General features: G+C 36.8%; 2 protein-coding genes across 4 annotated transcripts; both read right to left on the bottom strand.

Annotated features, from left to right (window-relative positions):
* Window positions 1-10890: 10890 nt before the first annotated feature.
* LOC129280996 (exostosin-1-like) lies at window positions 10891-12025 on the bottom strand. The gene has a single exon (XM_054917020.2). It carries the CDS (start codon window positions 11776-11778, stop codon window positions 10891-10893), a length of 888 nt encoding a protein of 295 aa, XP_054772995.2. The 5' UTR covers window positions 11779-12025.
* Window positions 12026-19493: 7468 nt separating this feature from the next.
* Window positions 19494-43127, bottom strand: LOC129261539 (lysine-specific histone demethylase 2-like). 3 transcript variants are annotated; one of them, XM_064101136.1, is made up of 18 exons: window positions 42867-42957; window positions 39349-39533; window positions 39104-39318; window positions 38542-38631; window positions 37865-38090; window positions 36782-36971; window positions 35430-35456; window positions 34368-34552; window positions 33323-33499; window positions 32291-32500; window positions 31228-31399; window positions 30114-30241; window positions 28169-28375; window positions 26936-27052; window positions 25887-26012; window positions 23934-24059; window positions 22729-22881; window positions 19494-21565 (listed from the first exon to the last, which is right to left on the bottom strand). In XM_064101136.1, exons 2-18 carry the CDS (start codon window positions 39517-39519, stop codon window positions 21482-21484), a joined length of 2604 nt encoding a protein of 867 aa, XP_063957206.1. In that variant the 5' UTR covers window positions 39520-39533; window positions 42867-42957; the 3' UTR covers window positions 19494-21481. The 3 variants fall into 3 exon arrangements, with proteins under 3 accessions (XP_063957206.1, XP_063957188.1, XP_063957198.1); XM_064101118.1 differs by having other exon boundaries at window positions 39104-39533; window positions 42867-43127; XM_064101128.1 differs by lacking the exon at window positions 42867-42957 and adding an exon at window positions 40125-40202 and having other exon boundaries at window positions 39104-39533.
* Between the last annotated feature and the right edge of the window lie 12038 nt (window positions 43128-55165).

Below are 55165 nucleotides of genomic sequence, written 5' to 3'. Positions count from 1 at the left end.
TAAATAAGCTACAATTAGAACATAGGTCACATATTTGCACTTCCTTGTACGTGTATCCCATTCTTGAGAAGCATGATAATCGCCTCACTTTTTTGTTTAATATCAACGGAAAGACCAAAATTTTGTTTCAATATACTGAATTCCGTTGGTGTGACACGTTCCTGCGTGCTTTGTTTGGACCAAGGAGATGATATGTCTCCTTGGTTCGACCCAGTATCTGATGCCTCCGGACTGTTACCCATCCACATTTCAGGTGGACTACATGTACGCCCTATGTGAAATTACCAGCTAAAATGAGAGGACCGGGTATGCAATATAGGACATTAATTATCTCATAGAACTCTTGGTTTATATTTCTTTTCAAATGAGTTCAATAAGTCAGAAAATAATTGTTGTTTATGGCTCTTTTGAATTAATATGCATGCAGACGTAAATTTGCTGGTAAATGTCCGGATAAATGAACTGAAGGTGCGATGCAGAAAGTCAGACTGTATACAATGTATTCAACTGAGACTTTTGAAAATATTATGAAGCCTACAATGTCGGCTACAACACGAGATGCAAATTTATCAATGTACTTATTACTTCACGCATGTACTGTACAAGTACATGTACATGTACGCATCCATACTTTACATACCACTTGTTCCACTTTTCAAGACTTCTCTCAGGTACATATTAAGCTGAAAAGTTCACATGCAGTAATAATAGCCAATTTTTATATAGCGCTTTTCCCAGAATGGCTCAAAGCGCGTTACAGCGTATTATTACCCCGGCCATTGGATTCATTTCAATCCCGCACGAAAAGTGCACAATTTCCACTCCCTGGGGAGCATTCCTTGCATTCATCGCAGCCTCATTATGGCGCTGGCAAATTCAAACATACAATGTCTTTCGCATCCTACCGGGTACCCATTTAGCACCTGGGTCTAGAGTGGCAAAGTGTGGATTAACGCCTTGCCAAAGTACGCGAGACCGTGGAGGGATTCGAACACACGACCCTCTGTTTACAAGGCGAGAGTCAGAACCACTACACCACGGCTCTTCCACAGTATCATGTACATACATATGTACATTTTCATGTACATGAAGGCTACTTGAGTTAGTATGCCCTGTACATATTCATGTGGAAGTTCCACTTCCATGAAGACTAGACTAGTATCTGAACTCTATATGACCTGCTACACAATGGAATGCAGTCGCCATGGTGAATAATTGATTACCAGGTTGCTAGGTAACCTGTCAACCTCACATCAATCTGAGAAACAAGTTGGCATGTTGGATGGATCTCATAAAAAGAAATCACTTTTAAAGAGATATTTAAGAAATTGGAAAGGCAATACAAACACGCAGAACTACTGGTCATAAATATAGGCAACATGTAGGTCCTACATGTATGTCAGGTCCATGTACAATGTATTATAGTCCTTCATGTACATGGTCATCATATTCAAGCTGATGATTATTGATGTGGTCAAGTCATTCAAGGTAAAAAGATTACCCTTATGTCTATGTTTCATGAACTACAGACATGCATGGATCCATAAACTTTCTGAGTTGTGATGCCAATTCAACAAATGCCCCCAACACTGCCAAAGTTCATTGACCCTAAATGACCTTTGACCTTGGTCGTGTGACGTGAAACTCCGGCAGCATGTTCAGTAATACTTGATTACCCTTATGTCCAAGTTTCATGAACTAGGTCCATATACTTTTATGTTATTATGACATTTCAAAAAAGTTAACCTTGGTTAATAAGATTTCAATGTTGACAACGCAGCCACCGTCGGAAAAACGGCGCCTATAGTCTTGCTCTGCTATGCAGGCGAGACAAAAATGTATTTAAAAAAAATTCTGAAATATGCTTTATTCAAAAGCACCAGGTACAGAACATTATAGGTGCATAATTATCTACGTATACAGCAATTTGCAGTTTCCTAACATGACACTTGTGGACGTGTTTCAAGAAAATGTGATTTTCCTTCACTACTCATTAGCAAATTTTGGGTAGTTTGTCATTTTTTCAACTCACAAGAATTAAAAAGGCACTACATGTACAAAGCCGAGATAAAATAAGGCCTATGATGTTCAGGTACATTCCATTCAAGGCAACCTGGCTGCATGCAATTTATCATCCGAGCAGGTTGAACTGATGTTGTTTCTTTCTTTTTTATTCCTTTTTTGTTTTGTGGCTATTCAATTTATAAGCTGACATTGCTTTCATAATGGGCACCTTTAATGAAAACAGCTATTGGTGGCTTTGGGGAGTGGTTTGCGGGATTGCAGCATGCTTTCAAGCTGGATTACACTACCAACCAGCAGACCGTATGGTAATGGTATGGTGAGTCCCATCGCTATAAACACAGCTAGCTTCTGGCTGGTTCAGACGAAGAAGTAACATTTGGAAAGGTCATCAAGCTTCTTAGATTCATCGGTTCCACGCCGCTGCCGAGAACACAACACTGTGCCAACTGGTCAGAAACATTTATAGACCAAGTACTGTAGCAGTCCAAGAGGCAATAAAGAAATCTGCCCTTTTTAACAACCTCCTCATAGGAAGCTACACGTACAAGCAAATACTGGGCTAAAACATTTACATGACGGGCCTTATTTATTATGTCAACTCAAATATGTGCAATTCATCGGGCTCCGAACACTCAATTAAAAAGATGTTCATGTACATGTAGGCCTACATTAGAAGCACTGGTGTAGGCCCTACACCAGGGGATTTTTTTTAAGGGGATTTTTTTTCATTTTCACATCAATTACCAAATTTGGGAGGCTACATGTATTTGTTCAGTACATGCACATACATGTACATGTAGAATAGTGATTTTCCATTTTATCTTGAATATTATGTGTAGCAGATCTTTGGGCGACTCTTAAAAGAAATAGTTGCCCCAAAGCCCAAATCATTCAACTAGCAAACTTTTAAGAGTAATTTGGGCTGTCATGAAGGCAGTATTGTCCATCGCCCTCATCTACATAAATGCACATGTAGGACCTATCTCCTACGGTGCCCAACACATTTCATTTTCTGTATCATCATAATGAGACTTGAAACAGACAATCATAGACAAACTTATGAAAATTCACTCATATTTGAACTCTAGTTGCATTGTTATTAATTTTCCATCTCTTTATAGTCTTTGAGCTCCAGCTGAATTGAGAAGTTGCTACTGGTAAGTGGTATCACCTGAAGCCATTGACTGTATTACCCATGGCCTTGGGGTGAACCCTGTTAACGACAATGGCATGTGAATGAGTGAGGAAGATGAACTGTCTATTCTTGTTTCAAGTGCTTTGTCGTTGGCGGCTTCTTCATCAGCTGCCGAAGGACAACACATCCCACCATTGCAAGATGATGAGGGGGGGCAGGGAAACGGCAGGGGTGGGGAAAATCACGGAGCCACAATGTCATGCCTTAATTTAAATGGAGTGTACAGACGCTTGAAGCAGTGAGCAATACAACCACTTAAAGACAGTGCCACATTTACATAGTGCTGGCTCTCCATGAAGACGTCTTTACGTAGAGGCCTTGCTGTTGCATCATGAATAAATACAAGAACTTAGAAGGCCTAAATGTGCATGAACACATCACTGCACAGGTGAAAATATACACACCCGCAAAAATATATATTTTTTTTGTGCAGTATGTATCCTACCAGTAAACCCTGGCAAGATGAAAATATGGATACCAACTTTTGGTCTCCTACATGTACGTACATTTGTATTACAACTGTTCATTGTACTACACGTACACGTAGGTGTAGGTGTGCATAATTCATATGATTACTAATTGATCTATAAAGGCATTTGGAAACCTGGCTATAGTCATAAGACTCCCTAATGTATTGTACAAGGTGACAAAATGAGGATGACAACTCAAATGAGAATTAGTGTGAAGCAATCAATAAATTGTCTTGCAACTTGGCACACTAATCAAGTACATCCTGTTCTTTATTTGGTTTAAGCTTATCTCATTCCATCATCATTAATCTGTTTTAAGGAGACTGGATGGAGAGCAGGCCTGCTTGGTCAAGGTTGTTCATGATTGTAATTACACAACCCAGAGTCTGACAAACTATAAAAATGATATTATTGGCTTTCAACATATCAATTAGAAAGTGCTAGAGGAAAGGGTACTAAATTCAAAGTAGGAAATTCAATTTTGAATTCCCTGATGAAGAAGAGCCTACACTCAGGCTGCATGTATAGGGACAGTGATTTTCCATTTTCCAGTATAAAATAAAACAGAAATTCTGTTTGATTCTTATACTTTTCATGTAAAAATTCACGGAATTCACCTTTACAAAACAGAATTAAGGTTTCTGCTGTGTACATTTTCAGTGACAAAACGGAATTTCAATTTTTAGATCAAGTTGAAATGGAATTACAGATTTTCGGAAACGGAAAAGACCATTTTTTTAAACGGAAAATCACTGTCTCTTCATGTACATGTACATTGTACATGTAGGGCCTACATGATGAAGGATCTACATTTTTGTTTTCCTGTGTAACTACAATGTAACTCTGCCCTTTTCAGTGATTTTTGGTCACTATTGGGATGGACATTCAACAGGAAAGATACAAAAACCCTGTACCTACATGTACATGTACAGGTATTAAATTCATCCAACAAACTCTAACTACATGTACAGTGGTGCTAAAAAGTTAGTGAACCCCATCCAGAAAAAGAACATACATGTACATGTAGATGTCCATATATTTCAAGTGTTCAAGTTCTGCCATGACTTGGTTACATGTACAAAGCTAAAGAACAATACATGCAGCTATCAAATACTGACACAGTTTTAAACAAGCTAATTTTGCAGCTATCAAATACTGACACAGTTTTAAGGAAGCAATTTCAATATTTTATTTAATATACCAAGGGTAGCACAAGACCGGGCACTAGAATTGAGATCTGGGGAGCGTTTCATCAACATTTTTGTCCGACAAGTTGTCAGATCTGACATCTTTCCTTGATTCTGATTGGCTGAGAGGTACTGTTACTATGGTAATTGTCGGATAAAACAGAACTTGTCGGACAAAGTCCCTTCATGAAATGCTCCCCTGTTCTCAAGCAACACATGACGAGGGACTTGGGGACATGGTGGGAGTATGTCATATGGTGAGCCATAAGGGATCGAGATGAGAAGAAAAATCAATTCCATACACCACCAGAAGCCCTTGTCTCTTCCGTAATGAAATTACTGACAGTAATAATCAGAATGTCTCGCAGGTTGGTATTCCATTGACAATTGCCAAAATTGAACCGGTGATCATTAATGTCAATAATATATGTACAGTGTATGAAGGCCTATGCTCGGAATTGGTGTGAAACTCCAGGTGCTACCTTGTCATCACAGGCTGCAAGACAACTAGTAAATGTAAATTCTTCAAAATTTACATGCTTGTGTGAACACAAAAATGTATATTATGCACATACTTTTTATGCACTAGTACTATGGTACTCAATAATATGTGCAAAGTCAGAGTTCTACACTAACCTTGTTTTTCTACTTTTCCAACCTGTTCATGTTGGACCAGTAGATACCCAGTTTTTCCATTTTTTACTGGTCGGAAATTAAAATTTACTGGTCCCAAAAAACAGATATAATTTTTTTTTGTTTATTTTGCTTTTTACACCTGTATTTCTTTTATTGTCCCTCCCCCCCCCCCCAAATAAAAAAAAACATACAAACAGTACACACAAAATTGAATAGCTTGTGAGAGCGTAAAGAGTACTATTCAACAGCCATTTTACTTTTAACAGCCTGCTTGTACACTGAACTATTTAGATTGCTATTTAGCAACATTCTTTATCATATCAAATCTTTACGATTCCTCAACAAAAGCCTATAATAAAATCGCTTTTGCTTCACCAAGGTGCTGTGAAGCGTACAGCAGTAGAGATAGACACGCAGGCTTCTGATCCATGGGAAAAATCAATAACAAATTTCCACTTGAGTTGTAGCAGACGATTGTCCCTCCCAAAAAAGGAGCTTGAAGTTAATCCAAAGTTTCAACTAAACCTAAAGCAGCTCTCTTGTTGAAAGTACTCTGGAAGGACACTGTACATGTATGTACATGCATGGATAGGCATACTTCCCTCAGTGGTACATGTGCAAGTACTGGCATACATGTATACAAATGTAGGCTCTACTACTGTAAGGACCTCAACAGGATTGGTTCATATCAATTCATATTTCATATGAGATATGTTTGCTCTTCATGAATCCCTAAAAACAGTCCTTAAAATGTCCCCTTTTCTGGTCTGAAGATAAAAAATTTGCGCTCGCATCATTGGGTTAATGAAATACGTATGGCCTTTATTAGTGAATTCCTTCGAACGAGCCTTAGGCCTTCAATTAGGGCAATGCCCATTTTCAAAAATTTTCAGCTCGCACTTCGCGCTCGCAATATTCGATTAGTGAGATAAGTATCATGATTACAATGACTTAATAGGTGCTTCATGTGTTTGGGTTTAATTTTATCAAAATCAGCAAGCGCTTGGCGCTCACAGTAGATGACTTTGATGAAATATTGCTCTGTATGAATTCATAAAAAATATTTTGCTGGTGCCCCCCAAACGCCGTGACCCATGGTACGCCACTGCTGTCATCAATTATTTTTAGCTTGTATCTACAGTGTAGGACTTGTATCTCTGAAGTAACAAATTGAAGTGTGGTTTACAAGCCACTTGAATATGATATGGCTGTAACCATGTTTTTCACCTCTTGGTGTGAAAAACAGGGTAATTTTCAACAGGTTTTACTTACATGAATGGGCTATCCTATTTAAAAGTGAGCAAATACTTAATGTAGTAAACAGGAAACCCCCAATACACATATACACTGTACATAATACCGGTAAACAAACAAAAATAAATACATAAATAAATGAATGAATAAATAAACCGAAAATGCATATAAATTAATTAAGTAAATTAATTAATAAAAATCTAAAATACCAGACAATTACATGTATATACGTACAAGAAAATAATGAAAATGAAATAACAAAAAAGTATATTAAACTAACATGTATGGGGGGTTGAGGCAAAAAGAATATATTAATGTAGCCAGAAGGCCTACAATGTACAATACATGCACACGTACTTATGTACAACATGTACATACACATTGTAGGCAAGATGCCCATAAAAGGTAGACTGGTTCAGCAAAAAACTAATTAAGTCACTTGATTACTTACACATGTAGTGTAAAACAAAAGGTCATTTTGATTGGTGATGGTGTTGGTGTTGGAAACAATTTTGATTGCCTTTCCCAGCTCCAAAAGTTAATCTGAATTGATATTTAATAATTTGTCGGCTTTCCGCAAGAAAGGACTTAGGGTAATTTTTATGATTTTTTTTTATGCCTTTTAAATTTTTTCGGACTAATTGAATCACCTGAGATTTAATCTTTTAATATTTCTTGCGGGAAGCAGACAAATTTACATGTATCGATAAAATGTAGCTACATGTAAACATCTGGTAAGACTCATCACTGGGCCAGCTTCATTTAAAGTTGGTGCTACATGTATGTTTAATGTAAAAATCAACCTTGGTATCAACCTCACTCCAACATCAAAAGATCAATGCCAATCTTCAAACCACCCAATACATGTATTGTAGGCCTTCATGAATGCCAGCCACATTGGTCATTGAATATGATAAGATCAATAAAGATGTCCGTTTCAAGTACATGTAGCAGCATCTTATGAACTACAATGCTCTTCACTTCAGAGAGCTGAATCTGTCTATGAAAAAAAAAATGATTCACTCATCCTGAAACTTTGATATCTTCCACTCTTTGCTACATGTACATGTACATGCATTCAAGCCTATCCTGCCTGCACCCTCTAGCAAAACCAGCCTCCTCGAGATGCATGGTCCACCTGCGACACTGACCCCACACTTCAAATGCCCCAGTACCACTCTACCTATTTAGGAAATCAAAATGGAATATGGAGTCGCATCATTTGCATGAACTCCTTCGAGATGGTATTCTGAGTCACCAAGTGCCAATCTTCTATAACCTTCCTTTTAGTCTTTCCTTCTCTTTTTCTTTCCATCCATCAGTATCGATTACTCTCTTATTAATTTCCCACGCATCATGTGAGATGATCATGTTCAATGTGAACAGGATGAGCTTGAAAAATATACTACTCTATGTGCACATGTTGCACATGTACATACATGCGTTGTGTTATAAAGAAATCCTGTCCTTATTTACATACTGTATATATGTGTACATACATGTAGAGGCCAAAGTACAGCCCACCATGTTTTTTTTTCAAAATTCTTATTTTACAGCAACTTGCCTATATATACACATGATACATGTATATTGTAGTAATTGTACAGTATATCACAGCATACATGCACATGTAGATACAAGTGTACATGTACATTAGGTACTCCAAGGGCCCCCAATAAACCCCATTTCATTTTTTTCTTTAATAAAAAAATATCTTCTTTTTCCTTCACACAATATCCATTTTGTTTCACTCATTCTAATAATGTAGGTCCCCTACATGGAAATAATAAAAACTTTTTAATACTTAAGTTCAGTGAATGTACAATACATGTAGGCCCTACACATGTTCATGTACATCATGCAGTGTACATGAAGGCCTACTGGTACATTGTAGTTCAAAGGCATTCTTCCCCTCTTCCTCCATGTAGATTCTTTGTTCAACAAACATCATTAAAAAACACAATGTTTGTTTCCAACCCAAGTCCAAATATCTACATGTACATGTACATGTATGTATATGTGATGAGCATGGGAATTGTACACTTGCAAAGCCTCATTGATGTACAATGTACAATACTCAAACACACTAGACTGTCTTAACAGCGGGGATTCTCCCATCACACACTTGTCTAGACTTGGTTTTCCTCTCTCGCATGCGACTATCTAAAGAACACTCGTTAGAGAAAAAAGAAACAGAAAATTAAATTTTAAAAATTTCCAGAGGGAATATCACCTGGAATATCCCCTGAATTAATCACATCAGACATACAGGTGTAGATCTATAGAGATTAACATATTGAAACCAAAACTTATGTTTATGAGTCATGGCATGATAAAGTACATGTACTTATGTTCACACTTCAGTCCAAGAATGAAGAATCAAAACCATCTCACAAAGAACCTATACTTATTCTTTAATAGTATGCAAATGTACAGATCTTTCACTTTAATTCATACAATCCTTTGTTTCATCATCATCATCTGCTGTAATCTTCAAAGAGCTCTGCAGCCTATCTCGAAGATGTTTATTCAAACATAAAAGCAGAGAAAATGTACAATAGACAAAAATACAATTTGAATCAATAAATGTATGTTAAAACTTATGTACATGAAAAGCTACAAATGACAAAAGAAAAGTGTTCTAAAAGAAACAATACTACAAAGTCATGAACAACGACAAAATTCGGGTACACCATGTAGATTGACATGTTGCACACACCTGTGGCCACATGTTCCGTACATTGTGTCTCAACTTTCAATCTTGCCGATAAAACACAAAAGCAAATAAAATATCATTTGCTACAATGTATATACATGTACACACAAAGGCAACGATGCAGAAAGTTTGTATCAAAACGAGCTTTGTGCATTTACATGTACGTAATGTACCGGTACATGTATTATTAATGTACAGTACACAAACATGTACAAATGGATAACAAAACATCATGAATTTTCTTATGTCAGCAGAGTTAGGTAATAAGGATATGCAGTGAAAATCTAAAATGAACACCAATTTCAAGCAAGACATGACCGAGACTCGAATTTGGAAATATCTATTAAAATATGTTTGTATCTTCTGCTACTCCCTGGGGACGAGACCATCTTTCCTGAAGATCATAGGCTAATTTTATATAACTTTCGATTAACAAATATTTTCTCTGAAACCTTGATAGTGACTGGCTGCTGAGCAGTGTACCGGTAATGGCAAAGTTAAATGATCCCCCTGGAGGCAAGAGCCTTTTTCCAAAGGCGATATCTGGGGAGCGTTTCATCAACATTTTTGTCCGACATGTTGTCAGATCTGACATCTTTCCTTGAATTTGATTGGCTGATAAGCAATGTTACTATGGTAACTGTCGGATAAAACAAGACTTGTCAGATAAAAAGTCCTTTCATGAAACACTCCCCAGGAGAAACGTTGGTTTGTAAGGTAAGAGCATGAATCAGGCCCAGCTGACCAGGTTGCTGAATTTGCTCAAAATTTCTAATTCTCTTTATTTTGATTTTTAGAAGAAAATTTGATGTCCATCGTACCAGTTGAAGAGTTAGCATAATTTATAATTGCAAAGTTCTCTACACTGTAGTAGTTCCCCTTGTACATGTACATGTATTACCATCAATCACCAATATCAAATTATTACACTTTCATTAAAAGTAGGCTTCATCAACAATGTTGGACAGGTCACATCATATACCCCCAAGTTTTAGAAGGGGGAGGGAAGTGAGGTAAAAATTATTATTTAAAAAAAATTGAAAGATAGAAACATACACATCTTCATTTTTTTTCCTTTCACCCAAGTCAACACAAAAAGAGCTGGAAAAAAATTAAACCACCCCCCCCCCCCAAAAAAAAGGAAGTTTTAATCTCCCACACACCTGAACTGAATATGATCAAAGTGTCTAGAGATGTTACATGATTTTTTTAATTCTATAGTATAACACTGTAGACCTGTGTTAAGCTAACTGCTAAGTAAAGTCTAAAGTTTTTTACAGGAAATGTAGAAATGAACAAAGAGTATTAAACCATGCAGAAAAAATGATAAATTTTAAAAACATATTTTCAAGTATTTGACTCATAATTTTAAGGTAAAAAATGCATTAAAAATGAAAACTTTTATACTTACTTGTCGAACTCTGTATTATCATGGTCACAGCGTACATCTTTATGCTTCTGCCAGTTTTTTCCATGTTTGCATGTGGTGAGAAGTATTATATCCACTCCATTATGCAAGTGATAAAGGGCATTCCTAGTGTCTGACCCGATCCCAAATAAATAACGCTTTCCTTTAAATGCTAATAAATACTTTCTTTGTACTGGAAAATTGTTTCCTTGCAAGTCCCCTGAACTGCCCCCTTTTTGGGGATGTGTTTTGGCAAACAGCGGCAGTGAGATGTCAAAGCGAGGCCTGAAATACTGTTCGGAGAAACTTGCTTTTGCCAAAATCGCATCTCCCATGTTAAACCCCAAATCTTCCGAGTAGTCAGGCCATGTCCCTGAATAGAGGTTAAAAATAAGGTGGTTTTTTCCATTATTCCAATGGCTCAACTTTGATATACTGCTCTCTATGTTTTTAACATATGTAGATGAGAGTTTATCTCTGTCTAAGGTATCTATTGAAGTCACAAACAGACATGCTTCATCTGCATTGGTAGTGAAGTATCTCGACTCACGGATGGAAGTTAAAATGTCCATGTACAACTGGCTGGGTTTTTGATAAGATACTGGATAAATAAACACTTTAAAACCTTCTTTACATTTTGAAAAATCAAAACATGTCTCCATCCGACACTTCTTGTCTTTTCCCCGTGCCGGAATGTCATGTAAGCTCGATGTTTTACCATCTCGCTCGTAGTTCGTTTCCGACCGGTCCTCGATGGATCGCAGCCGGGCAGCCAGGGTAGCTTGCTCCCTCTGCGGGCCGTGTAGCATGTGTAATCCCCCATAGTATAGCAGCAGGAGTAACAACCCTGTGAAAAGTACTAAAATATATCGTTTGCGGGCTTGCATGACTCTGACCGGCCCTCAGTCATTAGCCGGTAACTCAAACGGCACCTCTATGCTATTCCTTGCGAAGATTATCATTGAAAAAGATGTATTACGGTGGACATTCCAGAATCCATCATGTAAGTCGCCATGTTGTTTTGAGTCTCCATCCAAATCTACCGTGGGCATTGAATGCAACGTACACAATGCTTGTAGACTAGACACAGCATCGGATCGGCTCGACGCTCCCAAATTGACCCCAAGTCGAGATTCATCGATCCACGGTGGGGTAATAGACCCAAGGTACTGGTTCCTCATGCGTATACTGAAGTTCAGTGGTACACATGCGGACGTTGTCTGACAAGTTGAATGCCCGTGGTTCAATACCCATCGAACTGGTGACACAGAACAGACAACCTATTTACATTTTCCACTTAGGTTCTTGGCTTGTTTTTGTTGTTGGGTTTTTTTTTTCATCTGAAACATGGAAGAAAGTGGAGCGGGATACCCGCGGGGCGGTAGAATGAGAAAAAAATAACACCCGATTTAATTTCACATCACTATTTATTTAGAAAGGATTTTCATTTGATTAGCCTACAGCGGTTACCCCCTGCTGAAAAATAAAACAAAATATAGATAACTTATCCTCTATTCTTATTTCAAAGTGTACTTGAAAATGTATATTTCAACTATAATAGAAGATACAGTATCACGTAAAGTCTGAATAAATAAATATTTTAAAATGCTGAAACGGGGGAAACGGGGCCTGTTTAGGACTGTTTGCAGTAACTCATGAAGAGGGATACACATCTCACCAATGAAATAATGCAAATTGTGGAGGGCGTGCTGATATTTCCCCTATATTTTGACCTGAGAAATTACAGTTTTCAGTGTCATTTTTTTCAATAAAGAATTAAGTAAACGAGCACAAAGCGCTAGCTGAATTCTTTTTGCGATTTAGACCCCCAAAACGAGACATGAAGCACCTTGTGTATTCATGAACTCGACGCATATCTAACCAAAAAAATATTGCAAATGCAGGTGAAAATATTTAATATAGGCCTTCTAACATGAAATTGAACATTTCAAGGACTGACTGTGGAATTTCATGAAGAGGATGTACGTATCTCGATAATCAAATAATGAAAACTCGAATCGCGTAAGTTTTTTTCTTCTCCCCCCCCCCTTTGTTTTTAATTTAGTTTAGTTTCTTCCTCCTCTCAAAATTTCCCCCTCTTTTTCTTCTCTCTTTCTTCTTACAAAATGATTGTTAATTGTTTGGTCTGATGGTGGCAGGTCTTGAGCAAAAGTTGCAGCATCAAATCCCTGTCGATTGTTATAAAAAAAAAATTACTAATTATGCCAATGGTGGATTTGTTAAAAACTAGGCCTTAACATCATCTTTTATCAAAGGCATACATAAAACGAGTAATTTTATTCATCTAAACTATATATTCTGATATTTTTCAATAAACTTATTGATTTGGATTTTTGTAGCCAGCATTCAGTTTTTATAATATATCAAATCCCCTACAAATATATTTGCGGGGGAGGGCACTTTTATAAAAGTGCCCTCACCCACTCCATTCTTGCATGCCATATCTGAACAGAACAGCAATTGCTGTTCATCATAAGCATTATCTTCTTGATTAATATTTATTGTTGCAATATTTAGAACCTTCAACCACCATGTTAACCAGTTTATTAGTTTCTTCCACTCTTCCGTTATATTTTTGCTACTAGTACTGTTGATGTTGTGTGTAACTTGTAAAACCTCGTAAGATGTTTCAACAAGCGACGTTTTCATGTATTTTGTGTTACTTTATTCAAAACTACTCCTTACAAATTTTGATCAACCTTTCAGTGAATTCTTCTTTTTTTTAAATATATGTCCTACATATTGTATACTTTTTTTTATCTGAGAAAATGAATACATATAAATTGAACTCAAGTGAATATCGAGAGAGAACTTCCCAAACACACTTTATATTTCGTACAGAATAATGCAATGGTGTGAAGTAAATTGCCCCCAAAACAGTGCATCTGAAGTCATTGTCTTAAAAAATACACGAAAGTTGCAAATCTTTTTACTATCACCCCATCTCTATGTCTGTCAATCATTGAGCGTGTTGACAATAGCTTAGGTGCCTTCATTCACATGATGATATTTTTTTTTACAAAAGCGTGACAATGAAACGTATTAAATAATTGGAGATGTTTTCTCTTTTTTTGACTTATAAATTACAAAAATAAGTATTAAAAAAAAAGAAAATTAAATTCATTCTACGGGCTGCCATGAAATCAAGAAAATCGAAAAATAGATAATAATCCAGACGGAGCAAAGTGAAAGAGAATAATACACAGAAAAAGAATAAGCATAAACCCTTAAAATGTTTATTTTTATGTTTTTTGCCCTGTGAATGGGGTGCTGAAATTGCAAGAATGTAATGTAGTTACATTTACTTTTTCTCATAATTATCAAATTATATTTCTTTTCTTGTGCTCTCGGTGCTAAGGGCACTTTCTTTCTGACCCCCTCCACAAGACACACTATTATTTTCCAAAACAGTGAAAAATATCTGGCCGTCATCCTGAAGGTGGCGCTGTTCCATTTTATTTACTTTGGTTTTTATTTCCCTAATCACTTCCATCGATGATGCAGAGCACAACGAGTCTAATTTCTGCGGGAATTTCTGCTTGTTCGTTTTGTTATCAATTGGTTCATTCGCTTCTTTGTCGAATGTATCAAAGAGTTTCGTTTATTTGCCTTTTTCATTTAAATTTCACCACAATGACAATTACTGGAATCATCCATCTGGGGCCAGGGGAAAGGCTGTGCACGTATTGAATGCTTTCGCGTTTTCGAAGGGGGGGGGGGGGGGGGGCAAGTTCATTCAAATTCAGTTGCATGTAAATAGAGGTGGAATGTTCTTGAAAATATTTGTCAGCCCCCCAAAATAATAATGTACAGACAATGCACATATTACAACTTTGTTTAATCATGGTTTTCATTTTTATTTGACAAAGATAAAGCAAGCCCCATTACAAAGGTTCCTTTTTATTCAGGTGTATGAAAACGAGGGGAAAATGTTGATTTCAACTTGTTTGATTCATTTCAGATACCCATCGTGTTTTTCTTCACATACCATCCATGAATAATGTGATGAAAAAAAAAGTATTTTTATGTTTTTTTTTTATGTTGGCTTTATTTACGATCAAAATCCAGACACGGGCCCATATGCTATATAGTAAGGTGATTACAGCAATTCAATGAAATGTTCATGTGCAGCAGTCCCTGATCTGCTGATCAGTGGCTGCAGTCCCCTAATTTGCAGATGTCTAAATTCGCCTGTCGATAAAGAGATGGTGCTATGTAGAGCGCATCCAGGTTTTGCCAAGAGGGGCTGAAAAAATTGTATCCAAATTTTACCCCCTTCCCCCATTGGTCGCTGTAAGGACCAACAGCAGTGTGTGTGTTGGGGGATCCTATAGAGAGGAATTCCTCATCAATATCATCAAAATCGTCATCATCCTCATCCTCATCCTCATCATCATCATCATCATCAACATCATCGTCATCATCATCCTCATCATCACCATCATCATCATCACCATCACCATCATCATCATCATCATCATCATTACTAACATCATCACAATCTGACCCCACCCTCCACTTCAAATATTCTAGACCTGGTTCTAAATGAAGCTCCTTATCACCACTTTCTTCCGTTTGCATATGTTATTCTTCGTACATTACTCATTTCATGCATTATGTTGTTGTTAATGTCACTTTTTCTTCCCCTCTTTTGGCCACTATCATTATTCTAATAATATGTAATTGAATATTAATGAATAATTTGATTTGATTTGAGGGGTCCACGATTTACAAGCACAGTTTCACAGTGGACCTCTCCATTTCCAGCATGTTATTTTCGGCTACAAATATTTAATGATCCATATTAAGTTTCTTTATTACATTTCCAATGTTATAACTGTATTTTTTATGGATTTTGTCTACTGTTTTGTTGGGAATGAGAAAAAATAAAACTGAAACCGAGGTTGAATGTAACAATTGGTTTTCCATTTACATTAAATAAATTTGAGTTTGGTACCTTTAATTTCATCATTTATGAACCCGAGTGAAAAAAGGGAGAAATTCATCTGTAAGTAGAAATGTAAGAGGGGCAGAGCTTCAGAAATGTTTGGCAAATGGTACACGGTGACCTGGACATGCATGCCTATTCAAATTCGGTGTGAGAAATATTGATATCAGATGGTCCAAAGTAAATAATCTACATGAATAAAGAAATATGAATTTATATTCAATTCAATTTGAAACATCACATTTACAAGAGAAAAACATCACAGGTTGACATCTCAACATTCTTGGGTTCTTTTTTTTTGGGGGGGGGGGGTGGGTGAAAAATTATAAAACTTCACTGCCAAAAAAACAAAATATCAATTAGTTTTTTTTTTAGTTTGCAAAATGAACATAACTCTTTTTCAGTTTAATTTGATATGAGATTATGCCTGCCTTTAGGCATACTCCTAACTTCTTATTCAACTATTCATATTTGATAATCTCTATCTGTATCATTCTTTTCAAATATTACTTATGTGTTTTTAACAATGCTCTTGCTCTCTCTTGTACAGACAAAACAAACACACTTCAAAATCATAATATACTATTTCTATTTTCTTTGACTCTTGTATTATTTATTTTTACATATTAACATATCTACATTACACTTTCAAATTGGACCTATCATCTTAATACACTGAAAAATTATAATATGAATGAAATATATATATCTAAGGTTTTTTTTAATTGCATCATTTGTAAACCTGAAGGTTTCATCTGTATGTATTAACAAAAGAGAATATGAAGAATTGTTGTGAATGAGGTTACAAAGTTATCAGAAATTGATGTAATACAATGCATTTGCGATCTCTTAACATCCATTAAAATACCAAGCAACATTTAGAGATAGTGCTGTACAGAATTGCCAACCTTACAATGTGTTACTTTTATACAGCAAGCCATTTATGACTGTTTTATGACTGATATATTTTTTTCTTCAAAAAAGAGGAATTCAAAGCTCAGAATATACTTGCATTTGAAATGTCGTATTCAGGGTCTGTTTTTAAATATAGTAAATAAGATGTATGGCTCTAGAAAGTACTAGAACTAGAAAATAAAGCTTACATGACAATTTCTATCAATTACCACACATACATACTTATGATAATGCTCTTTCCCTAATGCTTTAATAGTGCTGGAAAACTACTTTATCTTATTAATTCCACTTGTGTCAAATGAGCTGGTAGATTGAATGTGCATTGTTACAGATTGTGTCACAATTGGCTTTCCATACTTAAACTATAACATTAGACTAGACTTTAAATGAAACCAGAGTTCAGAAGTTAAAATTAATATGGGTCTATTATCTTCTGGCAATTTCAATCCTTCTTTACGTCAAAGCTGAATTTTTCACTGTAGGTAAAATTCAACTTTTACTCGAGGTAAGAGATCAAAACAACCTCATTTCAATGTTGTACCTAAATTCAAAGTGGAACAGTTATATTTGATCAAACTCTAATAACAACCTTAGTTCAAAGTTCAATCTCTATCATAGATAGGTCAAATTTCAGAGTTTATTATTTTTTATTTATTTATAAATGACAATATATTTACAATGGATAAATTAAAGAAAACAAAAGAAAACAATTTTTTAATATTACATTTTGAATAAGAACCTACACAGTACACACAATCATATCTTTCAACATACAAGGGTATTACACACATACACATCAAGTTAGGAGATTGAACTGTACAGATTGTAGACAATAAATAATACAAAAGCAAGGCATGGTGACGATGACTACTTTCTCGCGACGTGAAATAATTTCATGAAGAATTAGCTGTAGCTAGGGATGTACTTGATCACTTATTCTACAGATGTAAAGGTAGCAGTGATCAAATGAAAACACCGCAAATGATTCGAGAGAGAAAAATATAGATGCAGTCATTCAAATGCATTGAAGAGCTCATTTATGCGCCAGTTTTCTTTCTTACACACCCAAATCCATGTTTGTGATAGGCACGATGTAAGAGTGGTTGATTATTATGGTTATACTGAATCTTGCAAAGGAAAGTAAGTTCCTACCGTAGAATAGCATTAAAGGGATGGTCCGGGCTGAAAATTTTTATATCTAAATAAATAGTGTAAATTCACAGAGCAAAATGCTGAAAATTTCATCAAAATCGGATAACAAATAACCAAGTTATTGAATTTTAAAGTTTATCAATATTTTGTGAAAACAGTTATATACACATCGTCATGAATATTCATGAGGTGGGCAGATGATGTCACAACCCCACTTTCCTTTTTGTTATGTTATCACATGAAATCATAAATGTTTCATTTTTTCATACATGTGTAAATGATGTGTATCCATTATGATGGAATAAGTTGCGGCAATCAATAACTAATGCACTTAATCAGTTGTCAATCCAATTGTTTTAGTTCTTGGTATAAACATTTTGAATAAACCTAATTTCATATAATAAAATACAAAAGAACAAGAGGGGATATGACATCATCAGCCCACCTAATGAATATTCATAAAGACATACCTAGAACTGTTTCACCGAAATAATGCAAATCTTTAAAATCCAATAACCTTGTTATATGTGACCCGATTTTGATGAAATTTTCAGCATTTTGCTCTGTGAATTTTACTCTATTTATTGAGATATAAATATTTCCAGCCTAGACCATCCCTTTAATACCATCATTTACACTATTAGGCCATCAGGTATTAGCTACTGTAAGCATATGGAAACAGAACAAGGATGGTTTCATACCAGGCACTGGGGAGTTTTCGCTCTATGATGTACCAAGTGTTCAAGAGAAAACAGAGAAAACGTATTGTCAAATGCTGTTCATGACTAAGAACATCCAAAAAGTCTTTGTTGAAAATCGGTGAATCAAAACAGCAGTTTTATCCTTGACTCTAGACAAACGAAATGTTTGCAATCAGTCGTCAGCTCCGAAACTTAGGACATAATGCTGTTCCAGGTCACCAATTTTCTACAACGGCCTTCCAGCTGGTTTTTGTTGTTGTCATTTGGCGGGAATTTTCGATACATTTTCTGCGTTCTCGAACCCTCCATACACACCGCAGAGAAAAACTCTGCTATTTGGTCGAAGACATCTAAATTTCAATTATGCATATATTTTTATTACATATCCTTCACACTTTTGCATCAAGATGGGAAATTCATGTGAACTTAATTTTGTGAGTCCATTGCAGTTTCATTATTTAGTTCATGAACAAAACAAAGTGACAATTGCCCCAAGAAAACAGTAATATGGTAAATACATGCAATTGAAAATAGAAATCCACCTCATAAAGAAAAAGGTTCCAATACTGTGTAGTCATACGTATGAAAACTCCTGAAAGAAAATAACTCATTATTATTTCAACTAGACATGGTTATACTAGCAGTAGTGCTAAAATCAGATAATATTATCAATAAAAGAGAATACTAGCAAAATATTTAATTCATATTAAAAATCTAGAAGTGGCATTTGGGATTCATGAATACTAAGAGAATTAAAAATAATTGCATCCTATCCGAAAAAAGGAGTCATAATGTAAAGTGAACTGAAATATTTGCAAAACTCCCAAAATACAATATGGATAACTCACATGCAAAGACACATTGCTCAGTATTTATAGGTGATTTTATTTGCAGATAAACAGAGCAATTGTGGTCAAGTACAAATCTAAAGAGCATTGTAGAACCACAGGGGTCATTTTCACAAAGAACTTGTGTTGATGGTCACATGATTCAGTAGCCAATCAACATCTAGGTTTCCATGGTACAAAGTAATTACAATAGTGTCAAATTTACTATAATTGTAAATCTTTGTGAAACTGGACCAAGAGGTTAGAAGGCATATTTTCAATGGAAATAATGTACGGCATTTGCAACTCTCCTTCAATGGACATTCTTGAGAAATTTTAATGAAAATCTACATTTTTGGCCAAAATGTCGGCATGAAATTCGGTTGTACTTGAGAGCTGTACTGATAGTAAACTTCATGCTTTAAACGCATGATAAATGACATTGTGTATTATTCCTTAAAAAAAAAATGGCTGCCAGTAATCATGCAAGATCATTGATCACTTGACTTTGCAATCCTGAGTAATTTCAAATTTCAAAACCTTCTTTTGTATTTCAGTATAAAAGCAACTTGAGTAATCTTAAATGCGTAAGTGAATTCTTATTACTACCTTCATGGTTCTCTTAGGCCCCGTTTTAATAGACAGTGCCCGGGCAGAGGGCAGGTAGAAAAGCAGGGTAGAATTCCTCAACCATGGGTGGTATCCTCTGTGCGCCGTCTTAACAGACGACACTTACTGAAAATCCTACCCGTAAAGGTTACATGCAAGGTAAATAAAAATACTAACAAAACGGCAACATATTTGTAAACAACCCAATCTCTCTGTTTGACCATGCCTTTATATGGCATGCGTTTTGTACACGTCATTGCGCAATATTGAGCTTTTCGGACGGACTGCACCCCGAAAAATCCTGCCTGCTTTTCTCCCAGAACGTGTACCCAGGTATTAGCTAGGTGGAATTGTTTTTCTACCCCGCATCCACCCTCGTTGGAGCAGGCTGAAATTTGGAAAAATCCTTCCCGACACAGTCCTGCTTTTCTCCCAGAGGGAGCGTCTTAATAGGAAGGGGGATTTTTTCGCCCTGCTTTTATCGGGGTAGGGCAGTCAGAAAAAGTGTCTGTTAAGACGGGGTATTAATAATGATGCTTGTGGTTTTTCATGAAGAATACAAATTGTTCTTGAAGATAATAGAACGCTAATTATCATATAGATATGTTATTTTCTACATCGTTACATCAAGATTAATTGTTAACAGTTGTTTAAAAAAGTAATCTGTTAACATTTTTACGTACAAGGACTTTTATTTTGAATAAATTGAATTGCAAAGCATTTGGAATTAAAACAGGAATAAAAGTTTATTCGAAATCTTCAAAAGTCTTCTTATTAACCAGTATACTAAAATTTCATTTCAAAGGTTTCTGAATCATTAATGTTGATAATCTGCAGTACTGTTGGGTAATACTCACTGATCTGGAGAATGATGTTCAGAATAGTGTATTTACATCACAAAAGGCAATGGAGGTCCACATTCCTAACCCCTTTTCAAAGGTATGGGACTACAGTAGATGATGATGATTTACCATTACATTGACTGGGCTATAAGTCATCATCTCAAACTGATTAAGATCATAAACTATTCAAATAGGACCTGTAGCTGTCATCGTTTTGAAGATGAGGTCGCATGCAAAAGACGACACTGATTTGGGGAAATCCTCCGCCCTATGAATTGTTAGGCGAAACCCGACTATGATCTAGTGTGAACAGGCCCATCTTTCACAACATCAATGAAGACGGTGCATTCGCACGTGACTGCCTCTCCCTGAAGTCATTGGCAGACCACCATGGCATGCTCATTCAGCTGGGCTTGTTTGATGAGATGGCATGTTACGACAACTCAATCCTCACCGTGATCAGATGCATACAATAACCAGAGCATGTGTATTCTCTGACATGTGAACACACCAACAAACATGCACTCAAAATGGTCAAAGTCACTATTACATCTAAGGTGCGTTCATACACTGCATCATAATGCAATAATCTTGTTTGCTTCTCTGATTCCACTGAGGTATGCTCCGGTTACTGTCTGAGGAAAACTTCGGTTTGTTGCCTGTATGGAGGAGAAAAGCAACACAATAAGTTGGTATCATGTATAAGATTTACCGGTATCTTTAAACCCCCAAATTACAGCTGAGTCACCCAAGCAAGCATATGTTTAACTGTTCTGGGCTTACTCGTCACTTTGACTTCCAACTCATAACTGGTTTTGCAACTTTGCTTGTCAATCAACTTCAATGTATTTTATTTATTTCATTTTTTTTTTATTGAGAAGTTGTCAATATTCATTGTGCACCTTGAGTGTCATTTTTTTTCCTTATTTGTTTCATTTTTGAGTGTCATTTTTGTCATTTTATATATATATATATATATATATGTGTGTGTGAAATTATACATGTACAACAGCTTTGGCAACTCTTTTATTTAAATATTTTTGTGAAAGAAATGGATGAAGAGAACAATGGTAGGCATAGCTTAAATCAAAGTTTCCCAGAGCTATCTGCCCTTTTGGAAAAATTGGTGATACCGAAAAAATGTATCTGCCGGGAATCGAACCCGGGCCCCCAGCTTTGAACGCCGGTGCCTTAACCACTAGACCACAGAGACGGGTTAGAGGCTAGGGTGACCCCGATCCGATTGACTGTCAGATGGACAGATTTTCGACACTATACCAATTATAATTTCCTTAGTCGGGTGTAGGTGGGTTTTGAACAATGACAAGCCGCCATGCCTCAGCTGGATCAAAGCTATTGCTTTGATACAGTACACGTATGGGAGAAGGTATACGAATGTGTGAAATTATCCATGTACAACAGCTTTGGCAACGCTACGCCTACCATTGTTCTCTTTATCCATTTCTTTCACAAAACGATTTTTTTAAAAGAGGGAACATTTCAATATTCACCTGCCACTGTTATAAGCTACTGAAATACTTGCATCTGATTGGCTGAGAACAAATTTATCACTGACAAGATGCTTCATGAAACACCCGCCATATAAACTTGCAATCGATCGCAAGTCAATTTTAGGTCCAGAAATCAATCGAAATTAATTGATGTCATTCAAAATTTGCAATTAATTGATGTTATGCATCTTGCACCAACAAGTATAAATTGCTTTGCTTTACTTAAAATAGATCCATTACTTGTTAATTTACATCAGAAATTTGCAATTGATTGCAAATCTTTTCTTGCAACACTCCCTAAGAGTACTAACCTCTCCTGCAAAGAATATTTTGTCATCGACACAGTCAGCGAGGATATCGTATGTTTCTCCGCTTGAACCCGATGCTACAAAACTGTATGACATACCAGCGAACTCGTCTTTATGCCATTGGGTTACAAAGTACTTGGAGGGGTTCGGTACCGTCTGCAGAGAACACAAAAGTTTTATTATAAAATACAGACTTGTTATGATAGCAAATGCACAATTTCTATAGCCAGTTCACTGTCAGCCACTCTAATCCATGGATCCCTTCACACAAATCTTTGAAATTAATCACAAGATGGTAATAGCCAATCAAGTTCTTTGTTGCATCCACTTTCCATTCTATAGACTGACCAGTAACCAAGCTGAAGTTTACTCTCATATTTGCAATTGATTGCAAATATTTGTGTTAAAGAGCCATGGTTTGGCAATAGAAAGAATTGCTCCTGATTATTAGATACAACTGACCTCTAGCTCCCTCTTTTTGTTTAAACAGTATATCAACAATCAAGGGTTGAAATGTTCAAAGATATTTCCATTTGTTTTGTTCCAAACTGCTCATGAAAAAGACAATATACTATTATGAAATATGATTCTCAGGAATGCCAGTCAGTTTAACTGATTGGGCCGAATGGGCCTATGAAGAAGCCAGCATACATTCACACCCCATGTGTGCTGTACAATCTACAGCCTGAAAATGCCTGAAATGATAAATTGTCAGAGCCTGAATTCAGGCCAAAGCTGAAGACTGACATCAATTATGGACGGCCAGCAAGGTCAACGTGTACTATGCATGTTTGTTAAAAATATTTTCCAACTGTGATGTATATCCATGCATTCAATGTTTTTTTTTTAATTCACTGTACTTCTCTTTGTTTACAAAGGACATTGTGCCAATTTCCTATAGAAAAAATTATGACACTGATGGATTTCCATTGAGTTACGATTGATTGGATCAATCGTAACTCTTTGTAAGACGAGGCACAGGATTGATCTGAAGCATGGGCTTGATTGTACAAATCTTTTACAGATTATGAAAACAATACAAAACAATAACTACAGCAATACTTAATAAGAAGGAAAAAATAGTATATTCAAAGCATAAAGAAATATGAAACTTATAATACATTTGGGGTGGGGCAATATGAATGCAAAAAAAAATAATAATGGTATTATCAGCAGAATATTTCAGATAATTATCATGAGAGTCATACCTGTTTAGGGAAGAGTTTCTTGAGACATGATAAACATTTTTTCATGACTTCTTCTTCTGTCATCGTCTTCAGCTTCTCTACTGCATCACCACTGATTATTGACATCAGTACATTACTCTCTGTATTCTGATGGCACAAACATACATATAAAAACATCATGGACTTCTTGTTTTTTATTTTTGCATTTATTTATATCTCTACTCTTTTTCCTTTCTCTTCTCTAACAATTTTTTTCATAATGTTGTTGTTGTTGTTGTGAATAGACAAACTAGTCAGCTTTGACTATTGTTGCCTTGTAAAAATGCTTTTTTCTTCTTCCAAAAAACGGAATAATTTCTTTGTTGAATCAATATCAGTTAGAAAAAATAAAGGAAAAGAGAGGAAAGAAAAGTTCCTAGGAAATCGTGCAAGACCACCTCTCCTGCCCTGTACAGCACGTTATCCTGACAAGCCCGCTCGAGGTGCATTTCGAGGGCATCTCAGGAGTACAAAAAATTGTATTCCCTATGTCTCTCAAACGTGAGCAGGGGGCGCTCTATCCGATACCTCGTAGAACTTCAATTGAATTTCCGCAAGTGAAATTTATGTCAAATCAGATCAAAATGAACTTAAAAAAAGAAACTATTTATAGTAGAGTAAATACTGATATTCAAGGGCCATATGATAAAGTGAAAGTGACAAGAAAGGTGCACACATAGACTAATTAAGTGAAAACATCATCGATTACATCATAAACAATTACCCCAAAAATTACGAATAGTTATACACCTTGATCAAAAAGTATCATCACGAAATATAATGATTTGCTACAATTTATTTAATATCTTTAGTCTTGACTACACCCTGTTGTAATGGTTGCCATCCTGGCAACCAATTTGAAATCTTTGAGTCCTTTTGAAATATCTGATAAGTGCACTTTGTGTCTTTACTGCGAGATTCTCCACTTTACGTTCCGCATCAGAGATATTGTTAACATTTAATTCAGCAAGTAATAGTGCTCATTGAATAATAAATCTAGGGCAAACATATAAGAAGTGGTATATCGTTTCTCTTTCATTACAGAAATCACACTTTCCAGTTGTGTGTCTTCCCTTCTTAAAAAGGAAGTCGTTTAAACCCAAACCTCCCAAACGTAATCTGTGAATCATTTTTTCACCACTTTTGTCTGTGCATAGATAATCAAAGGGTGTTTTTTTTTAGACAACTTTCTGGTATTTTCTTAATTCTGAAGTTGACTTGTCCCATCTCTTCTGCCATTCATTTCTTGCAAGGACTCTTACAATCTTTTTTGTTTTTTGGATATTCAAACCATTATTAATCTGTATTTCTTGCTTTAGGGCTGCCTTTGCATAGAAGTCAGCCGTTTTGTTTCCATTAACCCCACAGTGAGATGGAATCCACTCTAAGCAAATCAATGTACCTTTGTATTTTAGACAAGTAGCGGTTATTATGATTTCTCTAACGAAATTATCATAATAATAATGGTGGCTACTTATATAGCGCACAGGCCCACCTACAAGGACTGCAGAAGGGTAAGATGAAAATATGTCACTGTGACCTTGACCTATGACCTTTTTAACATAAAAATCAAGAGGCTTCCTGGGATCCATGCTAGTATCATACACACCAAATTATATGAGCCTAGGTTAAGTTAAACTGAAGTTATCGCGTTTACAAAAACTGCTGAAGGGTAAGATGAAAATGTCACTGTGGCCTTGACCTTTGACATTTTTACCTCAAAATCGATAGGCTTCCTGGGATCTATGCTAGTACCATACACACCAAATTATATGAGCCTAGGTTAAGTCAAACTGAAGTTATCACGTTTACAAGGAAAAGTTAATGGATGGACAGACTGACGGACGGACACCGAGCGTGATACCATAATACATCCCGTCTAGGACGGGGGTATACAAATTACAGATTTGCAAACCAAATACAATATGTATTTACCTCATTTGACATGTCATAAAACACTGAGAAGAACCCTCTGTCTGCTGGATCTGTTGGAATATAACCAAAGTAGTCCGTCTCTTGTGTTTTCTTCTCCCAAAACCGGGATGGAAACTGCAGCCCAATCTGTCAAAAGATGGAAAACAATAGCTTAACCCATTTGCGTCTCATACTAAAATCAAATTACATTAAAGGGGTTAATATACAAACTGTAAATTGATGCCTATTGCAGAGATGCAAACTTTTGAATAAGTAAATTAAGAAATCTCTACAACTCATATTTTTCCATACAAATTTGCAATGTTTAAACTTAATATACATTTTTTTTTCATCATGAATCAACTGTGCCCACGCTGAGAGATTGTACATTTATTTTGTTCCACAACAAAGTCCAATGTAATCTACATCTGCTATGCCTATACTAGATTCTTGGCCCTTTCACATTTTAATATTCCTGTCATATTTATGTTACAAACACTAATTTTTCACAAGCCCTGATATAAAAAAGTCACTTTATTAATTGGAATTTCAACAGGACAACCTCAATTACGTGACATAGTTTGTGGCAGTTCTTGGGGAGGCTTGAAAAAAAAGATAGTCGTCCACTCCCTGGATGAGTGAGCTAAAGATGGCATGCTTGATAAACCTCTAATGGATTTTCAAAAGCAGGATCTAGAATCTAGTGCATGTATACGCAGAGAAATAGATCACATTATAGCTTGGGGCAACCCGAGATAAGATGGTGGCACGTAGGCATGCCATTTGGTGAATTTCAGGGGAAATTTACAATACGATGAAGGCAAAATCACCTGTCACCCTCTACTTCCTATGCCGATTCCAAAAGGTATGATAAACTGATTGAAACAGGATCTTGTTTCACAAAGATTTGTTATAACAAATACGCAATATCTTTATCAAATTTACTATCAGCCAATCAGATTGAAGGATTTCAGTAGCTTTTAATCGTTATCACACATTTGCTATTACAAGTTTGATGAAACGGGCCCCCAAGAGTTTCTACGGAGACAGGATGCAAGACTATGCCTTACCTTCTCAATGATCCCAGCTCCTAAACTATTTATTGCTTCTGTTTTATCTTCAGGTAGAGGCGGTGTGAAGTTGATTGCATTCGACTGCAGTAACACGAGAGGTATGGTCACTAACACCTGATTTATACACAAAGAAAAGGAAGGAATAAAATTATATTCTAAAATAAGGAGATCTATTTAGATATGGGCCCCTGTCTCACATATGCTTATGAATGACCCATTCAATCACAACTGCAAAAAGCCATCGAAAGAACACATCTAAAAATTCATATATTCAATCAAAATAATTTCTGAACGTTTTCCAAATATTTTGGAAGTTTTAACATTGTGCTCCTGTTTCATTCCTAAAGGAGAACGTTTAACATTTCCTATCTTCAAAATAATGACACTGATGGATTTCCATTAGAACATATTTATCCAGGTACAAAATGTTTTTCATTAATGACCAGATGAAAACATAAAGAACAACAAAAATCATATCATACATGAAAATAAAGTCAAAATATGAGTAAAAAATAACAATACATAAATAAACTAATATTTTACTTTAATGATAATATGAATAAAACTGAAATATTTAAGTTATCAAAAGGGAATAGTTACTAATTATAAGACTACTAATTGTATAATTTATTCACTGATAATAGACACTGAAATGATAGCAATGAATTAATTATGGCATTATAGGACATATTTAGAAAATCAAATGAAACTGACAATATGTCTTAAACTATAAAACTATTCACTAAGTAAATTACCTAACATTTTACTTGGATAAGCAGCATGCTTATACTTCTGTTTAAATAACTTTTTAAAAGTATTTTTCTTAATCAAGCCAAATTTAAGCAAAATACATATTAATACCTATTGTGATGTCACATAGTCCAAGCCTAACATTGCGCAATATATGTATCAACCTGTGTGCAGAATGTTTTACTACGCACAAGAATCATATGTCTGTAAACTTCATGCAAGCTAGACAAACAGGGGGGCTGTTTTATATTTCAGCAAAATATTTAACCCCAAAAAAAGAAAACTGAATAATTAACTGTTTACTTAAGAAGAAGACTGAATACAATAGTTAATATTCTGGATTAAGTATCAAATTGAATACTGGCCCTGGACTCCATGTCAAAGTGACTGTGATTGAGATTTAACCAAGTTATACTATGGAAAGCCAGCAATGGCAGAAGGGACCAGAATCTGTGAAAAATTGTTGATATTCTGACTTACTTTCTGAGCTGTGAATGTCTGACCATCCTTGGTTGTCACAACGATATCATCCGATGAATGATCCACAGCGGTGACCTGATGCTGTAGTCTTACATCAAGATCCTTGGCAAGTTCGGTAAAGACAACTTGATAGCCTTCTTTGAGGAGACAATGGTCGCCGGCGAATTGAGCAAAGGCTTCGTTCTGATCCCAATGTAGGGAGGAAACCTGAAAAGAAGATGAAGACATTGTAGTACTTAGTGAGTAGCATGGGTATGGATGAATCAAAATTCATCTGTTATAAATAGAGGACATGTAAATATTGCTGTGTTTAGTCACTTTGTCAGGGACATTGCTTTTGATAAAGACCCGGGTTCGATTTTAACTTGGTATGCTGTTGCCTTTTTGGTACAGCATTTATCCTCAATAACAGAGGCCCCTAACACAAAGCTTAGCAATGATCGTAGAACAATTTTCTACAGTTGATTGCATTGACTACAATGTACAATCAATCGTGAAAATCAAGCGTACGATTAATCACTAACCTTTGTGTTAAGAAACACTGGTTGCTCATAGAGGACCTTAATTGATTGCTTGCTTACCAGCATTCATGCTTTCTTAGCAATCAGATGGAAAAAAAAAATCACCACCAACATTGTTAGAGCAATGTTTAATGAGTATGATCGAAGAAATCCAACCCCATCTGATCATTAAAGGACAAGTCCACCCCAACAAAAAGTTGATTTGAATAAAAAGAGAAAAATCCAACAAGCATAACACTGAAAATTTCATCAAAATCAGATGTAAAATGAGAAAGTAATGACATTTTTAAATTTCGCTTAATTTCACAGAACAGTTATATGCACATCCTTGCTGGTATGCAAATGAGGAGACTATGATGTCATCCACTCACTATTTCTTTTGTATTTTATTATATGAAATATTCTAATTTTCTCCTCATTGTCAAGTTAAACAACGTTTAATTCCTCCCTGAACATGTGGAATTAGCATTGTTTATTAATATATCGTTCAGTCAAGTGGGTCCTTACTGTCAAATCTATAAAAAATGAAATATTGTATAATTCAAACAATAAAAAACAAAAGAAATAGTGAGTGATGGACATCATCGACTGACTCACGTAGTTGTGCATATCACTGTTTTGTGAAAAATAAGCGAAATTTTAAAATGTCATAACTTTCTTATTTTACATCCGATATTGATGAAATTTTCAGCACTATGCTAGTTTGATTTTTATCTATCTATTCAAGTCAGCATTTTCCTGTGGTTGACTTGGCCTTAAAAAGGAAGCATAAAAACAAGTGCAAGTTGTGTGGTTTGTACGAACAAATTACCTATGTTCAGAGAAATCATTGTTTTTGTCATCCTCCTCATTATCAACCTCCTCATCCTGATCATCATCATCATCATTTTCATCATCATCATTTTCATCATCATCATTTTTATTTCCATCATTATCATCATCATCATGATCATGATCATCATCATCATCATCATTTCTATTTCCATCATCATCATCATCACCATCATCAACATCATCATCATTATCATTTTCATTCACATCACAATCATCTTTATTGTCATATTCAACATCTTCATCATCACCATCATCATTGTCATCATCATCATCATCTTCATTGTTATCACTATCCCAGGATTCTACTTTAAATTGAAATATAGCTTGGGAAATTAATTCAAAATGAAGTCTTTTGTACATATAAAGTGTTTGCTACGGAAGAAAATATGCAAGAAAAGAAGCATTTTCTGCTTTCCTCTAGAAAATGACATTCCTAATTATAATAAGATTGTGCACTGATCTGACTCTAGAAACTCTCACATCAAATTATATATGCACCAATTTAATTAATGTATCTTAACGAAAAGAGTCCAGACACTATTTAACGTCTGATCCAATGTTTTTTCTCCTTAAAGAAGGAAATTACGAACCTTTGCTAGATTACTGCCACACGCATACTCTAGATTACTGATGTGGAACTGTAAGAGTTTGTCTTCTTCCTCTGTGAATGTTAAATTGGTTTCATCCATGAACGTTTGGTGCATCTCCATGATTTTCTCTGAGGATAATAATAAAAATAATGATAATAATAATAATAACAATAACAATAATAATCATAACAATAATAATAATAATATAATAATGATGGTAATAATAATAATAATAATCATTAATATTATATTTACTTATATAGCGCTTAATACTTTATCAGAAGTCTCTAAGCGCTCTACAGTAATGCAGCAAAAATGAGCAGAATTGGCTTAAGCAGAGCAGCTATCACGTGCTCATGAGCTTCAAGGAATGAATTCCTACCAGGTACCCATTTACCTAACCTGGGTCGAGTGCAGCACAATGTGGATAAATTTCTTGGAAAACACACCATGGTTTGGAATTGCACCCACGTCCCTCAGATTGAAAGACAAAGTCATAACCACACGACCACGATGACCCCATAGGATCACATATCAAGCCAACCAATAGAATGACATTACTCTACACATCAACCTCTGAAACTCAAATCTGTTTGTCTCTAGTACGCTGCAACATTCCCTTTCAATCCAAAACTGCTTGACACATTCCTCGATAATGCAAGCAAGCAAATTATTCCAAGAGTTTGGCAACACACATCCATAAAAAAACACCTATTATTTTGCGCTGACAGCAGTGAAACAGTGTAAGCGTACACCAACTACAATAGATTACGTGTAGCTACCACTGGGGAGGCAGCTGCGTGTATTAAACATTTGATCTCCCATGTCCAGCCAATCCCTTATACCGATTAGTGCTGTTCCCAATTTGTCCAGATTAGAGAGGTCGGAATGTAAACTCTTCCAAGAAATTCAACCATTATGACCAAAGCCACTCCCAATTAAAACTCACACAGTGTGAGCTTCAGTCAGTTTCGCCGTGCCTACTAGCATTTCATGAAGGCACTTCTCTGAAATTTCATCTGACAGTTACCATAGCAATAGTGTTTCTTAGCCAATCAAAATCAAGGAACGTGGCGGGCGAAAAATGATGATCAACCCTCACAAATGCACTTACTTCCTAGCGGTGAGTCTGAGCTCGAGAACTTGTCTTTTCTCCATTCAGCGATGGCATCTAACATGGCATTGAAATGAAACTCGACCCGTTTGTCGATGTGTGAATCGGTCACAACCCCTCCTTCTCCAAGCAGGTCACACCTCTCATGCATCTTTCGAAGCTTGAAACCGCCCTGCAAATAATGAATACATAATTATACAAACTAATAAATTAACAATATCAATAATAATAATAATATAACAATATTTATATAGCGCTTAATACAAATGTTTCTCAGCGCTGCATACTATTACCCCGGCTTTAGCACAGCTACCCTGATCTTAAAGCCTACCGTAAATGTAAAAAAAATCAAAAGTCAAGGAAAAAATTACTGAGAAATTGCCAGATATAGGAATATTCTGAAATGTCCTGTTTATTATTAATGTATTATTATTATTCATTTGGCAAAGAAACTTAGACAAAACAACATATTTCAGTATAAACAATACAAGAAAAGAAATAATACATAAACAATTTTCATAAAAATAGGAGCGCATGTTAAATGGCAATTTTCCTTTCCCCAAATATAGGAATATTCCTATTCAATAGGATCAGTTGGCATATATGTCATAATAATATTGATAATCATAAATAAACAGTAATTAATAATCAATATAATACTAAAAAATAGTATCAATTATAGAATCAACAAAATTATAGTATGCAAATTATGAAAAAATTGCGGTTTGTATTCTGAACTGTTTAATTCATTTCAGAATAACACTTGACAAGAATAATAGTCTCTTATGTTTATTTATTTATGAATATCTGACATTTACACCAGGATTTATTTTAAAATTTCTAAATTTGTACACCATCCTATCACCATTACAGATGGCAGTTTGCTGGTGTGAGCACAAATGAGATCGTCGAATGGACCAAAACAACTGTTCGTTTTCAAATGTTCAAGATTTTACTAGGTCTAAATAAGGCCCTTGAAATCAGTGAGAAAAGGGCAATGTCGTTCTAATGAAATAAATCTGTAGAAAAAGAAATGATGCCTGAATGAGATGAGCCTACTAACCTGTTCACACATGAGTGCGATAGGATTGTTGATGCATCCATTGACAATCTGAGCTCCTTTACCCACACAGGAACCCAATGAGTGATCGTCCCACACCCTTCCTCCGATCCTGTCCCTGGCCTCCAGCATTGTGACATCACAACCCAAGTTGGTCAGGTGACGGGCTGCGGATAATCCCGCGACTCCAGCTCCAATGACTATTACTTTGCCCTGTCAAATAACATGTTAATGTGGTTCATTTGACAATGAGATTCATGAACACATTAACTTTAATTGCACATTTCCAATGGCAAATGGAACATGAAATAAAAATTTATTTATGAAAAAAAAGAAAGCAAATCACTTACAACTTTCTTTGTTGATAATGCACATTGTAATATGATCTTGATATTAAGCAAATAATCACTGTGATTGGCAATCTATTACTTCCAAGGAAAACGGATCTAGCTATCTTTCAAAAGCAAAGTTGAAGAAAGATAGGATGTACATTCAGCTTGCCGAGGAAGTGGTAGTTCATCTCGAAATCAAGAGGTGATTGTATGCTCATATTCCCCACTGATCTGAAACTACTATAATGGAAAAAACAATACTCATAAGAAAGAATCTTGATATAAAAATTATGATTTCCTTTTTATTTGAACTTCATTGCATGTGATGGAGAAAAAGATGGACCCAAATACCATGTGGTGATACACTTTTATTCTGCACATATTCAAAATCATTAATAACTCAAAAACTTTCATCACCATGGGTGTCGATTGATGGGAAAAGTACAATTAATCATTGATTGATTTTTGACCAATCCAATAGCAAGATTCTGTAAAGTATATGGAATAAAGACTTACATAAATCTGAATACATGACAGATAAAAATTTGGAGAAAAACAACCAGGGTAACGCAACAAAGTCCTTAGAAACTGATTATATGATTGATTTTCCGTGATTGATTGTACATTATGGTCAATGCAATCAATCATGAACATTTGTTCTATGATCAATCGCTAAGCTTTGTGCTTCGGTCCCAGGACTTACCACCCCTACATCTCGACAGACTTGGAGCTCTTTGGGTGGGTCCCTGAGAAGTCCTGTGTTGATGAGTCCTTTGCGGGTCAGGAAGGCCACGATTGGTTCCAGGATCTCCGCACACTTTATCCTCACCAGGCCTCGTACAACTAGTCTTTGAGTGCAGGCATGAGCTGTCAAGAATTCCTGCAAAGAAGTAAATCAACACTCTAACGTTGGAAACAAAGTCTAAATATATCTAAAAATATTTGTTTATATTGGTCAGAAGTTTCATGGTACAAGTCTAGTTTTCATACATTTAATTAGCTTTAGTATGCAAACAGAATTCCTCTATTTCATGTGCATAGAGGGAATTTAAGTTACAACTTTTGTAACATTGCCATCATGGTAACTACCATGGTAACAGGGCATGGCAGCCAATCATAATCAAGGTTTCAATCAAAGTTACACTAATGACGAGGTTACCATGGATGCAAATCTTGGAGGGGGCTTAATCACATTAATCATTTTGATCCCTATCAGATACAGTCGAGATCTGAGGGGGGGGGGGGCTTTTGAAAACAAAGCTTGATATTCACCAAGATTTGATTAGATTTGCATTGTGATAGAATATTTGGCGTACCCCATTTCGTAAGAGTACCACAAGTCATACATAAAAGTCATGGTTAACTTAAAAACAGCTTCATAAAACAACACCCAGATACAGTAAACGTTGTGAATAAAGACCGCCCAAGGAAGACAAAGAAAGAAGTCCCGGTGGGTGTTTCATAAAGCTGTTCGTAAGTTAAGAGCGACTTTAAGAACGACTGGTGTACCTTTCTTATGGTAAATGGTATATTCATTGACGATGGTTAATCGCGTAAGAAAGGTTCACCAGTCGTTCTTAACTTACGAACAGCTTTATGAAACACCCACCTGATGAGCATGTCTTCACATGTATACTAGTTCCTTTAATACACATTTCCATGGGGGGAAGCCAACCTGGTGGCCTTTTAGATGGGTGGCCTTTTACACAGGTGGTGGTAGCTAAGGCAGTTTTAACTGACATACTTACCTTACAGTTCTGCGCCCACAGAGCCAGGACCAGATTCCTGAGAGCAAGGTACATCTGCTGTTCCCTTTCAAACTCCGGAAACTCCTCCACCTCTTCATGCTCCATGACATCGGGGCATATACACAGGGCTTTACCCTGCTCGTCGGGTTGGTAGAACGGCTGGAAGTAGGGACTCACTCCTGCAGCTGATGAAACAAAACCACCATAAGAATTGAAAATCTGTAACGGGTTTAGTACCTTCTTGATGATAATGATGACCCACAGTATTCATATTGTGACACATTTCTTTAAGAACAGGTGCAGGCTCGTCCAATTAAATTGATTACTGAACTGTGACACAACATTTGCTCCTGTGACAACTGCTCCGGGCTTCATTTTGTTTAAGATGTAGGGCGGGGGTTAGGGTTGCAATAGGGTTTTATGTTAGATTCACGGTTAAGTTTAGGGTAGGGTATAGTGTTATATCCAGGGTTGAAGCTAGTCATTGGATTAGTGCGTAATTCATAGTGGAGTTATTGTCATCAGAGTAAATGCCATGGAGTCTCTTATTCATAACAGCTAAACTAAAGCTTTTACAGAACATCCAATAGTAGGGACAGTGATTTTCCATCAGCTGGAAATAAAAATGGAAAATCCCCATTGGTTCTTTACATTTTTTTTAAATTCAATGAATTAACCTTGCAAAATGGAATTCATGTTTTTGATGTGTATATTTCCTGTGGCGAAACACAACTTCGATTTTAGATCAAGTTTGAAATTGATTTTTCCAAATGGAAAAGACAATTAAAAAAAAGAAGGAAAATCACTGTCCTAACAATAGTGATTTCAAGGTCTATTTTTCATGACACTTTATATTTTACAGAGAATATTGTCATCCTATATGATAACCATTCACAGAATGAGTATTTCTCTACCATTATCCATTAGTTTTTGTGTTTTTTTAAATATAAATAATAGCACTACGTGTTGAACATGACAAAGGGAAAAAAACAAAAGAGTGTGATTATACAAATGGCACTTCTTAACAGATACACAACCTTATAAACTTTATTCAAAACTTACCAAAAGATTCATCCCCTTCGGATAAACCTAAGAAAAATGAAGATAGACAGATAGGAATAACAAACAAAAGCCACAAGTAGAAAACAATGGAAAAAGACAATAGAAAGATGATTTTCTTCTTTGATTTTATCATATAAGCAATGTAATTTCATAACATTGGAAATGACTTGAATACGTATTGAAATAAAATCAAAAGCAAAACATTTTTTTTTCTGTCAAAAGTGCTTTTTGATTGAAAAGGGAGATGGGTTTCATGGCAGTCCCAAAAGCCTGTTGAAAAGAACATATGATTACTGATTTGGCATGAACATATCAACACCATTTTAATGAACCATCCAGAATGGATATTGTTAGACAGAAACAAACTTCAGATAAATGTGTTTGAAGGCTTCTTCTATTAAATCTGCAAAAGAATGTGATTGAATTCAACTTTTTGATACCATAACAGTACAATATCTTAAAAATTGATTGAGATGTTTAAAGACTGAAATTTCGTGAGATTGAAGACATTCAATGATCTATTGGAAATCTTAAAACAACAAAGATAATTGACCTTTTTCCCCATTTATATTGTTTTCCAATTGATTGTATGATCGGTCGCAAGGTTTTATGTTACTAGACCCTGGGGGTTATTTCACACCTGACTTTACCCAGGACTGGGCCCCGTCTTACAAAGAGTTACAATTGATCCGATCAATCGCAACTATGGAAAGCCAGCAACGTCAACATCTGAAATACATGTTTGTTCCAAATATTTTCTAGAAACGATGTACATTCATACAATACACTGTTTGCTTGACAATTCAGTATGCTTGTCTTTGTTTTCAAAGGACATTGAGCAAATTTCCTAAGGAAAAGAATACGAGTGCTGGCCTTTGCTTCCCGGGTGGATTTGAGAATCGTGAACATTATAACCAAAACAAGAGATTTAGTAAACAACACTTTACAGCCTCACAGGTAAATTTCTTTCTTTTTAGTTCGTGGGTGTTATTCGTTTCGTCATGTTCGTAACTTGAGATAAAGTAAACAAGTTGGACTGACACAGACAGTGTACAATCTGCATAGCCAGCTACGCTATGTCGGCGTCGCCCAAGCCTAGCCTAAAGCTACAGCACCGACGTGGACGGGATGCGGCCTTGTCTAAACTGCCTTAGTGCATTCGAACCGGCCTATCAATAAAATGTTCTTTTGTCGATATCAGTAAGATACTTTTACCAATATATTGACAGATAATTTTCTTACCAATAACAGCACTAATCTGTATGCAGTTGACATAATAATAACTAAGAACATGTGCCACACGTTTGTAAAGTCTGCGTAACTTTGGTCTTTCAATGCATAGAGAAGCTTACCTCCATTTCTTGACGCAACGGGGCAGGATGCACTGAGACCGACTCCATCGGGAAAGTAAGATGTGAGGAAAGGAGCAGCAGGAGAGTTCTTAAGGAGGGGCGGTATCACAAGAAGAGACAACCATTCCAAATCAAAAGTCTGCTCCACTCTGTGGTCTTGAAGAACACTGCAGTGATCTGATGGTGTGCCCTGTTAAAGACGATGACAATATAGCAATACTGGTCATGTGACTAATGATTTAATAGACTCCCGCATTTGCATATCACTGTGTTTTGTATATAACAGGGGGACGTTTCACCTAAATTATTAAGAATGACTTTATAGAATTGCACTTTAATTTCAATCGAGTACAGTATATAACACATCTCCACATCGGTCAGATCATGCGCAAGAGACTCGCACTACTACATTGCCATCAATCAGATTAGGTGTTAAAGGGATGGTCCAGGCTGAAAATATTTATATCTCAATAAATAAAGTAAAATTCACAGAGCAAAATGCTTTAAAAATTTCATCAAAATTGGATAACAAATAACGATATTTTGTGAAAACAGTTATATGCACATCGTCATGAATATTCATTAGGTGGGCTGGTGATGTCACATCCCCACTTTCCCTTTTCTTACATTATTACATGGAATCATAAATGTTTCATTTTTTCATACATGTGTTAATGATGTGTCTCCATTGTGATGAAGTAAATTGCAGCAATAAATAACTAATGCACTTAATCAGTTGTCATTCCAATTGTTTTAGTTCTTGGTAGAAAAAATTTGAATAAACCTAATTTCATATAAAAAAGATACAAAAGAACAAGTGGGGATATGACATCATCAGTCCACCTAATGAATATTCATAAAGACATACCTAGAACTGTTAACCGGAATATAGCAAAATTTTGACATTCAATAACTTTGTTATCTGATTTTGATCAAATTTTCAGCATTTTGCTTTGTGAATTTTACTCTATTTATTAAGATATAAATATCTCCAGCCCGGACCATCCCTTTAAGGCAACCTATTGTTGGTTTGGGGGTGGCTGGTAACACATTGTACCATTATTATCAAACTAATGTTCTCACCTTCTTTGCACCTGCCTCAAATCCACAGACAAAGTTCTGTATAACCTCCAGGGATAAGGTTTCTGTAGAGTGGAACTCCCTCCACTTGCCACAGCCAGTCTGTGTACATTGAAGCCAGAACGGAAGCACTTTATCCGACATGTAGGACTTGAGACTTGGCTCTGTCTTCCCGTTGCTGCCCCAAACACGCCTCCAGTTTGAGATAAGCTGGTAGCCTTGGCGATGACTGAATAAACATGGATGAAATATGATATGACAGTTTAGAGCAATGTGGTCTAAAGTAGGCCTGGGTCTGAGTGGACGGAATACCGGTATCCATCCGATGTGTGCGGTTTCGGGTTTGATTTTTTTTGCACATTGACAAGCATGCATGGTACTCCATCCAATTTGTCAGGCGCCAACATTTTTAGCTCTTGAAATCTTGAATGTGAAGGCATTGCAGGAGTAATCTTTTTTCATGATATTCTTCCAACATATGAGAGAAACTTAGATTAAAATAATAGTGATTTTGCCATCTCTACCACTACTGCTATTAAATATTTAATTCTCAATTTAAACATTGAAATAGAAATTTTGAGCTGCATCTGCAAGGGTATACATAGTTGTTTTTGGATTTTTTTTTTGGGGGGGGGTTAACACATGTCAATGTTTACAAATGGGTCTATTAAGAAACTAACCTCCTGTAGAAATAATCAAAGCATTCATTGCAATGATGTTCTCCCGCTGAGAGATGATACCATCGAGCTGTATATCCAGAACCAGCGCATCTACAAACAAACAAAATGTCAAAGGGTTACACTCAGTACTAATAAAGTAATTAGACAATTGAAAAATAAGATACAGCTATAATTCTGTGTACATGCATAAGTATGCAGACCCTATTCATCCTAAACATGAATATGAAGAAAAAAAATCAGAGAGAAACTGATTAAGAAAACAAAATGCTATAGGCTGACAGTTTGTTATGAAAAAAAAACATATTCCCTCACAATGAAACTAGGAAAGTACAATAAAGTACAAAACTGAGAATAACAGATTTGCCTACATAAGTATTATACAACTAACCGTGATGGATTTTCTCTAAAGAAATGAGCCAGACCTATTCATTGTCTTTCTCCAATTGACATATTATGCTCTAGATTTTACGACGACATGTAGTCCTAAAATGATTAGAAACAATTACACAATTATCAGCATCATATCCCAGCCTGTAAAAATCTTTAGAAAATCTGTGCTCACTTGTCTGTAGCTTTAGCAAAGCATTGTGGGATCTTAGCGGGACATCTGCTCTTCTCACAGCTCCGCAGAGGTCTTTTAGCATCCTTGTCAACTTTCTTTTCCTTCTGCCCCTCTGGGGATTTCTTCTTGTTAGGTTTGCCGGCACCAGACCTTGGGGCGCCTGGGGTCGCCTTGGTACTGCTTGGTTTCGGTGTGGTCACCTTGGGTGTGGCTACCTTGGGAGTGGCCACGTTGGGTGTGGCTACCTTGGGAGTGGCCACGTTGGGTGTGGTCAGTTTGGGAGTGTTTGATGAGGGGGGCGGGTCAACTTCGGAATTGGATGATGCTGGGGGCTTCTTTGGAGTTTTCTTTGGAGGTGCTGGAGGGTCATCCTCAGCATACTTTGCTGGTTTCCGTTTGATTCTTGTAGACATCATGTATCATACGTCTCCTACAAAAAAGTAGATGAAAAAATAATATTGAAATGATGGTTGACAATCAATGTTGATAATGTACAGTGTAGATTGGGTCCTATCTCATAAATTTTGAGCTGGCCTTATAAAAAGGTAGGGGATTTTTGAAACATTTTTTTTTCCTTCAAATTTCATTTGGTTTAACAAAGTACAATATTTCTCTTGAACAGAGAGGCATCGTTATGAAAATGATGTCATTTGAAAGCTCAATCTCTACATGTACATGTATGTGTGTATTAGCAAGTGAAATTGTGACGCTGTAACGACAGAGATGCCAACTTTTGGAAATCAGAATTAGGGAGGATTTGCAACCGACACCAAATTATGTGCGCGTAGCGCACATCTTGAGCGCGGAGCGCTCGACCCTTGCGGCCGGGGTCGAGGGCCCGCCTTAGGGCCCTGGAAGCTCTGGGTTTCTAGATGCTCTCTGGTGCAATCTGACCCTTATTTTGGAGCATTTCACATGTTTTTAAAAAAACATTGTTCCCACTTTTTTGACATAAAAATAAAAATATCAAATATGCATTTTTACATGTAAAAAAAATGAGGGGACAATAGAAGAAAAGTACCTGTTCAACTATAATAATGAGGAATTATCCTCTTTATTATTATTAAAGCGCGGGTAACGTCTTCCTCCTCGCTGGTCCCCTGCTTGGTGAAATAAGTCAACAGGGTACTAGTGGAGCTCGAAGATCTCGTCTTCGCAATGTCCGTATGCCGTTTGCTCCCTACGTGCTTCCGAATATCATCACGACCTCCGTGCTCAACTTTAATGTCCACGCTGCAAATTGTGCAAAATGCATGGTAGATTCCTCTTTCCGAATACACGGGTACTGGAGACTGTATTCAGTCTTATACTTCTGAGACCATTTCTTGGTCTTTTTTTGTTGATTTTCCGCCATTTCGTGTCAATATCAACCCATCAATACGCCGAAATCACACACCGATATTCCATCGCACGACTCAACAAATCCAGCGGCCACGAGCGCACACGCCTCGCGAAGCTAGCCGGGCCTACCGGCCTGGTGCACAGTGGATTCCCGTTGGGCATATCACATGCACCAGCTTTTCGCTGCTCCTTATTTGTCTGCCTTTCACACAGAATTTAGTAGCAGCGAAACGTAATGGAGTTACTACATGCTAAAGTCAGCAGACGATACATGTACTTCCAATCCAATTTGATCAATGCAAAAAAAATCGTAATTTCGGGAGGATAAGGATGGTAATCGTAAGGGCGGGAGTTGGGATGAATTTTCGGGAGCCTCCCGATGAAATCGGGAGGGTTGGCATCTCTGTAACGATAGAACAGATGGATAGGGTTGGCAGGAGAGGGGGAGCGGAACACACAAAGTTTATGGGAGAGACCTGTTTCATATTTCAAACATAAATAACTTTTGGATGCTATAGATATCGTTTTGTCTCATTTTAATCTTAATGTTAGTATGTCTGATGGGCAGAGTTTTCTCTTATGCATAGAATATATTTTATTGTATTTTGCTTTGATTATCATATTCATTTCCATGATCGAATTTGAGGCATGAAAATCGTGTTTTCTGTGATATTCCGCTAATTCTGTATACTTTCCCCAGAATTCTGTGATTTTTCTTTCCGTTTTGCGGAAAACTAGGGACTCGACTTTAATCCACCATCCTTCTCCTCCTATACGTTCATCTTCTTCAACGTGGTTTATTTGGTTAATTGACTTATATGAATGCACTGAGTACTACTGAGTAGGTACATTTATGCAGCTTGAGAAAGAATAATATTGAGACGTTTTACATTTCCGCTCTGCCATTCACATTTTCCTCGACTATATTGCTGCCACCATGTTATGTTGTTGTATTGCTCAGCACACAAATGACGGACACGCACATGAATGGGACGCAATCCCTGGCTCCGTTCCGTAGAGAGTAAGCATACGTTAGTAAATGATTTTTACTCTCTAGGAGCCTCCTGGCTAAGCCTAAGCCATGTAAGGCTTAGACTCTTAGATCAAAAGCTTCGGACTCTGTTTTATTGGTTGTTCCGCTGAAGTCCGTTGGCTCCACTCACCAATTACAGAGACCGAAATTCTACCTCGATTTGTACAGCCACTTCAGTACAGGTACTCAATTGCCATATGTTTAAAAAAGTATTTAGTTCGAATAAACCAGCATGACCAGGGAAGCAACCTCGCATGCTTGTGTGAGTGCCAGGGAAGTGAAGTTGCACGACAGCCTATGTAAGTCACTGTTTTTCGTCCTTTTAAGTTTATTTTTTCACATTTTGGTGCATTTCAGGCCAAAACGGAATAATAATCTTTATTTTGGTCAGTTCTTTTCATATATTTTTATGAAATAAACTATAAAGAAAGAAAAAAAATCGATGAGCCCCTTGGGGGATTTTGCATTTTTAACCCTTTAAAGTCTAATGGCGGCTGCACGATCGCGAGCCGTCTGTGTACGAGGTGATATAAAAAAATGCTTAAAAAATCCTCGAAGCAGACAGCTAACGTTAGTGTAGACAGCTGGCAGCCGTCTGTTTCGAGGAGTTTTTTAACATTTTTATATTTTTTAAATTTCTCCTCGTACACAGACGGCTCGCTAGCGTGCAGCCACCATTAGGGGACTTGCAATGCAAAATCCCCCCGTCGGGGCTCTTCAATTTTTGTCTTTAATGAGTAAAAATTGTGAAAATTCACGCGACCAAAATGCAAATTAATATTCCCTCTTGGCATCAATTGCCAAAAAACCGAGAAAAATTAAGTTAAAAGGAACAAAAACAGTGACTTACCTCGGCTGTCGCGCAAATTCACTTCCCCGTTTTATCCGATCTTAAGTACATAAACATATGGCCATTGAGTCCCCTGTACAGATCGCGCTAGAACTTCGGTCTCTGTATTTGGTGAGTGAAGCCAACGGAGTTCAGCTGAACAACCAACATAACACTAACAGAGACTGAAGCTTTTGGTCTAACGTTAGTGAGGCTTAGCATTGAGGACTCCATGTCTGATAATATATTCTTTTATATTTTGACATATACATATATGTCAAAATATTAAAAAATATCAGACATGGAGTCCTCAAGGCTAAGACCCTAATAAAAAATAGTGAGGCTTGAGGAAGTTGAGCTCGAGCTCCCAGCTAGAGATCTACTTCCATGCAAACATATAAATTAACGAGTGGGGCTGTACAAAATGAGATCGCCGAACAAAGACGAAGAATGATGTCTGTGTTCAAGACCAAATTTCTAATTGTTTGATAAACGCATGCAGTTTAACGGAATCTTCAATTCATTAAGCTACTCTGCATATAAAATGAATCTTACAATACCTTATTATGAAAGCACAATACTGGTTGCAAATGCAATTCTACATTGACTTGACGTTGAATACCTAGTTCGAAGAGGTCACGTTAACTGCATAGCTCGAGCGTCCCGCGCGCAATGCAATCTACGATTTTGTCTATGATACTATACTGTATGCAATCGACGTGCTAAGAGAGAGAGTAGTGCCGTGGTCAGTGGTCTGCTGAGCTCTGAGGCGTCTGACGCCGACATTCAAGTCCGGGGATCAATCCACAATTTAATTTGATAAAATGAAAAGATGCATCACCTTTGTACCAGGGAATTGGGCGGGAATTGTATACATGCATGTTATTTATAAGAAAAAAAATCTTAGAACTTATCATCTTCCACAGGAAATCAGAAGATGATCATGTTTTAGATCATTGGGGCCCGGCATTGGGGACAAAATTTGAATATTACATAATGATATACGAGGATCGAAAAGACATCATTGGCTCAAATATTGTAGAATGTACAGTATGACTTTTAATAAAGAAATAGATAAAACTGTTTCACCGACATAATGCAAATTAAGCTTTGAATTTTCATAACTTTGTTATAAATCCTCGTCCAAAGTAAAAAAAATCAGTGATTTGGTTGTCTGATTTTACTCTGTTTATTAAAATCAAATATTTTTCAGCCCCGAGTGTCTCTTTAATGTCTTCTTCTTTTCAGGCCTTCATATATCAGTGGCGTAACATACGAGCCAAACAATTAAATTTAGGGGGCGAGATATTTATCGGGCAAAATCTAGGTAAAAAAAAAAAGTAGCGAGCAAAAATTGAGACATTCTTATTTCAAAAATCAAATATAGATTTTGACATAACATTCAGAAAGTGCCCACAAGCCCCCACCCCTATCTGTACGCCACTGCTATATATAGATCTTCAAAACATGAAACTTGTTTTAGATTGTTTGTTTTTTTAGGTCCGTGTTTAGTTTTGACAAATTTAATCCAAAAAAAAAATCATCGTTGTCGCATATCATGTTGTGCTATATAGACTTGCACATTGATATGGGGTGCATAAATTTGCACGCTTTGCAACCTTGGGATTGGAAGAATTTTTAAAAGGTTTCTTTTATGTATTCGAATTTTGCAAAAAAGATTAAGGTGTAATAACCGATGACCCTTGGGCTAATTTACATTAGGTGGTTTCAAACCGCCTCGATCACAAGAATCCCCGTTAAATTACGAGAACTTTTTTAGGCTGAAAAATACCCATTAATTATTCCTGCATTCACACCGCCCTGAAACATACCCTTCGGGATAAGTTCCTGAAGTTACGAGCATGCGCAGTATGGTCTGATAAGCAGCAAGGCGCGAAATTCAAAATCACTAGCCCAGCAGCAACCCATGCACGGCGCCGCACCCAACGACACGCTGGGCTAAAAGTTCCCGTAATTTGCTTTCAGACCGCCAAAATACCCACGACCTTGGAAAAATCCCCGCGAAAGTTCTCGTAATTTCGCCAAGTACCTACTATTTATCGGGTATTTTCTTTCGGGGATATTACGCGTAATTTGCTTTCAGACCGCCAAAATACCTGGTATTTTCTGATCGGGGTAAATTTCCCGATCAGAGAATACCTGGAACTGGCGAACTTCGAGGTGGTGTGAAACCACCTTGGGGTTGAAATTTGAATTTGACTATATCGAACAACGAATTAATCCAAATTTATAGTCCGGTAGTTTCCCTTTTCATAGTGGAAATATATTTTTGTATAATAAGAACAAAAAATGAATCGTCCATCTAGGAGGGCAATAATAAATTGATCGTTATTGAAAGATGAGCAAAATGCTTGAAAGCGAAGAGTATCCTATTTTTGTTTCAACGAGTATAGGAGGGAGTAATATAATGAGTAAATAGGCTGTGGTCCCACGGTAAAATTGACTTTAAATCAGAAATAGCACCCTCTCTCGGTAATATTATGATTAATTTTCCATGCAAGAAAATCACAATACGAGTGACCACGATGCATGGGATGGTATTGTTTACGTTTGTGAGGGTGGGGGTAAACTGGAGTTAAACTCACTTAGCCCCCTCCCCTTCCCCTGTATACTGCATATCCTTTCTGCCTACTGCATGCATGATTTTTTCTCTTTTTTTTGAAATCATTGTTGCTTCATAGTTTGAATATAATGCCCGTTTTTATGTCATGATCTTAACTGCCATTCAAAAAGTATAGTCATGAAGAATATTGTCCCTTGGAGGGGCAGTTTATAATCACTCGCGTCGCGTTCTGGTTCGTAATCACTCGCGTTTTGAATTTTTGGCGATTTTTTTTATTTCGGTGCGATTTTTTTTTAACGGTGTCTTCAATGGGACAGACATGCAGGGAAATTTGAGTTTCGTTTTAAGCCGGCAATTAAAGAATAGAAAACAAGCTTGATCCGCCCCAGACAGCTGGCAGCAGTCTGTTTCGAGGAGTTTTTTTCAAACATTTTTAATTTTTTTTTAAATTTCTCTGTATTTGGTGAGTGGAGCCAACGGAGTTCAGCGGAACAACCAACATAATAATTAATAGACACAAAGACCGAAGTTTTTGGTCAAGATCCGCCCCTGTGGCTGTGCGCGCTCTCACGGTAAAAATTCGCGCGACGATCAAAGCCAAGGTACCGTACCGTCCCGGTGCCTTCCTGAAAACAGAAGTTGTCGGCTACGTCATTTATCCAGGCCCCTTAAACAACTCCAAGCACGAGGTAACTCAGATTGAGTCAGAAATAATGGATTGGAAAACAGAAGACATGGCTTCAGGGAGTCACAGTAGGCTGGATACATAAACATAAATAAAACATTGTGATCAACAACAAATATACACTTGTAAATACATTACAATACAAATTACAATACAGTGTAGATTTCTTGTCCTTGATAACCCCCAAATTTTTTCATATTTTTCACCCTGCAACGTCCTGCAAGATTAATGAAAATCCATTTTACCATTTTTAAATTTTGTTCAGTGCACCATCATTATATAAAAAAAACTTATATCACACACACACACAATTATTTGTATAAAGGAACAATTTTGTTGGTCCCTCGGACTTCTTTATAACCAGAGTGCACTTTACTCCCCCTCCTATTTCTATTTCTTCTCAGTCTTCTTTTTATTCCCATTATTATGTCATCTTATTCTTCTCCCTGTTCTTCTACTTCTCAATTTCTTCCCTTTCTCCTTAGTGTTCATCTCCCTTCTCACTTCTTCCTTTTCTCTTCTCAGTCTTCCTCTTATTTTATCTTCTCTTTCTCTTCTTCTACATCCTCCCCTCAATTTTCTCTTTTTAGTTTCATTTTTACCCCCTTATGTCCTCCATCTTCTTTTTTCTTCTTCTACTTCTCCTCCTCCTTCCTTCTTGCTTTTCTTCTTCAGCACTTTTTTCCTCCCTGATTTTTACGTTAGTGTAAAATAATTCACAAAGAAAGGGAGAAGCAAATAAAAAGTGATATTATGAAATTGTAGCACCTCGCTATGCTTTATAAAGAATACCACAGACTTCAGGAAAATCCTCCAAAGGCAAAGCTAAATCGAGAGTAGCCTTTCCTCCTTTTTCTTCTTTATTCCTTTTCTCCTTTCTTTCTCCTTTTTTCCTTGCTTCTTTCTTTCTGTCTGTCTTTTTTTTCTTTCTCTTTTCTCCCTCTTTCCCTTCCTTTCTCCACCCTCTCTCTTTTTTTAGGGGGAGCCCCCCCCCCGCTTCCGCCGCCTATGGCTCTAAGATTTAAGATGTGGAATGTGATTATGTTAAAACAGTAGTCAAAATTTGCTTGTTATCTTAAAACAGTGGTCGAGAACGTTTTATTTAAGGCACTTACCAGCTTAAAATAAAACGAAACTCGAATTTCAATTTCATTTTATTTTTCCAGTACGTTTGTCCCATTGAAGACACCGTTAGAAAAAAAATCGCACCGAAAAAAAAAAATTCGCCAAAAATAAAAAACGCGTGTGATTACCAACCCGACGCGAGTGATTACGAACGCGAGTGAATATAATAAGCCCTTGGAGGTGGGGGGGGGGGGGGGGGTCCGCAATAAATGCAGAATATAATGTAAAAGGAAAAAGTGGGAGTTTTGCTACTTGAAGCAGTCCTGCATGGTACACTGTAAAATAAAGTGTTCAAATAGACAATGTTCAAGAGTACCAGGTACTCTTTAGAGATTGAACATTGTGCAAAATAATGTTCTGACATCTTTCATTGATTGTGATTGGCTGAGCGAGTGTTACTATAGTGATAAAACAGACTTTGTCGGATGAAAAAGTCCAACTAAGTACTTTCATGAAATGCTCCATGCACTATTTCTGTAAAATTATTGCGTGGTGTTTGTGTTCATCACAATGTGAATATTCAGTGGCGTAACTACGGGGGGGGGGGGGGGCATGGGGGGCACGTGCCCCCCCCCCCCCCAATCGGCTGGCAAAAAAAAAAAAAAAAAAAACGGGGAAAAGGAGAAGAGAGAGAGAGGGAGAGAAACGTAATGGGAAAGAAGAAATTATTGTTCATCATAATGTTATATAATAATTATGTTATGTTATATTACATTTCAAAAATTTCATAACTTTATGAAACGCAATTTGCTCAGGGCCTAAGTCTTCATTGTTCCTGGTGCTCGCATTGTCTGTTTAACGATATATATAATCCTATTGTACTAAAACCTCCCGTTTTCAAGTCAATATACACCAAATAGATTTCATCGCACTTCGACTTATTGTTTTATGAAGTGACATATGCTTCTTTTTCATGACTATTTAAAGTGATTGTCCCATATAAAGGTCTTAATATAAAATATTTCCTGCCCGTGCTTATGTTCGCATTAGTGGATTGATGAGATATGTATGCTCTTCATGAATTCCTAAAATCAGTCCTTAAAATGTGTCCCTTTTTTTTTATCTGAATATCAAAAATTTTCAGCTTGCGATTCGCACTTGCATCATTTGGTTGGTGAAATACGCATGGTCTTTGTTAATTCTTTGTTAATTCTTACAAACAAGCCTTAAAATGTCCTCTTCAGGTCTGAATTTCCTATATTTTTCAGCTCGCGCTTCGCGCTCGCATTAATTGATTAGTAAAATACGTATGATAACTATGATTACAATGACTGCAAAAAGTGTTTCATCTGTTTAGATGTATATAATTGTAACAAAATCAGCAAGCGCTTGGCACTCGCATTAGATGACTATGGTGAGATATGTATGCTCTTAATGGATTCCTAAAATGTAGTCCTCAAAATGTCCCTGTTTGGGGTCAATGTATACAAAAATTTCAGCTCGCGCTTCGCGCTCGCATTGTTTGTTTAGCGAGATAGATATGTATCATGATTACAAAAAATTGCTTATAATATCCCTTTTTAGGTCTGAATATAAAAAAAATTCAGCTCGCGCTTCGCGCTCGCATTATGTGATCAGTGAAATACATATCCGTTTAATGGCACTGTCCTTAAAATGTCTGTATTAGGTCAGTTTATCTGGCAACTGGCTTCGCGCGCTCACTAAGTGACTAAAAAAATTTCTGGTGCCCCCCCCCCCAATGCCGTGACCCACGGTACGCCACTGTGAATATTCAATGCATGATGGGAAGAATGGGTCCAGTGAGAGTAAACTGCCGATTCGTCTATTGCCAACTCGTCCACTCACCTGACCACATGGTCTACCTTCATTTTGTCAATGCCATTCTGTCCATCAATATTCCGTATAACAATCATTTGGTCCAATAATCACCTCGTCTAATCACCAATTCGTCTATGACCAGTTCGTCTAATAACCAATTTTCTTTTCATTTATTTCGCCCAATTAACACCAATTAACACAATTGGTTCATGGACTAAGTGGCTATTGGACCAACTGAATATTATACGAAATAGTGAGTGGACGAAATGGCAATTGGACCATGTGGATAGTGGACGAATTGATGATAGACCAAATGATAGTAGACGAGTTTGTAATTAGACGAATTGGCATTGGACCAATTGGAAATAAACCCCAGTGAGCGGGCTGTTGATACCCCCTCCCCTCCCCACCCCCACCCCTCCCTCTTCATTGCACGTCGCATGCAGGCAACATGATTTTTGAAAGTCAAGATTTGGTTTAAGTTTTGTTTGGGTGACACCCGCTTAATTCTTCATCAAGTATCAGTACTTATTAATGCAGAGTGGTCGATGGCATTTGGCGACAAGCCAATTCTTTGTTTTCATTTTTTCATCTGCACCAAAATTCTCTGTTTGTGTTTTGACTATAAAGAAAATATTCTTAGCTTTCAGACTTTATAGTAAACTTAATGATGGCGGGGACGAAGACAAGATAATTTCACTAATGAAGTCATTCAAGCAGGATATCGCGTGACAAACTTATAATTCATCTAATGGCAACGCAAACTCATTATAGATTTAGTTTCAAAGAACTGTAAATAAAGAAACATAGAAAAGACTTATTGCAAAGACTAACCGATCTATTGTCCGCTTAACAAGTTCATGGCTACAAGCATACCGGACACGCCTTATTTGCTCACTACCTTTTCTAATTTTCGCTTCGCAGCTACCATGCTGTTTTGATTGGCTTTTCACGGCGGACGTTCAACTCGAATGCTGAGACAATGAACGACCTTGCATAATCATAATATTTTCATTCCTTTCGATCGATTGGTCATTCAAAAACACAACCAAAACGGTTAGTAGTCGAGATGTGTACTCCGTTTCCCGTTTCATTAAAACCAGGCCCAGTAGAGTACGCAAGATTTTTTAAAGGGGGGGGGGCACTAGCGTACTTAAGGGGGGGGGGTGCAGACTGCCCCCCTGACGAGTCAAAACTGATCCCTGATGAGCCTCAAGTGGCCCCCTCCTTTGAACTTGAAGACCTTTTTTTTTTTTTTTTTTTTTTTTTTTTTGCTTGTCAAATTTTTTTCTTGGTGCGAAATTTCCTTTACTTGCGGTTGAAGACCTTTTTTTTTTTTTGCTTGTCAATTTTTTTGCGGACGAATTTGCCCCCTCCCCCCTTTGGAAAATCCTAGGTACGCCACTGGGGGGGGGGGGGGGGGTTCAAGCTGAATGAAATGTTGACAACCAAAAAAAAAGGTCTTTACCACAAGTTTTAGGTCGTTTCGTACCCAAACAGAATTTGACATGCAAAAAAAAAAAGGGGGGGGGGAGTCTTGAATTCTTCGGGGGTTGTGTATCAACAAAATTAAGGGGGAGGGTTAAGAATTACATTTTTAATTTTTTTTGGGGGGTGGTGGATAGTAAACTACGCGTAATATCCCCGAAAGAAAATACCCGATAAATAGTAGGTACTTGGCGAAATTACGAGAACTTTCGCGGGGATTTTTCCAAGGTCGTGGGTATTTTGGCGGTCTGAAAGCAAATTACGGGAACTTTTAGCCCAGCGTGTCGTTGGGTGCGGCGCCGTGCATGGGTTGCTGCTGGGCTAGTTATTTTGAATTTCGCGCCTTGCTGCTTATCAGACCATACTGCGCATGCTCGTAACTTCAGGAACTTATCCCGAAGGGTATGTTTCAGGGCGGTGTGAATGCAGGAATAATTAATGGGTATTTTTCAGCCTAAAAAAGTTCTCGTAATTTAACGGGGATTCTTGTGATCGAGGCGGTTTGAAACCACCTTTTAAGACGGTGCGAGAGATCGAGTCCCTTATACTTTCGCAAAAATTGTAATTAAAAATCATTGGCTTGCTCGCTCTGAAACTATCAGCCAACCCAAATATTTGTCTTGTCACACCACTGCACTACATTCAGTGATGTAATGAGCAAAACAATGAATGAATGATTAACCAATAAGGGGCACAAAAAAGCGCATGTATAGGAATATTTCTTTATAAAAAAAATCACATTCGAGTGAATCTCCCTGAGTAAGAGAAATTTCTGGCCTTCTTAAACGTAAAATATAATTTTGTGACCACTGGCGTAATTCTTTTTTTTTGCTTGTCAAATTTTTTGGCGGACGAATTTGCCCCCCCCCCCCTGTTGAAAATCCTAGGTACGCCACTGATTGGGCACATAATCGCAAGGTTGTGAGTTCGAATCCACGCTCTGCCATTGCCTCCACTTTGATAAAAAGACCCGAGAGTAATATCAGATCTGTCAGCTGCTATTATACCTGATTAACTTAGACGTAAAATATTTCCTATGTAATTGGTTATAACGACAAACAAAAAAGGCGACAAAAAAGCTGTCCTGCCGAGTCTTAAGGGAGTTACCATAAACAGAAACAGACACAACACTGCATAAACCTATAATATAAAAAAAAGCCTATATTTAAGTCTGCAAGATTGTTTCAAATTTTGACATCATACGCAAAACCATGACAACGCGAATATCAGAACCATTATATGAATATAGACCCAACATGCCCAAGGGTTGTCATTCTAATGTGTAATATACCACGGACAGTTCCGGAACCCGATTCCCCCTATTTATACCTGTGTTTCAAGTTCATTTTTTAGCCATTTTATGTATGACCTGATCAAGCCATTTTTTATTGTAAATTCAGTATACTGTAAATGAAAATATATATAATTATTATATGTTTCCATGCATGCAAACGCAACTACTAAACCCTGAAAAATGTCTGATGGGCAGAGTTTTTTCTTATGCATAGAAAATATTTCATTGTATTTGGCTTTGATTATCATGATATTCATTTCCATGATCAAATTTGAGGCATGAAAATCGTGTTTTCCGTGATATTCCGCTCCCGGAATTCTCCGATTTTTCTTTCCGTTTTGCGGAAAACCAGGGACTCGACTTTCATCCAACATCCTTCTCCTCCTATTCGTTCATATTCTTCAATGTGGTTTCTGTGGTTAATTGACTTAAATGAATACATTCATGCAGCTTGAGAAAGAATAATATTGAGACGTTTTACATTTCCGCTCTGCCATTCACAAAAAAATAAAACCACGGAGCCACCACCGACAGGACCATGTCACGTGACACTTCTTAATAAGAAAGGACCGGGTCACGTGGTTCCGAAGACGTGTGAGGTCGCCGACCGCCTCATGAAAGGGGTTGTGACTAATTCACTCACTAACTTTTGGGGTGTGCATTCATGGTTACCAGAGTAATAATGATTGACAATAAAAAACACCGAACAATCAAGGATGGGCCCCTATATACTGAACACATTATTCATTCATTACTGATAAAAAATTGAAATAACCGTTATAGGCACTATACCGTTGTCCATTCTCGTCAAAACTGTCAGAGCTAAGAGCATCATGAATTTATTTGAATAATACTAATATACTGCACTTAAGTATAGAAAAAAAGTTCCACTTTCGAGGCGAAAAATTGAAGAACAAAAGACAGAAATAGAGACGAAAAGAGAAGAATATGATATAATTTTGTTTAATACCATGTCTAAATCTATCACAAAATTAGAATTCCAATTCAAAAGTGCCCCAAAAATGTGTTTTCAGACATGCATTTTTTTTTCATACGCAATGTTGTGCTCCCTGACAATTTTTGATACATTATTACTCCGTAATTTGAGGAAGGGGGTGGCGGGCGGGGGGGGGGGGGGTGTCATAGGACGAAGAGGATGAGACAAGTGTTTGAGAGCTAGGGTGCATCCCCCTCTAAAACGATTTCAATCTTCTTACATCACATCCAATTACGTTTAGATTTATTTGGCATATAAGATTTAGACCTAGGTGTCCGATTGATCCTACAGATGAGGGGATAAATCAGGGAATCACCATCAATTCCCCGGGACAAACCTGACAAACCAGGGGCCCGTTGCAGAAAGAGTTGCGTTTAAACGCAAGTCAAAAAATCAATCGCAAGTCCAAAATGCGCGCTGTTCATTGGTTGAAAATCAAGTTACGCGTGATTTTTAGAGTTGCGTTTGATTGCAACTCTTTCTGCAACGGGTCCCAGATCAGAAAATAAAAAAATCCGATACCCTTCAAGAATTCTGCCCGAACATATCTTACAAATTCATCGGAGATATTGTAATAGGATGAAGTGCCCTTGTATTATTCCCACAACCTTGAGATACCACGGTAATGACTCTTTGTCGGCACGTACGTGCAATCACCTCCCATGATGCAATGTGCTGCATGACTTGCGTGTAAGACGTGCACGAATGAATGCAAATCAATGGCTGCTTTTCCCTGAAAGAATATCACCCTCCTTGCATCGACGGCGGTCTCGAAATGCACTTTTTAAAGGGAGCGTACTCATGGATCCCTTTGGGGACATCCCTTCAAGTTTCGAGTCCATTGTTTCGTGCACTACCAAGAAAAGGCGATGAAGATTAGCCAGTGCAGACAGGGCTTTCGAGAACGCTGACCCGAGTAATTTAAGCGGTTCTGGGAATTGGCGCCTTCTCGCTTTACTCAAAGATAGTCGCCAAACAGTCTGCGGACTCAAGTTTATGAATATTAATGCATCGGCTGTTATACTTCTGGTCAGTGTCGTTACCCACAGACTTATACCTTGGTCACATTTGCTCTACGGCGGCCGTACGGCGAGTCGAAAACAGCCATTTTATTCATTTTTATTCAAACCACCTATTTATATTAGCTGGTACAAAACTGTTAAAACGACTGTTTTCGACTCGCCGTACGGCCGCCGTAGAACAAATGTGACCGAGGTATGAAAGATGTTTTTGAGTGAATGAAAATCTAGTGTTAAACGAAATGGTATCCGTCTCCGAGAGAAAAATGTTCTGTTAATCATAATTTTCTGCTTTCCTTGTGAAGAATGATCGCCGGATGGACGCCTGTTAATGTGATAAAAGCTGATGAATGAATAAACAAGAAATGTATCTCCCTGATTTATATACTCATTCAAATCACAGAAACTGAAGATTGATAATGCTGTTGCCCCCAGTGCACCCCTATATAAGCCCGATATTATGGTAAAAGTGACCGTTATTGTTTAATGCAATATTGAATCCTATATCGGTCGTATAGTCATTATTAACATGAATAACTATGTTAACCCCATGGATATTGAATGGAAAATGAATTATATACATTTTTAACCGCTCGAACACCAATCTCTTCCCGACAAAAATAATAAACCTTTTCAGTTAAAAATCCGAATCTTCCCATTACAAAGTGAACAAATTTTGCATCTATCAGGATAACAAATCTGAAGTTTCATTATTCAAAATAAGTGCCTAACATTAAATAATTTTGGGGGGTTTATTATCCTTCAATCTAGAAGCTCAATGATAACACTATTTTCATAGGCCTATACGTCATTTGGATGTAATAATCATGACGAAATGTACGTGTAGGCATACCATTTCGCAATGGATTTAGACCTTTATCATGTTTATTCCTGCATTATGTTTGCTTAAGGTTGACATTAGCTTTAAATGACTTGAAATAATAAGATTATCTTTATGGTATACCATCGCACTTTGAAAGGCTATACATAATACAAATGCAAAATATATAGGGAAACACAAACATTTAAAGATCACTCGAGACAGGGATCACCTGATGTGATGATGTCATGGCACGTGATCGATGATGTCATGACATTACTCGTCTCTGAAGTTCATTGTTAATTTCATGAATCACAAACTGCCAGCTGAATCAGCCAAGTCCGCTGTATATCTAATAATACATTTTCCTCGAATATCATAAGTGGGTGATACAGACAACGGGTTCGATTCTTCGAAAAATGATAATTTTACATGGGGGAAAAGTTATAAACAAAAATGTTTACCTGCTTGACTTATTGTTTTGTTTAAATGTTTCCGTATTTGTCGTGTCTTTGCCATAACAATTTAAATCTAAAAATTTAAAACTTAGTCTCCAAACTCTAATTCTGCGTCTACATCATCTTTACTTTGATTTCTATATTTCATTCTTCGTGTCCTTCTATCCATATATTCATATCATATTTCTCCCACAGTGTTATCTTTCATTTTACTTGTACTTCTATTTCTACGTATACGTCTACTTCTATTTCCAATTCTACATTTACTTCTTCGTCTACTACTTCTACTTCTACGTCTACTTCTATTCTGCTTCTGCGCTGCTTGTACGTCTACTTCTATAGTTCTACGTCTACGTCTCCTACTTCTACTTCTACTGTTATACTGCTTTTTACTTTTACTGTTACTTGTAATTCTATACATTTACAGACATTTCTACTTGTACTTCTACGTCTACGTATACTACTTCTTTACCACTACTTCTAGGTCTATACTTCTTTTACTCCTACCTTTTCTTCTTTTTCTACTTCTACGTCAACGGCTATTCTTATTTCTAATTCTATACTTCTTAACTTTTACTTTTACTTGTACTTCTATACGGAGATTTCTATT

The sequence above is a fragment of the Lytechinus pictus genome, chromosome 1 (genome assembly GCF_037042905.1).
Source record: "Lytechinus pictus isolate F3 Inbred chromosome 1, Lp3.0, whole genome shotgun sequence".
Lineage (NCBI taxonomy): Eukaryota > Metazoa > Echinodermata > Echinoidea > Temnopleuroida > Toxopneustidae > Lytechinus > Lytechinus pictus.
The sequence above is the reverse complement of the archived record's forward strand: the minus strand, read 5'-3'. Positions and strand labels throughout refer to the sequence as shown.

Excerpts from the sequence above, each read along its gene's own strand:
- LOC129280996 (XM_054917020.2), bottom strand. The coding sequence starts at position 11,778 with ATGCAAGCCCGCAAACGATATATTTTAGTACTTTTCACAGGGTTGTTA.
- LOC129261539 (XM_064101118.1), bottom strand. The coding sequence starts at position 39,519 with ATGATGTCTACAAGAATCAAACGGAAACCAGCAAAGTATGCTGAGGAT. Across the intron at positions 36,972-37,864 it reads TTGAGGCAGGTGCAAAGAAG|GGCACACCATCAGATCACTG; the intron begins GTGAGAACATTA and ends CGTCTTTAACAG. Across the intron at positions 22,882-23,933 it reads AGAAACTCTTCCCTAAACAG|ACGGTACCGAACCCCTCCAA; the intron begins GTATGACTCTCA and ends TGTTCTCTGCAG.